Here is a 72089-nt window from a genome sequence, read left to right as displayed (position 1 = left end):
CATGGGTCCTGGGACACGTGGGTATCGCGGGTAACGAGACCTCTGACTCCTCAGCTAAGATGGGCTCTGAGGCCAACTTCTTTGGCCCAGAGCCCGTTTTGCCACTCCCCTCTGCGGCCATCACTACCACGGTTAGCAAATGGGTAACTACCACCCACAAGCGAGCTTGGCAGGCTGAGAGAGGCTGCAGATTGACAAAACTGATGTTACCTGTCATGTCCGATCGACTGTCGCAAACCCTTCTGTCATTAGGCAGAGGGGAGTGTAGACGGCTGGTTGGACTGATTGAAAGATTTAAAGAAAATTAAAAGGGAATCCAAGTGTAGTACAATGGACTCAATTAATGTCTGAGTGCTGCACTTGCTAGTTGTCCCGACAAAAAAAAACAAAAAGAAGACCCAGCCATAACGCTAACAGCCAATGCATCTTCTTCAGATAAACCTACACCACTGTAAGGAAGCCTGCCTTGCCCTCCTGGATTGTCTGGCAGAAGATCAGCTGGATGTAGTCCTCATCCAGGAACCCTGGGTACGGAATGGCGAAATCTGCGCCTTGAGGACATCAGGTTACAAGGTATATAAAACCAATTGTGAAGGTACTAAAAGAGCATGCAGATTTGCAAAAACATATCTTATTTTATTTATGATTCAAATTTCAATAACGCGGATACTACAACGGTTAGCTGGGAAGTGAGCGGAAGCAACATCTGGCTTACCTCGTTTTATTTTGCCGGAGACGACACAGATCCACTGCCGTCGCCGCTGATAAGAAACCTTGTGGAAGACTGCATAGCACACAACCTCGAACTAGTTTTAGGAGGTGACGCCAATGCGAACCATACCGTACGGGGGAGCTCGGATACATACGAACGTGGTGAGTCTCTCTTCAATTATATTATATGTGGTAAGCATTTAGTGTGTAACAAAGGCACCGACAACAAGGGCAATAGACAAGAAGTTCTTGATATTACGCTAGCATGTCACACCCTCTACGGAAAGATGACGCAGTGGAGGGTTCTGAATGACCACTCTTACTCCGATCATCGCTATATAAAAATAAAATTTGGGGGAAACAGCTCACGGGCCCCGCCTGCCAGCAGAAACTTGAAAAAGACCTCATTCCCGAAATATCACCTTTGAAGATAGAGAATCACTGAACGAACTCGTACAAATCCTAACGGAGGTTTGTAGAACTGCGGTAAATAAAGCCTGTCCTATAATTAAGTACAAGGGAAGGAAAAGTCGCCCTGGTGGTCAGAAGACCTGACAACATTAAGAAATGACAGCAGAAGCTAAGAATTCACAAAAAAGAAGTTAGGAAAGCGAAAAGGTCTGGTTAGAGAACGTTCTGTGGAGAAATCGAAGGAGCCACAGAAGCTTCTTGACTGCGTAAAATCCTTTCAAAAAAAAAAAACAGTATTCCTCCGGATACCTCCAAACACCGGATACGAGTTGGACTATCTCGAGTGACGAATCTCTGAAGTTGCTAGTGGACACATACTTTCCCAGCAACGAATGATCTAACGTATTAATCAACAATAGTACATCAAGAATTCACACTGGTAGCCTTCCTTGATATCGAGGGCGCGTTTAACAACATCCTAGCGGGTACCATAATAGAGGCACTGACGGATTTCGGGATCTCTGGCGGTCTGGTTGAGTTCATCAAAAGCATGCTCTAGAGCAAATTTGTGATCGCAACCCTAGGGACCTCAGAAATCAAGAAAAAAGTTAGCAGAGGAAGACCTCAAGGCGGTGTGCTGTCCCCTCTCATATGGGTGCTGGCATTAAACTCCAAGCTTAAGAGCCTAGAGGAGAGAGAACAACACCTCGTAGCATATGCGGACGATGTTGCAATGGTAGTAAGAGGGAAATTTCCCAATACACTTAGAGAAGTCGTGCAAGATTTATTAAACATGGTTAAGAACTGGTCAAAAGCAAACAGGCCAATCGTCAACCCCAATAAAACTGAACTCATCCTATTTACCAGGAAACAAATATAGCTCCCCCGACTCTAGGTGGAACGGCACTGTAATTTAGTGATGAGGCCCGCTACTTAGATCTAATACCAGACAGAAAACTAAGTTGGAAGGCAAATGTCGAAGATAGAGTAAAAAAGGCGAGAATAGCATTATACTCTTGTAAACAGCTGATAGGACTAAGTTGGGGTCTCTCCCCATCTATCGTATATTGGCTTTACACAGCAATTGTCAGACCAATCCTAACATATGGCATATTAGTATGGTGGCCGGCTTTAGATAAATTATACATTAAAAGAACCATGGTACATGTACAAAGAATGGCCAGTCTTTGCATCTACGGGGCCCTTAGGACCACACCCACAGATGCACTAAATATTATGCTTAACCTTTTACCAATAGAGCCATTCGGTAAGCAAACAGCTGCCAAAGCAGCTCTCAGACTAAGAGAAATCGACCTACTCAGAACGAACCAAAGGGGACACTCCTCAATTTTACAAAAAATTCCCCTGCATTTCTGGCACAACGGATTTCTGTAAGACCAAGGACATCAATTTAAATAAATCGTTTGTCACAGTATTTCCTTCCAAAGAGGAATGGGATAACGGGCTTATTGTTAAGAAAAATGGTTTAAACATCTACACAGATGGCTCAAAACTGGACAACAAAGTAGGTGGAGGGGTTTACTCCGATAAACTCGGAGAATACCAATCATTTCGCCTACCTGACCATTGCAGTGTATTTCAGGCGGAAGTCACTGCCATAAAAGAGGGGCTTACAGATATAAAAACGAGAGTATTATCCACGAATGAAGTCTTCATTTACTCGGACAGTTAAGCGGCAATAAAAGCGCTTGAATCAAAAACGCACTCGTCAAAAACAGTTTTAGAATGTTTTAAACTACTAAATGACGTATCTAAGTGCTGCAAAGTGCACCTTATCTGGTGCCAGGCCACAGGCCAACGCTCCATCTCGAACCGGATAAGGCGCTTACTTATAGACAGGGAAGCCATCGAAAAGGTAAATACAAGCTGGCAAAACCTCACAACATGCGAACTAAGCAGACAGACATGGCCGAACTGGAACAGCGGTCGATCGAAGATCTTGCTAAGATTTAACAGAGAATCTATAAGAAAAATGATAGGGGTATTAACTGATCACTGTTTGATAAGCAGCCACGCTAGAAGGTTAGGACTCCCGTACTTCGATTTCGGTAGAAGAAGAGGAAACAGTCAGACACCTTTCATGTGAGTGTGAAAGCTATGCTAAGCTATGAGAAGGCTGTGCACTCTTGATACAGCATTTTTAACCAATACTAGCGAAAACCCGCCCGTTCCGCTGGTCGTCTTTAAAAAAATCTAGATAAATTAATTAAATTAAGCCGAAAAATACTGTGTGTATTTTATAAAAATTCTCGCGCATGAATAGTAATGAAAGAAGTTTTGAATAGTAGTGGCAATTAAAAAACGTTTGATGTGATTTACTTTATTACTTTTTTTATTGTAATGCTCTTTGGTATACAATATTCTTCGTTTTTCCATGCGTTGTTGAATAAATGAACAATACCGATGGCTTACCAACTCTTGAGCATGAAACATAAAGTTGGCCATGAGAAAAACATGGGTGTTCTAAATCAATACCACAAATTGATAAAGTTTGGCCTTGTGACTTATTAATAGTAATCGCGAATGCAAGGCGAACAGGAAATTCAAGACGTTTGAATTCAAACGTTTGAATTCAAACGGCATATCCGATGGTATCATTGGTATTCGCGGTATTAAAACGTCTTCACCAGAGTATTTTCCATTCAAAATTGTTGCTTCAATGACGTTATTCATCAATCTCATTCATTCTCATCATTACATAGTCGCGGTTGATTAATGTTTCTCAACATAATAATCGGTGCTCCTATTTTCAAGTTTAGCATGTGTGGCGGTAATCCAAGTAAATCAAGGGAATTCAAAAATTCAGTGGGATAATTTACAATATCATCTTGATTTGTAACAGTGTCAATCGATCGATATGTTTGTTCTGGACTTGGTATGTTAGCCAAAATAGCCGCATTCATTTCATTCACATCTTTATTTTTGCCAGCCATGATGGCTCGTTCACTAAGCCAATCACGATTTTTGTAATTTTGAGGCAAATTTGGGAAAATACTTTGAATTAACTGTTCTTTCGTTTGACTTATTTTTTCTAAAGTTTGGTTTTAAAGTTATTAAGCCAGTAAATTATCAACAGGAACTTTGCCATTTCCAATATCCAATAATTGCTTTGAAAATTCAGCAGCTGATGGATCATTTTGCATTAGAACACGTGCATTTGTAGTTAGTTTGAGTGTTTGAACATGTCTCCACAAATCATCATGATTTCAAACATGCTGCCAATTCATCTGCTACAGTTGCCCGAGGAATAACAGGCAGTGTTTGTCTAAAATCACCTGCCAGCAGCACTAAGGCACGACCAAATATTTTATTTTTACTACGTAAATCTCGTAATGTCCTATCAAGCGCTTCCAGTGACTTTTTATATGCCATCGTGCACTCATCCCATACAATTATTTTACACTGTTGTAAAACTTTAGCCATGCCAGAGTTTTTCGATATGTTACAGGTGGGTGTTTCTTCTGTATGCATATTCAACGGCAATTTTAAAGCAGAATGCGCCGTTCGACCGCCATCCAACTAAGTGGCAGCAATTCCGGATGAAGCAAGTGCTAAGGCTATTTTATTTTGCGATCTCAAGGTTGCCAAAATTATTGAAAGCAAAAAAGTACCTCCAGGTGCATCTAAAAAGTACAAACCACCACTTTCGTTGTTATTTTATTATATGCGAATTTCTGTTCATCGTTTAGCTTAGGCGTATGCACTCGGATATATTGACACAGTCCATTGATGTTATATTGCTGCTCACGATTAATATCTTGATTGGAAATATCATACATTGGACGATTAGGAGCAATCATTCCTAACTGTCCTAAGCCTTTGTTCGCAATGGCTACGCACATATCTTCAATCAAAATCAATGTTTCATTTTCGATTTCGGGTGCCATCAGTAAATTTGGATTCGCTGTACGACGTGGCATCCGATGCAGTATGCCCTCTGCCATGTACTCTTTATAACTATGCCAAAGCTCAATTGCCCTTCCTTTTTCTCTTTCTCTCTCTCTTTCTCTTTCTCTTTCCCTTCCTCTTCCTCTTCCTCTTCCTCTTCCTGTAGCTATTCTTTTTCCTCTTCCATCTCCAGCTCCATCGCCTTTCTTTATCCCGGAAACGGGCAGTAAAAATTACTTCACTTAATAGCTTTCATCAACAGCTTCCATCTGATACTCATATTGCACAAATACCTCCAAGGGTACCTTGGTCCACCTTTTCGGCTTTATCTCCAGACCTTGGTCACTCAGAGATCTAAAAAATACTCTGTGTTAAAGCACTCATCAGTAGCTTTGATTTGATACCCACAATGTAAAAACACATCCTAGGGTTACCCGGGTCCTCGTTTTGGCCTTCGGCAGCGCCACCTGGTGGCGAGTGGAATCAATAGGCATATTATACTAACCTTCACCGTGGAAAAATATATATATATACCAAATTTCATAATAATCGGCCCAGACACACACGACCCAAATGTATTCCATTCTAATGAATGATATGTGCTGTACAAAAAATACGTGCGGCAAATAGCAAAAACACACTCACTTAACCGACGCACCGCACACACACGCGTAATCGGATTTCAACCAAACTTCACAGAAACCTTTGCCAAAGCAACATCAACAATGTGTGAAACTTTCATTGTTTTCTTTACACGCGTTGCTGAGATTACCCCGGACAAATGCACACTTTTTTCGGCTTAATTTTTATATATATAGATAACGGACATAGCCCATCTAAAACTAACGAAGCTCTGCTCGTTTATTAAAGCTACCGGATGGTTTGAAAGGGAACACGTAGGGCAAGGATAAGCTCCAGTGGTATCACAATGGACCTGCGAAAGGTCTAAGTGTGTCTTGCGACAACCACCCTACCTACCTACCTACCTACCTTAGGAACTTGTCTGTTGCACCACACAAGTTGGTTGACAAGATTACCTACAACATGAATGCTGCCTTAGCTGAAGCCTGTCCCATAAGAAGACTGAGGGGTAAACCCAAGCCTAAGTGATGGGCGGTTGAACTAAACAGGCTTCAAACAACAAGCGTTTTTAATGAGGCAAAGAAAACACATCTTGCAGAAGATTGGAATGGCTATAAGATGCTATGAGAATCTAGAAGAAAGAAATCAGAAATGCCCAAAGACAATCTTCAAAATCCTTTTGCGTAGAGATCGAGGGGCAACTGAGACTTCCAGATTTCGTAAGATATTAGGGGGAAGTCCTCAAAATTGGGAACTACAGAAAAGTGATGGTAATGATAATGGTAATAATTGTACGGGTTAGGCTAAGGCCTTTATGCACTGCGACCAGATTGTGCGCCCTTAATTACTTAACACGTTGAGTGCCATGGGGGTCACCGGTGACCGGCAGGGTAGCAAGAAACACATAATTTGACTAAAATTAAAAGTTTAAGGTTTTCAATTTTATTTACGTTATTGCAATAGTGTAATTGATATAATGTATTGTAGTAAAGAACATATACAAATATTTTAGTTAAATATGAGAAATTTGTGTATAAATTTCATGGGCAAACCATGTAAAGTCGGCGTGGCATTCAACGTGTTAATTATAATTATTTAGTATACCGAGGAATCGAACCAGCTCCTTAGGAGGCAGCAATTGTAGGTATTCCTCCTCTAGTAGGTACGAGCCCAGGATTCTGTGTTTCCTGTGGCCTAATGCTTCACAGTTGGTGATTAAGTGTTCCATAGACTCCTCTTCATCACAGCAGAATGTGCATGATCTTGTACTCTAGATAACCCTATTGTGTTAAAGTGTTTATTACAGGCTTTTTATGTAGGGTTAGAGCAGATTTTTCTCTGTTGGCATTGATTAGAAAAGGTAATATAGAAAGGGTCTTCATTTACTCCTTTTGCATATTAAATATAAATATATTGTATAAATAAATTTATATTTTTCCAGTTATATAGAAAAGGTCTTCATTTACTCCTTTTGCATATTAAATATATTTTTAAATATCACGGTAATCGTTCATAAGTAGTAAACTCCAGTCGCGAGTCGGAGCTGACACACACACCTCTTATTTTATAAAGCTTCAAGACGAATGCTGAAGCATGATGCAATTGACAGTAGGTGTACCCCAAGGTAGTGTCCTAGGGCCTCTATTTTACCTGATATTTACCGCAGATATACCGATCCCCACAACAAAAAATTAAATGATAGTCACATTCGCGGATGACACGGTTTTAATGGCATCAGATAAAATAGAAAAAAAGCGACTGACATTCTTCAACAATAAATGACGCTGTATCATGGCTCGATAAATGGGGATAGATGTCAACAAAGATAAAGCGGTACAAGTAATATTTATATACAAACAGAAAGCCTAAGAAACACAGGCTAACAAAAAAAAAAAAAAACAATGAAATAAAAATCCTTCCTAGTGCAAAGTACCTTGGCATAACTATAGATGAAAAACTTAATTGGAAACGACATACAGAAAACAAACCAAATGAAATCAAAACCAAGTTCAGACAACTATACTGGCTTTTGGCTAAAAACTGGAAACTAAGCCTTAACAGCAAAGTAGTGATACATAAATCTATAATCTCACCCATTTGGAAATATGACATAGAAATCTGGGGCACAGCAAAAAAACCAATATCAAAATAATTCAAGGGCGCAATCTAAAATACTTCGAACAAAAACAAATCAAGCTGGGATATACCAAACGACGTGATACACAGCGACCTCAATATGGATACAATCGATAACACAATTAGAAAATACAGAATCAAGCATATACAACGACTAACAAATCATCAAAATGAACAAATGCGCAAACTACCACAATCAGAGAAATTGGGAAAACGAAGATTGAAACGATTAACTTCAACAGAACTCACAATGTAACAAAACAAAAAAAGGAAAAACAAAAAATGTTAATAGTTATAACACTTAGAAAATGTTGCATAATCTGAGGCAAAATTGAATGCATTGGTTGTAGAACAAAATATTCCAATACTACTTGAAAAATTAATATTGTTTTAATTTAACAGATTGTAATTAAAAAAGGGAAATAATAAAAAAAAATGTAGATAACGAACCAAATATCAATGAGCCAGAAAGCAACCCAGTAGAAAGAGATCCAGGTAAGCAGCGTGCGCAAAAACCGCCACCAATATATATACAAAATGTAGAAAATGTATTTACCCTAGCAAAGGCTTTAAATTCGTTGGGAAACACTATATTTGAATTACAAGTTCTTGCCGAAACTATTTAAATTAAAATCCAACCAAAAGAAACAATTATACAAAAATAATAGACTTACTAAAACAAAACAAAAACCCAAATTTTATACATTTAGACCAAAAGAGTAACAAGGGTTTAGAGTATTTTTACAGCAGATGCATCACTCGACTCCTATCGACGACATAACAAATTAACTTTTTGAACTAGGTCATGAAACAACAAATATTCACAACATACAAATTAAAAACGCTTTAGGAGTAAAAGATCCTCTGTTATTGTACTATTTTCAATTGATCTAAAATTAAACGCAAATGTAAACGTAAAGACATATACAGTATAACTCAACTACTCCACTGTAAAATTAGTTTTGAGTCACCGCGTCAGAAAAGAACAATTGCTCAAGGTGCAAATTGTCAGAGATACGGACATACAAAAAAATATTGTATGGTCTGAGTAAAATGTGCGGGCAAACACAAGACAAATATGTGTAATATTAAGAAGAAAGCGGAAACAGACGAAATTAAATGTGCTCATTGTGGCAAAAGCCATACAACTAATTATAGAGGCTGCGAAATCCGACGCTACGCAAAAAAGAAATTCACGCTGCGCAAGAACAAGGCAATAATGAACATCACCAGGAAAATCTCGGCACTAATACATATCAAACCTTTATACCAGGCGGTTCTTATGCACAAGCAACATCAACGAACATATTAACAAATGAATTTAACAACCCTAATAGTATCATATCAAGTAACGATGACCTTAAAACTATGATGAAACAATTAATAACACAAATGGCCACCATGATGAACATTGTAACCATACTGGTATCGAAGCGAGATGGACGCTCTAAGTAAAATAAAAATTGAAATTTGGAACGCAAACGGATTTACGCGCCACGAACTAGAGCTCAAGACTTTTATTCCGGATAAAGCAATTGATATTGTATTATGCTATGTACTATCCGAGGCTCATGCAACTCATAAAACTTTTGTAAATATACCCAATTACAACATACATAGTACAAATCACCCAGATAACAAGGCTCAATAATTATCCAAAAATTAATTAAGTACTACGAACATACAAGCAACGACAGTTTAAATAAATAGCTGAAATGGACCAATAACAATATAAACAGTATACTGTACGCCAAATTTCAATAATACAAAATACCAATATCTGGGCTATTTAAAGTCCAAAAAGTCCGAAAGTATTTTAATATTTACTTTCTCGGACCCTCTTTGGGATATAATTTCCATTGTTTCCATTATGGCGAAGAGCTACGCATTTAAAATTGTGGTATCTGTACTTAGTGTTAGGGATTAGTGTGCTTTAGACCCCACTATTCCTGCTCCTACTCCTTGGAGCGTTTTGGAACCATCTGTGTACCATTTTTATGAGTCATCCTTTATCCATGATGGGTTAGTATCTCTTTATAAAATTGGGTACGGGTTCTGTGTGGTCATTCGCCTGGGTTATGCACACTGCATGTTGAAGCCTGTTCAAGACAAATATTGAGGTGTCCAGTAAAATCTTCTAATTAAAGTTTTTCTTTCATATAAAAAGAGAGTGCTTGCACAGTAGCTTCCTCTTGTATTGCAAAATGTAGCGGTGGTAAACTTAAAAGCGCTTCCATGCCAGCAGTTGGGGTAGTTCTCATGGCCCCTGTTATGCTGAGGCACGTCAGCCTTTGTAGTTTCCACAGTTTTGATATAGCAGTTGTTTGATTTGTTTTACATAACACACCATACCAAAGCCCCATATAGTACGATAGGTCTTACCTACTGAGTTGGAGTGAAACTCCCAATTGAGTTTTTAGGGTTGATTGATTATCCCTCTTTTCTACACCTCTTCCAGGTTATATTTAAGGCACCCTGCATTAAGCTCTTAACATGCATAATATCTGTCGTAGCTGCAAGAATGCGGAGAAGTTGGAAACAATTCAATATCTTTTTTGCACATTCCCGGCTCTAACCAAAAGCAGGAACCGATATTTAAGATCCTACTTCTTAATGAATATATATAATCTATACACTTTAGGTATCGAACACCTTATACGCTTTTTTCAAAGCGCAAGATGGTTGAATTTGGAAGGGGAAATGTAGCCCAGCCCCTGCGGCTTACAACGGACACATTTCGTGGTCTAAGCGGCTTCGCTGTATCTATGTGCGATGCGGCTGATAAACCTAACTTAATCTTACCTAAATGAAGCGGGTCGCTGAAAAGAAAACACTTATGCTCATGCAAGTATATTACTGAGACAAACTCAGTTAACCTCGAAGCGGAAATTTGCCACTCTCTTCCTATCTAAGGAGGAATAGAATAATGAATTCTCAGTACGCAACTTCGTTACTACAGTCTCTGCAGATGACAGTAAAATGGATTGTGGGGTTGGACCTGGTATATATTCTTATAGACTTGAAATTGAAAAATCTGTGCGACTCCCTAATACTAGCAGTGTCTTCCAGGAGGAAGTTCTGGCAATTGGGGAAGCTTATAGCTAGTAATGACAGATTTCTCTTTTACGGGCAATATCGCTATTTGTTCGGATAGCCAAGTTGCAATCCATTCACTGGACTAGGCTACAACAACCACTAAACAGGTGCAAAAAAGTAAAAATAGTCTTACCACTTTGAGTGAAAACCATAAATTTACCTTAATCTGGGTCCCGGGACATCGGAACATTGAAGGTAACGAAAAAGCAGATGAACTCCCTCTTGTCAGTTTTGCCATGTATAATGCTCTTGCAGAATCGGTATTCACACCATTAGGTACAGTCGAGCATACAATTTCCCTAAAATACCTCCAAATCGCCGGTTGTAGATGGAGAGAAAAGACGAAATGCAAAATTAGCAGAACGTTATTGCTCACCTACATCCTCAAGCAATCATTGACATTGATAAACATGAAACAACGAGACATAACTGGCTTTTGGTCTGTCGGAGAACAAGCAGCCAAAAAGGGACTCCCTCACAACACATACCGTCATAGTTGTAAGCAACCGGAGAAAAAGGAAATAATCTTCCTTTCTTCAATCTTCAACTGTTTGGCCTGGATCTTAACAATCTAATAAGCTTCTTAAACCGTACAGACTGGATAAAGTCTTGCTGTAAATAATTGTTAAGCAAGTTGGTAACCAACCAAACAAGCCTTACAAGATCTAAAAGGTGCATGATCTCACGCCAAAGCAGCAACAAGTCAGACTTGAGAGAGCGAAGGGGTTGCTTCGCTTGGTCGAAAGTGGTCAGTTTCCGATCATTGTGTTTTCTGACGAAAATTTTTTTCAAATTAAGCAAATCGCAAACTCCTAAAGCGATGAGCATTATTTTACCGACCGTTCATACGCGAATTTGAGTCATCGATTGGCCTCCAGGTGGCAGCACCCAACACAGGTAATGGTTTGGACCGCTGTTACCGTAGATGGGAGGTTTTTGAAGCCGTGGGCAGACAACGATTTCGGTGACAGACCATGGAAGTTTCAACAGGTCTCGGCACCGTCTCACAAAGCTCGAGTGATCCAATAATGGGTAAAAAACAATGGGTTATTCTTTTTGGACCATTTTAAAGAGGAAGGTCCGAACTAAAAGATTCACGGGCTCGAGGCGCTGAAAAAAGCCATTGTATGCGATTGGGCCAAGATACCCACAGGTCACATAGAGGCAGCTTGCGATTCGTTTCTGGACCGTCTCAAGGTCATAGTCAAGGCAATAGGTGGGCGTATCAAGCAGAAGTAAATTGATTCTTGATTTTGTATTATTTTCACACATATAGTATCTTCCTTTGAATTGAACAAAAGTAATTTCTAAACTAAATGTATAGCCTTTTTAATTGGTTACACTTCGAGTGCCGGACCCTGTCGATATTGGTTCAACGAACTTTGCGAACATCTATTTTTGATGAGGAGCGACAAGGACGCCCGGGAGCCGTGGGTACCTAAGAAATCATTCAAAAAGTCCACGACATGATTCTCGCTGATCGACGAACGAAAGTGCGCGAAGTAACAGAAGCCATAGCTGTGTAGACCGGAACGGTTCAACGAATGTTGTGAAAATCTATTTTTGATGAGGAGCGACCAGGGCGCCCGGGGGCCGTGGGTACCTAGGAAATCATTCAAAAATTCCACGACATGATTCTCGCTTATCGACGAACGAAAATGCGCGTGCTAACAGAAGCCATAGGTGTGTGGACCGGAACGGAAGTTAATATTTTACATGATAAGTTGCTGACGAAAAAATTGTCGGCCCGATGGGTGCCGCGATTGCTCACAAGCTACAACAAGCGGATGCGTCTGTTCTCTTCGAAGCAGTGTTAGGAGCGAGATCCGAAGAAACTTTTGCGTCGAGTTGTTACCATTGATGAAACCTGGATTCATATTTATACACCAGAAACTAAGCAACAATAAAAACAATGGATTTTTCTCGGCGAATCTGCTCCAAAGAATGTGAAGACTCATCGGCCGGAAAGGTCATGGCGACGATTTTTTGGGATGCGAACGAAGAGTTTTGTAGAAAAAGAAGAACGATCACTGGACAATACTACAGTGAGTTATTGGACCGCTTCCACCACCGGAATTGCCGCCGCCAAACGGCATGAATCGCGTTATGAATTGCTTCCGCACACCCCGTATTCACCTGATCTGGCTCACAGCAACTTTTTCTTGATGCCTAACAGGAAGAAACGGCTCGCAGCAAAAAAAAAAAAGAGGTGTGTGTGTCAGCTCCGACACGCGACTGGAGTTTACTCCTTAAGAACGATTACAGTGATATTTAAAAATACATTTAATATGCAAAAGGAGTAAATGAAGACCTTTTCTATATTACTGGAAAAATATAAATTTATTTATATATTTAAATTTATTTTTGGAGTTTACTCCTTAAGAAACGATATATAAGGCCCACGGTATGAAAAAAATATGGACAGTAAAATCATGTGAATCACTGGCGTACGCTGACGGAAAATGGTGTCCTCATTTCTAATATGGGTACTTATTATAATTATACAAAAGAGAGGTAACTTTGACAAACCTTCGAGTGAATTTCTGAAATGAAAAAGCTCCTCTTAAAAAATTTATGCCGTTCGGAGTCGGCTTAAAACTGTAGGTCCCTCCATTTGAGGAACAGCATCAAGACGCACGACTCAAATAGGAGGAGGAGCTCGACCAAACACCCAAAAAGGGAGTATGCGCCAATTATCGGTCTTATCGTTCAGTAAATCATCGGGATGCCGTTAAGCACTAGGCTGTACACCACATGCAATCCGGAAAAAGTTGGCATTACTTTAATTTTCCCACAGCTTTGTATACATATGTCACAAGGAAACCACCTTAGTTGAACCTGTGCACCCCCTTCCACCATACTTGTCTAACGTTGATTTCAGAGCCCGTTTCTTTGGCAAGTATCGCCTGTTTACCTCCCGCTGACCTCGCAGACGACTTTATGCTTTAAAGCATATCGCAGATTGCTGACGAAATTTTATCCCACGCATACTTTGAAGTCATGATAATGTCGACTATGTTTTTTGGTATTGTCGGGTCTTCCGATATCGTGACTAAGTCACGACTGCTAGTCGCAAGCAGCGCCATCAGAATTGGGAAGGACCTCTCCGAGCCGTTTGATACCAAAAGAGTTTTAAGACAGGCTGACTCGCTGTGGTATGACTTCTTTAACCTGATGTTGTAGAGGATCGTATTAGCCGCAGAACTTAATCGCTCAAACACAATATTTTATTAGAGCGTACAATTGTGGGCGTATGCCAACACCATCGGCCTTAACGAACCGCGCTTCTCCAAACTGGATAAAGAGGCAAAGCGAATGGGTCTGGTAATGAACGAAAACATAACGAAAAACCTCCTGTCATCAAACAAACAGTCGGCGCACTCGCGTATCGGCACACTCGTCACAGTTGCAAACATGATTACGATGTTTTAAAAGACTTCGTATATTTAGGAACTCTCATTAACACCGATAACAATGTCACCCTGGAAATCCAACGTTGAATCTCTCTTGCCAACAAGTGCTGCTTTGGACTAACTAGTCAAATGAGTAGTTAAGTCCTCTTTCGACGAACAAAACTAACACTCTACAAGGCTCTCATCATGCCCGTGCTAACGTATGGCGCAGAAGTGTGGACGATTATAACATCCGATGATGCGAGGCTTGGAGTGTTTGAGAGAAAGATTCTGCGCAAGATTTTTGCACTTTTGCACGTTTGCAACGGCGAATATCGCAGGCGATGGAACGATGAGCTGTATGAGTTTTACGACGACATAGACATAGCGCAGCGAATAAAGATCCAGCGGCTACGCTAGCTGGGTCAGGTAGTCCGAATGGATACAAAGTATCCTCTGAGAGTGTTCGATGCGGTACCAGCTGGTGGTAATAGAGGAAGAGGAAAATCTCTTTTGCGTTGGAGAGATCAGGTGGAGAAGGAATTGGCGTGTCCAACTGTCGCTGGTTAGCACGAGAAAGAAACGACTAGCGAGCTTTGTTAAGCTCGGCCAAAATCGCTTAAGCGGTTGTCGCGCCAATTAAGAAGAAGAAGAAGTCACAAGTCGTAGGCATAAAATGAGCTCATGCAATATGCTCTTCATGTCAAACTGAACATTAAGGCGACTCACGTACCCTAAAACGATGTAGGTTCCATGATCTGGCAGGAAATGTCTTAGTTGAAAGTTAAGCGCACTATAGTTGCGACTAGGGACATGGCGTATAGGACCACCTTTCTTTTTTTCGAGTTTTCCCAACGCTCCTGCCATTGTAGTAAGGATGCGGCCTTCTCTTTTCCTATAATAGCTGATATGTTAGTGTGACACTGCTCTCTTTGCATGTACACTCTCGTTTTCTCACAAGCACACTTTTATTCTTCCGCCAATATATCGATGGGTGCCGCGCCTGCAATCTCCATCGCACTTTCGTTCGAGTTGGTTTTGTAAGCGCATAGCACCCTTAGTTCGCGAAGTCTGTACAAGGCTGACATATGACATATGACACATGGCATACTGGTGCTGCATACATCAGTGTGGATGTGATGACGCTAGTTATTAGGCTGCGTTTGCTGTTTCTCGGCGCACCCGCGCAATGAATGTGGCTATACTAAGATCAAAGGATGCAAAGGAATGCCGGGCAGGCCTAAATGATATTAGCGTCATATCAAACTAAACTAATAATAAAAAACAACATTATCCAAGAGGCCAATAGGTCATGGATAGATGGCAGGCATTCTTCAAGACTAGGAGCTTTCTTCCATGAATATTGCAGAAGTTGTAGAGATGAGAAGAGGAAGAAATAGTTGAGCACTTTCTTTGCAATTGCCCAGCTCTAGCAAAAATCAGAGCAGGTTGTCTGGGCAAATACTTTTTTAGTTCTCTTACAGAGCTGCCTGTGGTGGGGATGGGACCAATTCTGCGTTTCATAAGAGCCGCAAAATGATGCGATGAAGGAAAATAAATGGCGTTCCCCTGCAGCACAGTGGTATCATAACGGACTGTAAGGTCTAAGTGTGTTGGTCGTACAGACCGACTACCACTATAACCTAACCTAACCTTGGTGCCCCAAGTCTGCCGATTTGAAGGTATTTTTCTCATCACATTTTATCACCCCCTCTCTATCGTTTGCCTGCGATCGCACATATAGCAATTGAGGCTTGCTTTTGTATTGCCCCTGTAGTAGACCCTTTGCTTCTTGAACTAGTTCGAGATCAATCACTGTACGGTTGTATTCTATTGTTGATGAGCCATTCCAAAAGCTTGGTCATCATGTCAAAGAGGCATTGAGGACGGTAGGATCCTAGTACATCTGGTGGCTTTCCTCGCTTCGGGAGCAGCACAAGTCGTTCTCTCTTCCAGAGATTCGGGAACACGCCTTGTTAAAGACACAATTGTATCACTCGGGCAAATATATGTTGGTTTTCCAGTATGATTTTTTTTAATGCTATGTTCGGAGTACCATCGAGGCCAGAAGGTTTGTGATCTCAAATCAGTTTTGCTGCTTGCACAACTTCGTAAGCTGTTATCTCGTCAATGGAACCTATGCCATATTGTCTGTTTTACGGTGAGGAAACCGGGTCTGAACTATATTATTTAACAAGTTAGGGACATTTTTCTCGCATTGCCTTAGTAATTTTCCACTTCCCTATATATTGTAATTCACGGTTTTGTCGGCCTCGTCGCCGGTTTTCCGCTTTTACCTGCTTTCCAATATTCTAAAAATTTGCCAGCTTGATTTCGTGTTCCGCAGTAATCCTTAACCTTTGACAGATCCTTCTTTCTCCGAAGCATTTCGCCGTCAGTTCTTTGCCGGTATCATTACACCAGTATACTTGCTTCCGTAGATAGCTTTTTACTTTCTAAGCCATCGATGCTTAACAGGCTATTACAATATTTTGCACAAGCCTCTGTTGTGGATACCTCTTCTTGCTCGCGCTCTTTGACCTCTTTGAAAACAAAATCAAATAGTAGTTTGTCCAAGGTTGTCGGTCTCCATGTTTGGTGCAAAAATTTACTAGAGAAAGTAGAATTTATATTTCGCTTCTCTACCAGGACGCTTGATAATCGCTGTGGTGTAATTGAATAATCTACATATTGTTGCTTTGGTTTTATAGGTTGGGCACTTGCTTCTACCAGATACGTGCTCGGATGGCTCTTCATTGGCCAGCTGGCATACACCCGCCTGCAACCTTTTTGGCCGAGCTCCTCCTCCAATTTTTGGCGTACGTCTTGATGTTGTTTCACAAAATTTCAACTAAAATAACATTTCATCCTCTTGTGTCTTCCCAATTTTTGTAACCATACCGCTGAGCTGCGTAAGGATTGGCTCAGATTTAATGATACGGAGAATATCTGCATAAGACACCTCGCCTTTGCCAGAAATAATTAAATCATGTGGACTAGCCTTAATTCGCTGCGTTTCACTCTTGTGATGTGCTATAACCTAACCGCTTCTGCTTTCTGCCACTACCGAAGTTTACGTAGGTATTGTGCATCACTCAACGTACTTCTAGCCACCTTTTATTTTCATTGGATATGGAATTGTTTCCTCTTAGTTGTCTGTCATTGGTTCCTTGTTGCATGCGCCTTTCAAATGTGACGCTTGCTCACTAAGGGATAAGTATTATCGTACGCTTTCCTAATGACTGCAGGGAATTTTCAATAGCGGAATTCCCGCTATAAGGAACTCTCAATATCTTCCCATTGACTTAAGCGTGTTCTAGCATCGGTGTTTGAATGGCTTTTTCGACCCCAGATTTGGATTCACTATTCATTGCTAATTTCTCCTTTTCCTCCTTTACTTGTTTGTGCAATGCAGAGATTGATGGGAGAATAAATTTTATTTGTTAATTTACATGTCTCTGCACCGCCATAATTTTTGCTAGCTCCTCTATCTTGAAGCCCGACGTGCTAAAAACTACACAATTAGCAAAAGAAACGAACGCAGGGAGAAAAACCGGCGCACTAAGCATTTCTGTTTGCGGAATTTCTTGTTATCAATTGTTCATTACCTTCAAGATAGTTCAAACATTCGCGAACTCCTATGCTGTCAGTAACAGATTTCACAACACGTGGTGGTGGCGGAAAAAATTAATTGCGATCATAAAACGATTCTCTATCACCTTCATTCAATGGGATTTGTCGAAAAATTAGAAGCCCAGGTGCTCAACGAAAAAAAACGAGGAAATCGCTTTTTAATTGCTTCTAAGCATCTCGCCCGCCATCGAGCAATACGCGGTCATAAACAGCGCTTCCTGTACCGACTTGTCACGGCAGATGACAAATGTTTACTATACATCAATATGAACCAAAGAAAGGAGTGGGTGACTCCAGGAGAAACGCCAAAGCCGAGAGTCAAGCCAGATCTTCATTCGAAGAAGATAATGAAATGTGTTTTGTGAGACTGGGAGGGCATGGTGCACTGGGAAATACTCGAAAAGGATGACATCGTCAACAAGGAACTCTATATTGTCCAGCAACACTACGTGAATGAGGTTATTCGACTGAATAAACTTCATCGACATGGTCAAAACATGTCACGATAACGCCAGGCCCCATGTTGCACAAGTCGTCAAAACCGCACTCCAAGAGCTCAAATTGGAAGTCCGTCAGCATCCGCCGTATTTGTCGATTTCGATATCAAAGAGGTCTTTAAAAACTGACTCAACGACTTCTTTGACACCAGACCAGGCAATTTTTGGCGGAACGGCATCAACAAATTGCTTGAGAGGAGGAGAAGTAAAGGTGTTGCGCTGAGCGGACGTGTTTTAATATGCTAGTGTCGTGCTTTGATTTTTTAGTTCGATATTATTCGTTGGCTTTTTTTTCTCAATGTTAAAAAACTAGCATTACCTGAGACAGTGATTCTTCCGTTACGCAAAATGAATAAAAAAAATAAAAAATTCAAAAATATAATATATTATATTATATTGTATATAATTTAGCTCGGCGTAAATCAATCCGTTCACCCCCTCCTCAAATGAACGCCATATCAACTAACGGAACTAATTCAAATGTTCAATCCTATTCATCGAACTCTTTAAATATAAATTCTATTGGTTCACTTAATCAAAGTGATAGTTACAGTGAAAGCACCAATAAGCAAGAAGTAACATTAGAACCACTATACAGCATATTGGTTTCTCTTCGATCTGAGAATGCTGGAGTGCATAAAGTAATCAGTGATATTCGTGAGGACAATAATAAACTTTTGAATAAAACTGAGAATTTGCTCTCAGATCTTCTTTCTATGCAGCGAAATTTGCTTGCGAAACATAATATGATATCCTTACTCACAACCTACGCTCATACATTACTGTTGCTTTGGAGAAGTTTGGTAGTGATAATGCTAAATTGGAGCTAAGGAAGTAACTGCTGCTATTCGTTCTGATTAGCCTACACATACATACGCTAAGGTTTCGGCACCAGTCGATGCTGTCTCTAACGCTGCTCTTTTGTCAACTTCATGCTCTGTTCTTTCGCCTGCTGCTGCGGTTAATAATGGACAGTGGACGACGGTCAATAATAAACGGAGCAAAAAACATGTAAAAATTTCTGCGCCAGTCGCTGCTGACCCTAACACTTCGCGCTCTGTTCATTCGCCTGCTACTCCGGTTAATAATGCACAGTGGACTACTGTCAATAAGAAACGGAGCAAAAACCAAGTACGAGTAATAGGTACAAATACTTGTAACGATTTGGATGTCGCGGTCAAATACAAATGCTTACACCTGGCTTCTTTCTCTCCCTCCGTATCTGAAGATGCTATTAAAGATTACGTCTCTAAACATACAGGTACAAATTTACTTTCCTGTTTCAAACTGATCAAAAAGGATGTTTCATTAACCAGCATTAAAAGGGTAAACTTTAAGTTGGGAGTTCCGGAGCCCTTGTATGAAAAGTTGCTAAGCTTAGAAATCTGGCCAACAAATGTAACAGTGAAGCAGTTTCGGTTTTTTCAAAAGGATTCGCAGCCGCCGACACCGGCATAACAACATCTTCGAATCTTCGTAGTGGTAGTCTTAAGGTTTATTTTCAGAACTTATCTGGCATACGTACAAAGGCTGATTATGTACATTCCCTTAGTGCGCAATTAAATTACGACATCTTCGTTCTTGTTGAGTCTTGGCTAAATATAAGTTTCTACGACAGTGAATTCTTCGACCCGAACTTATTTAACGGTTTTCGCAAAGACAGGGATGATGCAAAAACAGGGTGCTTGCGCGGGGTGGCGTTCTTATTGCTATCAAATGTCACTTAAACGCATTTTTGTACCACCTCATGAACGGTGACTCTCTGTTGGATCAGATCTGCGTATGCATAAGTTGTCCCAATTCACAAGGCTCTTTAAATCAATATATAGTATATCTGGTCTTAAATAATCTAAGTGACAATTATTTATGTGTATTAGGTGATTTGACCTTAAGTAAGATAAATTGGCGTACTAGTGTCTCTAATTCTATTCTCACACCAAATAATGTTACTGCAAATCATGAATTATATTTTATTGATAACATTCTTAGTCTTTATTTATTTCAAATTAATAATTTTGTTAATTCTCTGAATAGAATCTTGGACCTCATATTTGTAAGTGATAACATAAACTACAATATCAATGAATGTTTGAATCCCATAACTCCTAAAGATAAGCATCCTTTACTCTTAAGATAAGCATCATCTACCCTCGACTTTTACAGTTTTGCTACTATTCCGTCTGATGCCAGGTTATCATTCAATTATTCATTATGCTATTTTGCCAATTTCAATGACTTATTACTGGACATTAATTGGGATAATTTATTTGCTGAACTTGATACATCTAGTAGTTTTTCTGCCTTTACGTCCATCTTGTCTAATCTCTGCTTAGATAACATTCCGCTCAGAAAGAAAAAGCCCTATAAATTGCCCTGGTATTCTCAGTCTTTGAAAAAACTTAAAAATCTTAAAAATATTTGTTCCAAGAAGTTTAAATCTACGAAGAATCATTTGTACTTCGTTAAATAAAAGCAAGCGTTGAAGGATTTCAACGATTTAAATAAATCTCTCTATAACAGCTATATAAGCAATATAGAGTTAAACATTAAAGCAAATCCCAAAATCTTCTGGAAATACAATACATAAAATCTAGAAGGAGTAGTGCCAGTGTTCCCACTGGTATGTTTTTCGATAATAGTCAAGCGTGAAGCCCAAGTGAAACGGCAAACTTGTTTGCTGAATTTTTTAAATCTAATTTTCTTGACGACGAACTTGATCGCCCATCCGACTTTTCTTCTGACTTAGTTTATGCCCTGAATTTTGGAGGTCTTTGCCTCTCTTCTGAGGATATTAATAACGCTTTAATTAAATTGAAATCATCCTCAAACTGATGCTGATGGACTTTCAGCAGTTTTGATAAAAAATTGTTCGGCCTTCGTCTATCCCCTCAAAATTATTTTCAACAAATCTTTATCGTCGGGGTGTTTCATTGACGCATGGAAACTCTCTTTCGTTACGTGGCAATAAAAATGACGTTAGAAATTATAGGCCTATCTCTAAACTGTCAACTATTTCCAAAATTTTTGAGCACGTGGTCTATACAAAGCTGAGTTTTGCCGTTAAATCTTTCATTTGCCCTAATCAGCATGGGTTTATTGCTAACAGATCTACAGTATCTAATCTGGCTGTTTTTAGTGAATACTGCATTGATTCTTTCTCCGCTGGCTTCCAGGTCGACTGTATTTACAGCGACTTTTCGAAAGCCTTCGCTAAAGTTTCTCATAGAATCTTAGTTAAAAAATTAGCTAGTCTTGGCTTTCATTCTACATTTCTACAATGGATAAACTCTTATTTGAGCAATAGACGTTGTGTTGTAACAATTGATGGTATTTCATCTACCCCCTTTCTGCCACCTCTGGTGTTCCGCAAGGAAACATCTTGGGACCGCTTTTATTTGTGTTATTTATTAATGACATCAAAAGTTGTTTCTCATATGCTAAATTTTTGCTTTATGCTGATGACCTTAAGATCTTCTCAGCGATGTAGACCCAATAGGATGCCATTAAACTGCAAGCCGATATGAATAGGCTTTACCTGTGGTGCCAGAATTCACGACTTTCGCTGAACTTATCCAAGTGCTTTCAAATATTTTATTCGAAAACATCTAACGTTTTGTGCACTAAGTACAGTATCTCGACATGTGTCCTGCTGTGTGTTAGCGAGTGTAAGGACGTTGGCGTTATCTTTGACAACGGATTCTCTTTTAATAACCATATAAATTATATTACTTCAAAATCTTTTTCGATGTTGGGCTTCGTCAGACGGAACGCCACTAACTTCTCTGATCCCTACGCTATTAAGTTACTCTATACAACTTTTGTTAGATCTCATTTAGAATATGCTGTGTTTATTTGGAGGCCGTGTAGTCAGGAAGCTATTAATACAATCGAACGTGTGCAAAAAAAATTTCTAAAATATGCCCTTCGGTTTCTGAATTTTATTGATCCCATGCCGTCATATTCTGCTCGTCTCATGCTTTTAAGTTTCAAGTTCTTAGAAATTCGTAGGTCTATACTGTGTCTGTCTTTTACTCATAATATTATTACTGGAGTAACTGATTGTCCCTGATTGCTTTTATTTTGAAGTAGAATCCTTCCGGTTAATGATGGAACACAACTTCATTCATATGGCTGCCTCGGCTAGCCGTGCACCATCCCATACGATCGGTCCAATTTTTCAACACATTTTCGATTGTATGCGGCTGTGAACTGATGTTCCTGGTGATTCACGAACACTCTCGGCCACAGCAGCAATATTTTCGGGCGTACGCACGGTTTTTGGTCGGTCACGAGTTAGTTTTGTCAATAAGCAACCCTGTTTCTCTTACTTTTTTCGCAAAGTAATGCATATACGCTTCATTCGGTGCTTTTTTTCTTCCCATTGCCGTATGCATTCTGCAACATTACCATGATTTTCAAAGTAATGACGCAATATTTCCCAGAGTTCTTTGAGCGCATACCCAACCATTTTCGTTCAGCGGAAGAATACAACTAATTTTCTGTCACATCAGATGACAGCTAAGTGTTACCATTCTTCAAATAATACCTAGTTCAAATCCGTAACGATAGATGGCGGGCCCTATATATACAAGTGCCAAGTGTCACATGCTTAGTTCAGGATCTTTCAAGCTCTTTCTCTCCAGGATCTGAAATCGCCGAGCTCTTTAAGCGATTGGAGATTTATTTCTTGCCAAAACACAATCGATTTTATGACGGACTTGGTTTCCACTATAAGATCCTTTAACTCCCCACGGGTCATGTCTTGCTCGTTGATTTCTTCAATTTTCGACTGACACTTCATACGCTTCTCGCTATGGGAGTTCAACATGTCAACTCGACACTTCACTTGGATCTAACGGCATTGCTTTTCCGAGGAGACCCAACTTTATGCGCACCAAGCTGTTTTTCGCAATAGTTCTCTGGCGATTTAATGATATCAATTCCATCTTGCTCCAGTTGAGTTTATGGCCCTTATTATGAGCAACATTCGATCTTCGACTGTAGTCGAAAGTGCTGATCGAACGAATTTTCATTTGGTATTATGGTGCTCATTCGTTGAAGAATAGGACTATTGTGAATTTCGATCGCTCGACGCATTTACAATAGATCATTTTTTCTCAGCTGATACAGCAAATCAAAATAAAAGAACAACCGATTGTGTTGAAATTCTTTGCTAACAACATTTTTAAAAGTTAAAAAAAGTATTTTTTGTGAAAATGAGTACAGCGGAGTTGTGGTTCGACGATTCATCGGACTATGAAAGATTAGTGGAACTAGCTAGAAGTAGAAAACAGTTGAGGGGCGCATCCAACCCCCTAGAAATGGCTTCCACTGAGTAAGTTTAGAATTTTCAAAATGTGTTGACGTACTTAACATTACAGAAATTTCCTTACAGATTTTTATAGAACTTTAGATTATCTAAAGAGGCGTTTATGAACCTACTGTCCAGTAAAGAAAACCAGTTGCAGCAGTGCACCCGATACAAATCCATTCCAAATATGGTAAAGCTAGCCACAGTTCTGCGATTTTGTGCTCAGGGATCGTACCAATTGAGTATTGGTAATGAAGGTATGCTAGGACTTGCTCAACCCACTGTGTACGAGATGCTGAAGATATTGAAGTGGAGTCAAATAACGGAGAAGCACAAAACATAAGAAATGAAATTTTGAGAACATTATAGAAAAATCTAAAAAGTATTAAATAGAAACCTTTACGCCACAGTTTCTGTTTTATTTTTGTTATAAATTTTTTTTATTCAATTATTCGTCATTCGAAAAAAATATGTATTTCAGTTCCTCTACGTATTTCAGCCCATACCTACCAAGGGAAAACAAAAATGTATTTCTATAAACATCACAAAAAAAAACCATTATTAAGATTAATCCATTTTGCTGCCGTTCTCATTGGTGGTCCCAAGCAATTCAGCTCCGTTGTAAATTCCTCCAATTTTTTTGCTGCTTGAACTTTGGTGCAAATCCCTTTTGCGAATTGTGGATTCGCCTTTCTAATTGTTGTTTGGTACTCACGACTTTCGACCTGCCTAAAATTAACAAAATTAGTATATATTTATTATTTGGTTACTAGAAAACCATAAATAATCGCAAACAACTTACACTTTAACAAGCTTTCCCACAATACGTTGCACAATCGAAAGCAAAATTGCATTCGACTCTAAATTCGGTAAACAACGAAAATTTCGATAGGGTTGCACCGCTCATAATACCAAATCGACATTCGATGTTCGATCTTCGACAACCAGCGAATATCGAAGATCGAATGTAACTCATAATAGGGGCCTATAAGGTAGGCTCGCGAAAGATTTGCTCAATGTCCACAGAAACGAAAAAATATCTATAAGGAGTTTTTAGTCGAAAAAATGAAAACGAAAAAGTGGCTGAATAACCTCCACAAATCTCAATCAGAAAAATTAAAAATAGCTGTTGAACAAGGTTTTTGTCAAGTCACGAAAATACGAGCAAGCACACGAGCACAATGCTACGAAAATTGTTCCACAAATTTGCGAAAAATTATTTTTTATTTAAATCTTTTCCTTGTAAACAATACGTGCTTATAATAAGGTTTATCTTTATTTTTATATGAATTTTAGCTTGACTGTATTAATTGTCGGAAAAATATTATATTATTCATTTATTTTTAAAGTTATTAACGATTTCGCGCTAAATGTAAAGCCATTTATTAGCCAATCCCAACGAGCCCTTGTTTCACTTCCGCGGAGATTTGTTAAGTAAACAAGGCGAATTTTTAAATGTCGCGGGCTACATTATTTATTTTTATGCTAAATAGCTCACTCGTCTCGAAGATATGTTCACGGTTTCAGCAATATATGTAGCATCTTTAGTTTGTTTATAAATAAATAAGACAAGTGTTTTGCGTGTTCGGCGGTGACCACAGCAACAGAAGGGCGACGGCGACAGCAATAAGAGCAGCAGCGATTATAGCAGCAACTGCGACAGCGGATGGCGATGAAGGAGATAAACTGCAAATAAGCAGCGGGGAACTGCACTGTTTTTTTTTTCATTTCTTAAAACAGAACTGCTCTTGTTTTTTTTTGGCTCAAAATCTTCACTTTTGGCGGCAACCAATCCACGGCACTTCGAACGTGTTTTATATATGTATTTACTTATATTTTTTTTTATTATGGCTCACAATGTGTTTTTTTTTGGGTTTTTTGAAAAGATCAACTTGCCTTTAAAATTGAACTTATAATTCGACGAAAACTTGTATGTAGCACTATGGCCGTTGGTATGTACATAGGTATGTACCGCACTGTTTGAACCGCTAGCACTATGCATGTTTTTTGGTTGATTGTTTATTTACTTATTAAGTGCAGTTCGCTTAAGCACAAATTCTATTTCACCGCTACCGTATAATATTATGTATGTTTTTAATTTTCATTATATTCATTTAATTTTATATTATAACTACATATGTAGGTAACCCGGCAAACTTCGTGCTACCTTAGAATCAATACATAAAAAAGCTGAACGATATTTGCAGAATGTTTCAACTTTAGTAAAAAATGTGGTCAAATTTTAACCGGAACAAAAAGAATTCGTAATTAATAAAAAAATGCTTTACACATTAAATTTTCGTGTCACAAAGGTTAGGAGTTTGTAAAATAAAGTTTGTAGTGTACGGTTCTAATTTGAAACTTGCCTATAATGCAAATTAATATAATATTTTTATCTATATTAAATACAATACAGATTAATTATCGTTAATGAAGTTTCATTATTATTACGTATTACACTTGATGTTACTTAAAAATAGTCATGTCATAACGATTAGGTACTTACAAAATAAAGTTTACGATTTCAATTTGACAGACACACACAGTTACAATACATTTAGATTTCTGATAAACTATATTTTTTGTCTTGTTTTGCGGTGCGTAAATAAACAGAGATGACGGTTTGCTGACGCGCATATACATAGTTGTCCATGCGCGAAACAAAGATACTTCAAGTTTATTTCTCAAACCTTCAATGACTGGCCAAATTTATTTATTGTTCGCCGGCTTCTTTTTGCTTTGCACTTTCTGCCATTTTTCTCTATGATCCTTAGGGGGTAAGTTCTGTGGAGATTTCGACCTTCTCCTCTTGGTATCTGGCGATATTTCTGTTCCGTGGACTGCTTTAGGACTAGTTTTAGTTCTATCTCTTTTTGCGGATAGAGTTGCAGTGTTTTCAGCCGCCGTTGTTTTCCCTGTATGCGCTGGTGCAGACCTAGCACCGGTGGTGCGCTCATCGATTTTCAGCTGTATTGCTACCTCTATGTGTGCACGTTTTATAATGCTACACATTTTCCTGATGTACATTTCGATGGGATTCAATGTACTCTAAAAGACCGTCGATATCCTTTCCCATGTGCTCTATCAACTCCGCTAACACCCCTGTTTTGGGCGCGGGGTTACTACTTGTCAGAGTTCGCTGTCCATTGCTCACCTTTGGGGTGAACACTAGCTGCTGCTGGTGGCTTGTCGGAGTACCTGCCGATCCACCGAGGGCAATCGTATGTGCAGCCATTTTGTTTGCCCGTCGTTGGCTGGCCGCAAGGGTTGCTGGACTACTTTCCGATGTTACTGCCACCGGTGTATTACTTGTGGTTGCTGCTTTTTCTGGAGGTGTCCTTATAGGTACCTGTGTTCAGAGCCAGACTTCGATCCGGGACTAATGGGGAGTTATCTCAACCCAACCTACATAGTCAATTAAGATTACGCGCCTTGAGCGCTCTGTAAGACCTGCCAGGTTTTAATACGGCGGAGAAGTAAAGAACCCTTCTGTAAGTCGTTTCAGCAAGATATTTTTTTTGCTTATTTTGGTCCACGAGTGGTATTTTATTTCCCACCTTTCTGCTGAGCATTCCCCAATCTGCCACCTGGAGACGCACCCGATGGGAGACAAGCAACTCCGCACGGGCTTGTTTTGGTCCGCGAGTGGTATTTTATTTCCCACCTACCTTGCATATCTGACGAGCATTCCCCGATCCGCCACCTGGGGACGCGTCCGATGGGAGACAAGCAGCTCCACACGGAGGTATGGTGAGCTTGAAACAGAGCGATTATCAAACCAGAAAAAACTCAAATCAGTAGAAATGATTGAAGATGCTACTAAGAAATTAGAAGGTACTTTAATCAATTGCTTTGAGAAACTGTGCCCACTCAGGCAAAGTAGATAGGTGAAAGCGGTTCCTTGGTGGAACCCCGAAGCTTCGCGTACAGTCCAGACAATTTCTTAATAAGGCCTTAAAGACCCAAACAGAAGAGGACTAGGCTAATCATCGACTTATACAGAGAGAATATAAGAAAAAAGTACAGAAAGCTAATCTTGAATCCTATTGAAATTTCCGCGGTAACGTCGAAGAAATGAGGGAGACAGCGAGACCTTGTAAGGTTCTTCATCTAGACCGCTCAGTAAAGCTGGATTCCATTCGAAAACCTGATGGTTCATACACCATTTCCAAAGCGGAAACGTTTAATGCTCTACTCAAAACCCATTTTCCGGGTAGTAGAAATCTCTCTAAAGAAGAGAGTGGCATGAACAATAACGGTAGCAACGGTGGAACCTCTAGGTATAACTGATATATTGCTAGTCGGATAGTGGCAAAAGAATCGATAAGGTTTCCTTGTCTTCCTTTGAGAACTTTAAGTACCCTGGACCTGACGGAGCAAAGCTTTAAAAAGGAGGAGACAGGCTGAATGAGGCCCTGAAAAGGATCTTCACTGCCTGTCTTACATTTGGTTACATGCGACGCGTAAGAGAAGTATTTATTCCAAAACCAGGAAAAGATGATTATTCCCTAGCAAAACGTTTTAGACCAATCAGTTTGACATCGTTCGTGTTGAGAAGGTTGGAACGAGTGGTGGAGAAACATATTCGAGTAGGGTTATTGCCAAGAAGTCCACTCAGTAGAAATCAACACTCTTACCAGAGTGGAAAATTATGTGAATCAGCCTTACACGATCTTGTTAGCAAGATTGAAGCCGGGCTGGAATCTGACGAATGCACAATGGGCATGTTCGTGGACATTGAGGGGGCTTTTGATAATGCCACTTTCGGTTCGATATGTTCTTCTGCCGAACGACACGGAGTTAATCAAACCATTGTAAAATGGATATATTTCACGCTCTCTTAGAGGCTGTTAACCGCTGGTGGGAGCAGTGACGAACTAGTCACAGTCAGGGCCAAGCAAGGATGTCACCAAGGGGGGTGTTCTTTCTCCGCTGGAGTGGTGCTTCTTCGTAGACTCTCTACTAGCGGAGGTGCAGGAACTCGGTTGTCATGTCCAAGCATATGCGGACGATGTCTGTGCGCTAACATCGGATAAATCCTTAAGGAGGCTTAGCACGAAAGTGCAGAGGATACTTGTCAAAACCTTTGACTGGTACATGAGGCAAAGTCTTTCCGTTAATCCGAACAAAACAACCATAGTCTTGTTTACGAGAAAACGGAAATTGGATGGACTCAGTCTTCCAACACTGAAAGGTGTGACACTTGCTCTTTCATGAAGTTAAATATCTAGGAGTAATCTTGGATAAGAAGCTGACTTGGGAGAAACACGTTTCACTGAAGGTGAATCGTGCATGGAGGATTTTTCAGCAATGCCGGAGACCCTTTGGGGTCTGAAACCTGCTGTGGTCCTATGGTGCTGTGCACTTATCAGACCAATCATCACTTACGCTTCTGTGGTGTGGTGGCGACGGAGCATGGTTAAGTTCACAATCCGGGAACTATACAGACTACAAAGAAGTGAATGTTTATGCATCACGGGTGCCATGAGTAAAACCTCTGGTGATGCCCTAAATGCAATGCTTGATTTGCTCCCCCCGGATCTTAAGATACAACAGGAAGCAATTAAGGCAATGTGTAGACTTCAGGAGTATGGCACGAAGACGGAACTTCGGGACAGAGAGAAATCTTTAAGTTGCTATCTGAGCAGTATCCATTGTTTTTGGCAACTAAAGACGACCTGATACCCACAGTTTTTTGCGAGGAAATTTGATGTCAGATTTCCATTGCGTGAACAATGGAGCAATCCAAAATGCATGCAGGGAGGTTTGACAGTAATAAGTATTACTATGCGGTGGGGGAAATGGCAACTTTTTTCCAAACAGAAGTTTTGGCCATCCTGAAAGTAGCCGAATCAATAATCGAGAGGAGATGGAGCGGGAAACAAATTGGAGTTTGCAGTGACAGTCAAGCTGCACTGAAGGCCCTGGAGAACGCGAAGCAAATCCCAAAAATTTTTCAAGAATCTAAGAATAAGCTGAATTCTGTCGCAAGGCAAAACAGACTTGTACTTATATGGGTTCCGGGACACTCCGGTGTTCAAGGAAACGAAATTGCCGACGAATTGGCCAACCGTGGATCAGCGGTGCCCCCACAGGGGTCAGAGCCAATAATCGGAATCAGTTCCGCAGGAATAATGAATTGGATCAGCGATTATGTAGGCAATCTACATAAAGAACGATGGTCCGGTCTAGAACGCTGCAGAACTGCAAAGTGTTTTGTGAGTGTATTGTCTTTGCAAGAGCACTACGACTTTTGGATTTCAAATTTTTATTGACTACGTCATCCTGGTTTATAATTGCGAAAACGGATTGGAAGGAAAACAACTCTCCCGGAAGAAAATTCTGAATTGTCCCATTGAGATCATTGAAATTTTTTCCTTTTCGTTCACCCAGCCAATTGAATGGTTATTGAACTGTTGCGCCATGCCGGGAAAAACCCGCTGAATAAGCCCCTCTTTTGAGTCTAAGATGCCACAGAAATCTTTGGGTAATGTGATGAATCTGATTGATGTATCCACTGCGACTTTACCATTTCCAATCTCTAACAACTGCTCCGAAAACACAATTGCAATTTGATCTTGTCTTAAAAAAGACTCGCATGTTAACTGTCAGTTGGAGTGTCGCCACAAATTTGATGATTTTAGGCATGCGTTTAGTTCATCAGCAACATTTGATCGCGGAATAACGTTAAAAGTCTGACAACAGAATCATGACCCCACCAAAAGTATTTTGGTTGCCACAAAGGTTTTTCAACGTCCTGGCAGTGCCTTCAGTGACCTCTTATGGGCCATCGTGCATTCGACTTGTAGTATCTTCGCTCTTGCGCTATTATTGGCGATGTTTCAAACTGGTGTTTCGTTGATTCGCATGTTCAATGGTAATTTCAAAGCATAATGTGTATTTTGTCCACCTTCTAACAGAGTCGCAACTATTCCATATGAAGCCAACGCTAGAGCTACGTCATTTTGCGAACTGATCCTCGCCAATAGTAATGAAATTAGGAACGTTTTTCCAGTCCCTTCGGGAGCATCAAGGAAGTAAATTCCATCAGATCCACTGTTCACAGATGCTATCAAAGCGTATTCTTTGATGTTGATTTAATTGTGGAACATTTGTACGGACTGTTCCGGCAAATGCTTCAGTGTCGTACTGTTGTTCTCTTTGCAACTCATGGTTAAATGCATCTCGCGTATGACGATTGGGTGCTGTCATGGCCAAACACAACAATACTTTATTTTCCATCAATAAACACATGTCTTACATCATAATCAATCAATCAGCATTAATTTGATTTCTGAATGACAGGACGAATATCAAATGTATGATAGGTATATAGGAATAGTTTCTAAGGGAAAACAAAGTAGTTGTTTTTACTATATTCCAAGAATTTTTTCCATATTTACTCATTTTTTAAACCTTCCCTGGCAGTTACCAAGAGATAGCTGAACAGTGCGGTCAGGTTAGATCAGTCGCTTGTGCAGTATTTTGTGTCAATCTCAAATAACACTCGAACAAGTGTATTTTTCACGTGCCAAGGTGCCACCACTTATTAATTCAAACTCTATAATACCTTTTAAAAAGTTAATTTGCTTATATTTGACAAACCTAGTGAGTGGGACGTGTATGTTTGTGGTCATTGGATCACTGTTAAGTTATTGGACGAACTAATAAATTTGTATTGTTCATAAAGTTGTAAGCGATTCGGATCTAAGTGTAATTTTGTTGGTGCTAGTGCAGAGTTGGTTGCTATATTAATTGATCTGTGTTTTCTTTGTTATTTGATTCGCAGCTTGCGCTCTGGGAGCGGATTGTAGTTGTTGAGTTGTGTTTTGTATATTTGTTGTTTTCGTTTGTGGTTTCTTAATTCTTTTTTGAATTGCTTCTTTAATGCTCACTTCAGGTAAATTCTTACTGTAGTCTGTGTTGTATTCGTTGACTGACGCAATAACTTCCTTAAAAGAGCATTTATTTAAAATTGTTGACATTGTTTGTTATTTGATCGATGGTTATGTTTGCAGTTTAATCACAACACTTTTCAACAAGGCGTGAAGTAGTGGTTGCTAGATGAGCATACATTGCATTTTGCTTCAGAGGTACAATGCTTAGCTGTTTGACCGATCATGAAGCAGTTTTTACATTACATAGGAGATGGGATATATGGCTCAACATTTATTTTAAGCCATTCTACGTTCACTTCTCTTGGTGGGGTATAGGTGCTGAGGGAAACGATGTGCAGAGGGGTGTTGGTGAGTTTTCCCTCCACGTATTTTTTGATTGTTTTGCATTCTACCTGGCCTTGCTGTTCCAAACCTTCTAGGATTCCATCTTCGCTTATGTCTTTTAATACTCCGGAGTATAGAAGAGAGACAAAGATATTGCAAATATTAGATAATTGTGTTGCTTTAAGGTATTTATTCGCCTCTTGTTGAGTTTTAACTAGAATAAGTAAGCTTTCTTCTTTAGTGTATGATATTTTCTAAAAGTTTTTGTGTTGTTATCTAGTGCTTTGCTGACTGCGAAAATATTGTAGGTTTTAATTGATTTCTCTGTTTTGCTTTTTATTAATAAGAATTTTGGGCATGAGAAGTTTTGTTGGGTACTTGCGGGCTTGATAGTTTTTAGTGCTGGAAAGTCATAGTGGTTGCTTACATTGTAGGCTTTTCGTTTAATTTTTGGTTCTTCGCCTAGGATAGCGAAGTAGTTACTTCTGCTCCTTTTGGGGTCTTCCTCCGTAGACTCCACAAATTCCACAATAGAAGACAGTGAAACAACTTCCTCTCACCTATAGATTTTATCGCTATACGTTAGAAGAGTAAGTCCAATTTAAATTTCAATATTGTACTTAAAGTTCTCCAGTGGAACATTACACACAACAATTATAATGAATTATGCTTACTATTAAAAGAACATAACTATAAAATCGTAGAAATCCAAGTAACCCACATTAAGGAAAGCCTTGCCACAAGATCTATACCCAAAAATTTCTCTATGTATGGAAATAATAATATAACAACTACGCACTCAGTTACTTGCATTAGCAATCAAGATAAAATCCAAAATGAACTTTACTCTGCTAAACATATATTCACCACCAAACGAGCCAATTGCTGAGCATGATTTGCACGAACTCACTTCACAAATAAATGAACATATGCTAATTGTAGGTGATCTAAATGCTTAAAGCCCCTGGTCCACGCATCTCATACTCACACACAACGATATTTCCATGTGCACTTCACCACTAAATATTGCATCCACCTGGAAAGTAAACGAGGAACTGACCATTTTCCTATCAGCACAACACTATTTAACACGACCTCAAGCACGACTTACCACATTCCCGAAAAATTTATATTAAACTAGCTGTACCCAGTGCGCGTTGCTACGAGGTGGAAAGGGGCAAAATTTGCAACTCTGCAGCGCCACCTGGTGGCGATTGGCATCAATGAGCATATTCTACAAATCTTCTCCGTGGAAAAATACATATATATATATATACCAATTTTTATAATAATCTTTCCAGTACTTTTTGAGCTCATCGATTACATACATACAAACATTCATTTCTATATATATATAAGAAAAAATGCAGACTGGGCCCAATACCAAATGCGCTTGACAAATGACCTGGAAAACTTGAGGATCGATACAATGAATCCAAACAAAGCCGCTGCGATCCTTACCAAAAAAATTAAGCAAAGCGCATACAATACAATTCCTACGTCTACCCATAGGAAAAGAAAATATTCAACATATTGAATGATACCTTGCATGATCTTAGCAAAAAGAAGCAAGACCTCTGTAAACTGGTCAAACAACACCCCACCAATGAAAATGTCCTAAATTATAAAAAGGCGAATGCCAAATTTAAACAAGAAACGAGAATTTCTAAACGCGTGGTTTTCACGAATTTCACTAAGAATATAAACTGCAACACTCCAGCAAAAGTCCTGTGGAACAAAGTGAACTTACAATATCGACACCGCGCATCTAACTTAATTCACTCTGTTGAAAAAGATGACAAATTATCTACATCTAACTCCCTCTAAATAGGTGATACGCTAGCAAAAGCATGGTCAAATTACTCAAAAGACACTACCTTCACAGGGCATAAAATTCGACGTAAAAACCTAATAAGCGTAGTCTATCAACTAAGTAAAAAGATGAAAGCTATAGAAGAATCCTTCACTTTGCAAGAACTCGATGGATGCCTAGCCTCACTAAAAGGAAAAACACTTGGCCAAGATAATATCCCCTAAGAGTTTATAAAACAACTTCCTTCAGTTGGCAAGCACAAGCTATGTGAACTCTACAACCTCATTTACAATACACACCACAACAATGGAAAGTTGCCCTTGCTGTACCCATACTGGAACCAAACAAGCCAAAGAACCTGACAGAAAGGTATAGGCCTATTTCTATTTCTATATTGCCTATCAAAAACCATAGAAAAAATGAAATTATGTGGTATCTTCACACAAATAAGTTTCTGTCAAGTAACCAAACCGCCTTTAAGTACGGAACCAACACATTAAATGCATTACTTCGCTTAGATGAATACATAGCCAATAGTATTTCCAGCAGAAACCACACGTCTCTTATATCCATAGATATGTAAAAGGCATTCGATAGAGTTGGTTTACACTCCATAATGGATCAACTTTTAGCTTGGAGGTTAGGCCCAAAAATAATAAACTACATTAAAATGTTATGCTAAATCGAAAATTCCGGCTTAAAGCAAACCAAACTATAACAGATTGTTGTCCTCTGGAAAATGGTATATCTCAAGGTTCCCCCTTATCTGTCACTCTCTTTCTAGTCGCCTTAGACAAGCTCAGTCGAGTAATCAATGATAGCAAATACTTCAATCATGTCTTATATGCAGATGATTTATGTATATTATATATTTACTTTTCGACGAAGTTTGTTTCCCAACACCTCAAAGGCTTCGTTTCCATTTTCATTGGAAATTTGTTTTACGTTACGGGTGACAAATTCAGCGGAAAATGTCTAATCTAATCATTTACATATATGCAACACACATACTTGCAAAAGCTTTGTCGTAAATACAGAAGATACACACATAAAAAATGTTACATCACTTAAAATAACACTAGTTTACACCAAAAATGGTCCTCGACCAAAAGGCGTTTTTTAAACTAATTTGAGGTCGCTGAAACCAAAAATGAGTTTTATTTTTTTTTTTCCTTCTCCTCATACAGCTCATCGTTCCATCGCCTGCTATTCGCCGTTGCCTGGTTCCTAAATAAACGAATTCTTTTACAACCTCGAAATTATAACGGTCAACAGTGACGTGAGTGCCGATACGCGAGGGCGCCGACTGTTTGTTTGAAGACAAGAGGTACTTCGTTTTGCCCTCGTTCCCCACCAGACCCATTCGCTTTGCCTCTTTATTCACTTTGGACAAGGCGGAACTAACAGCGCGGTTGTTCAGACCGATGATGGTTAATGGTTAATGGTAGTAAAGTGTTAAGGTATGGCCCTCTAGCACTGCGACCATATTGATCTATTGTGCACCCTATGCTGTCTATTGACTGTTAAGTATGCTTATGAATTGTACCAGCTCCTTCTGAGGGAGTGATTGGAGGTCTTCATCTGTAAGCGTGAACTTGTTTAAAAACCTTTTCCTTCTATGCGTCAACCCCGGACATTCGATGATGAGATGTTCTATAGACTCCTCATCTTCGCAGCAAAATCTGCAGGTGCTGGTGTTAGTTATACCTAATTTATGTAAGTGTTTGTTGCAGGTGAAGTAACCCGTGAGGGCGCCTGTGAGAGTGCGAATGCTCTTTTTGTTTAACGTGAGGGCCATGTTAGTTCTTTTAGCGTTGAAACTTAGGAACTTCTTGGAGTGTCTAAGATCTTCTACGTTGTTCCAATGCTGATTTAATAGAGTTTTAGCCCAGTATTTTACTTTTTGTTTTAGGCTGTTTTTGTTGAATCCGAACATGGGACTAGGTCCGATGAAGTTTACATCTGCCCCTTTTTTGGCTTGAAAGTCTGCCTTTTCGTTGCCGTCATATCCCTCATGTCCTGGTACCCAAATTAATGAGACATTGTTTTTGGATGGCAGGTTATTGAGTGCCTTGTGGCATTCTAAGAGAGTTTTTGAGTTGTAGGGAAAGCTATCTAAAGCTTTTAGAACTGATTGGCTGTCCGAGAGTATTTTAATCTGTACTCTCTTGTGGTTTCTACGTTGCATGATGTTTGCTGCTTCCATTATTGCGTATAGTTCCGCTTGGAAGATAGTGGTGTCCCTGGTGAGAGTGAATGATTTGTGGATTCTGGGCCTTACTACTCCTGCTCCTACACCATAAGGTGTTTTTGATCCATCAGTGTACCATTTTTGTGAATCATCATTCATCCATTTTGGGTTTGCTTTCCACTCGATCCTCTCAGGAAAGGTAACTGTGTATCCTTTTGTGAAACAGAGGGTTGGGTCAATGTAGTCTGAGACTTGAGCCATGCTTATGGTGTTTTTGATTTTATTTAGGATACTTAGGTGACCGGTGAGGTTGCCTAATTTGAAATTTTCTTTCATGTGTAGCATGAGTGCTTGCGTAGCTGCTTCCTCTTGGATTGCTATATGAAGTGGTGGGAGATTAAGGAGTGCTTCCATGCCAGCTGTTGGGGTAGTTCTCATAGCCCCTGTGATGCATAGGCAAGCAAGCCTTTGTACTTTTCCCAGTTTGGTTATCGCTGTTTGTTGGATAGATTTGCTCCACCATACTAGTGCCCCATACAGTATGATTGGTCTAACCATTTGGGTGTATATCCAGAGGGCCATACTAGGGCTGAGGCCCCAGGATCTCCCTGGTAATTGTTTGGTTGTCCACAAAGATTTCGTGGTTTTTTTGTTATATTATTTATATGTGATAACCAATTGAGTTTTTTATCTAAGGTTAAACCTAGATACTTGCCCTCTTCCTTTAGTTCTATCACATTTTCATTTATTTTCAATGTAGGAAAATCCAACTTTCTTTTTCTTGTGAAGGGGATTATTGTGGTTTTGTTAGAGTTGATCGACAGCCCCTCCTTTTTACACCATTCCCATGTTGCGTTCAAGGCATTTTGCATTAAGTCTGTTACTGTCCTTTCATGGTTGCCTTTTATTATAATAGATATGTCGTCTGCATAACCAATAGTTATAAATCCCTTATTGTTTAGGTGCTGCACCAAGGCATAAACTAGTAGGGACCATAGCAGTGGAGAAAGAACTCCTCCTTGCGGACATCCCTTTACTGTTGTGGCATTAAGTTCAGCTTGGCCTAACGAGGCTTTAATGATCCTCTGATTAAGCATTTGGCTTATCCTATGTGTTAATATTGGGTTTGCACTTCTTTTCTCGAGTGCTGTTTCCATGGATTTGTGGTTTGCGTTGTCAAAGGCTCCCTCTATGTCCATAAGGGAACAGAGGGCTATCTCTTTTTGATTTAGAGCCTTTTCTATATTGACAACGAGTGTGTGCAGCGCTGTGACTGTGGATTTCCCTTTTTGGTAAGCAAATTGCAGCTGATGGAGGGGTTTTTTGAAGATTACTTCTTCTCTTAGATGGTATTCAAGTAGTTTTTCCATTGTCTTTAACATGAACGACGATAGACTGATTGGTCTGTAAGATTTTGGAGAATCAGGGGGTTTGTTACCTCCCTTAGGAATAAATATTACCTTCACTTTCCTCCATATCTTTGGAATGTATTCCAAAATTAGACTAGCTCTAAAGACTTTCACCATTACTCGGATCAGTTCCACAGTGCCTTTGGATAGAAGTGCTGGGAATATTCCATCCGAGCCTGGTGATTTAAAGGGTTTAAAAGAGTTAATTGCCTACTCTACCCTTTCAAAATTTATGATATTATTGACAAATGAGACCGTCGATCTCCGTTGATGGTGAGTTACCATGTCTAAACTATTGTGGATTGATAGGTCATGACTTTTACAATTTGGGGAGTGAGTCTTTAGAAGAAGCTCTAGTGTTTCTAGGAATGTGTTGGTAATAGTTCCGTTTGGACCTTTTGGTGTGCCTATGGGACTTCATTCACCTTTGGAGAGTGATTTTTGGAATCTAGCTGTTGCTGGAGTATCTTTTAGATCCTCGCAGAAGTTTTTCCAAGAGTTTCGTTTGGATTTCCTTAGTTCTTTGTTTTAATTAGTTAGGGATTTCCTATATTCGCCCCATTTATTTGGTTTCTTTGCAGTGTGGAATAGTTTCCTCGTTGCTTTCCGAAGCTTGTCAAGTTCGTTGTTCTACCAGGGAACCCTCTTCGTGGAGGATTTCATTTTTAGTGAGCAACAGTCTTGGTATGAGGCTATAATTGAGTCAGTCATGTCTGTTACTGCCTTTTCTAGCTCTTCTGTTGATGTTATTTTGCTTACGCTGTTATTAAGCTTAGCTGAAATGCATTCATTGTATCTTTTCCAGTTTGCTGTTTTTGGGCTTCTGTAAAATGTGGAAAACTTTACCACCCCATTTAAGTCAAAGAGTATGTGTTTGTGGTCAGACATTGAGTCTTCATCCGAGACTCTCCAGTTACTGATCATATTCAATGATTTCTATCTATGATTATCGCAGCCCTAGGTTTGACAGCGCTTTTGTCATAAATTACCTGTGTGTTTTGGACATTGAGGCCTTGAGGATGGCCTCTGTAGATCCAGGGCTCTTGGATCAGCCCTATGTTGATACCTCCTGCAAGTCTTCTGCTAAGCTCAGTCGTAGCAGCCTTAGCAGGGTGAAGATTTTTTGTTGGTTGGTTTTCGGAGTCGTTGGGAGGACTTTCATCCTCTTCTTGTAATTCCACTGCCTTCATTTGGTCAACTAACTCTTCCGTCGTTATGTTTTCAACTTTCAGCCTGAGGCTCACTTGAATGAAACGGTACTTTACTCTACCATTGTACTTCTTCAGGCTGGTGGCTGATTTTTGATCTACCGCTACGACTAGCGTTACGTTGGAGCCACTGCGATCCGAGAGTGAGGAATTTTGGATTCCTCTGTGGCCCACAGTGTTGCACCCTCCCACGGCGACGCATTTGAAATGGCCGCCTTGACCCATTCTGCCGATGTGCTCTCCTTACAATGCAGGACAAGATATCCTGCGTTGTAAGTAGGGCCCAAGAACGCTGGTTTTGTGGCCATGTCTTTCCCCGCCAGTATTTTGTCTAACAGAGGTTGTTGGATGGAGTCCATTTGTTCGGTCGTCAGTACCGTATTAGGGTAGTCCTTAGCTAGTACTGCCAACCTGACCCCTGTTGTTACATCTTTGTATGTGGCAGTGGGCTGCCACTTTTTGTTTCTTGGAGCTGCGTCTTTCGATGTGGATGGACCATCACCTTTAGGCCGCCTTTTTAACTGTTGCTTCTGGTGGTGTGTCCTCAACCGACCTTAGTCGTTTCGGTCCCGTCGTTGTTCTTCCGGTGTTTTTGGTGGTCATGGGCTCCAGCGCCTTAGCATAGCTTCTTCTCTGATTAGCCCTTTTTTTAGGAAATGTGCCAATCTTTTCCTGCCCGCACCACTGAGATTTTTTGGCTGTTCCGTTGTCGGCCCTTCGCCAGCGGTGTTGTTCGGAGTCGTCTCGGCAGCTCTCACGTCTTTAACTGCGGACCGTTCCTCCTTATTAATTTGAGGCATGGGGGCCTCTTCCTGTTGAGGTGTGATCGCCTCTGTTTTTTTGAGGTTTATTGTTAGGTTGAAGCCTTCTTGGCCGCTTCCGGCATTTTTTGTTCTATTCAGACTGGTATTAATTTTGCTCCCACGAGTAAAGGGGTATATCCGTCACCTACGCCAGTTCCCCGGTAGCGCAGGAAGGCATTTTTGAAATGGGGCCTCGCCAGGGCGCCCCAAGTCCGCATACTAGCGACTAAATCCCCCTCTAGCCAAGCATCCCTCGGCCAAGTATTACTCTTCCCGCCCGACTATATTAGCCAGGACCCCAACAGAGACATGACCGTACTGGGTAATCCTGTTTCTAGAGGCCACCACGGGGAGGAATAGTCGGACTTCCGACAAACTTGCAGTTACGGCCACGAAGGCCTTTGCGTTATTCCCCCTACAAAGACTGCCAGCAATGACCACCTAAGACCGATGATACAATCACATCGGATACTCCAACAATTCTACGCTCTTGTAAAATATGGTGCTTGAGCTTAAGTTCTGCGGCTCGTACGATGCTCTCCAACATTAGGTTAAAGAAGTCACACGACAGCGAGTCACCCTGTCTGAAAACTCGTTCGGTATTAAACGGCTCGGAGAGGTCCTTCCCAATTCTGATGGCGCTGCTGGTGTTGAGCAACGTCATCTTGCATAGCCGTATTAGTTTTGTGGGGATACCAAATTCAGACATCGCGGCATACAAGAAACTCCTTTCCGTACTGCCGAATGCAGCTTTGAAATCGACGTAAAGATGGTGTGTGTCGATTCTCCGTTCATGGATTTTTACCAAGATTTGGCATGCTTTCGTCCGACCGTATTTTGCATAGAAGCTGATGCATGAACCGTACCAGCTCCTCGCCGCCATGTTTGAATAGCTCAGCCGGCAGTCCGTCCTCGCCCGAGGCTTTGTTGTTCTTTAGACGCGTTATCGCTATTCTCCCCTCGTCATGGGCGGGTAGCGGAACGTCAATTCCGTGGTCAACGATTGGGGTATCGGGATCTTCACATTCTCTGTGAAATACGCAGCTATCACTGTTCAACAGTTTCCAAAAGTGTTCCCTCCGTCTGTGTTCTTACAGGACATTCGGGCTCGCCGGAATCCGATTTCTTCTTCGGCGGCGGTACGTAGGGAACGAAAAATGTTGCTCCATTACTCGTGCATGCCGGTTCGTTCGGCAGTGCTCTCTGAGAGCTGGAGTGAGAGTCGAGTGGAGAATCTTCTTGCTTATGTTGTGATTGCAGCGTTACGATGTCGAACATTCTTTGCGTAGAGGTACGTTTTTTGCTGGCAACAAGGCAAAGATCCGAGTCGATGTTGGGTCCTCGGATCGTACATACATCTAATACCATCTATCACAACATGATCGATCTGGTTTCGCGTTTTTCGATCAGGGCACAGCCAGGTGGCTTGATAAATCGTCTAATGCTGGAATCTGGTGCTGCAGACTACCATGTTTCGGGCCCCGGCGAAGTCGACCAGCCTCTGTCCGTTACCGGATGTTTCGTTGTGCAGGCGGAATTTTCCGACTGTGGGACCAAAAATTCCCTCCTTGGCCACCCTGGCGTTGAAGTCGCCAAGCACGATATTTATGTCGTGCCGGGGGCAGTTTTCATAGGAACGTTCCAAGCGCTCATCGAAGGAGTCTGTGGTGGCATCGTCCTTCTCTTCCATCGGGGCGTGGGCGTAAATTAGCGATATGTTAAAAAAACGGGCTTTAATGCGATTGTTGCAAGACGCTCGTCCACCGGAGTGAACGACAGTACTTGGCTATGGTTTTCTTACCTTGCCCCGTCCATCGCATTTCCTGGATGGCAGTGATGTCAGCCTTTACTCTCACGAGGACATCAACTAGCCGGGCAGAGGCACCTTCCCCATTAACGGACCGGACATTCCAGGTGCATGCTCTCAAATCGTATTCCTTATTTCGTTTGAAGGGGTCTTCATCAGTGTTGGAAGTTCTCATCCAGCGCACAACCAGCTATCCTGGAATGCTTCGCCTTCTCACGTTAGCTCACTCCTGAACGGGTGTTGGGAAGCTACCCAGAGGATACGTGTGCTAATCGCGGACGTTGTAGGCTGCTTGAACCATATGCAGAAAAATCGTCCTGGCCGCTCCCAAGTGAATGGCGATTAGTAACTTTCCCCACTTGCGTGGACTTGTACACATGGAACCATCCTCCAAAACAGGCTTAATAGAATAAAATGTTGAAGCAACATCAAACTTGAAAGCAATACAAATGCACTACTTAATATTGTGAAAGCTATCATTCTCTCGAAAATCGATTATGGATTATCTCTATATGGCCACCACCATTCTGCAATTCGCCTGGCGTTAGGCGCTTTTCGCACCACTCCCATCCCCAACATTCTCACCGAAGCGGGATTTCCGCTAGTCAAAGACAGAATCACTTATATATCCGGATGAACGGCAATCAAACTAACACAAAATATTGACACTTAAAATCGATTGCAAAAAACAGGCTGACATGAAAACAAAAATCACGTAAAAAACCAGCAATAGAAAGGCTAATAGAGGTAGCGAAACACCTTGACATGCCGTTGGAAAACCATATCACCACCAACATAAAAAACAAAGTGCGTGTAGCGTAGTACACATAACAGAAGTGAAACTTTCAAGGCAGAAAAAGAAAAAAGGAGGGACCCGAGTGAGAATGAGAGAGAGAGAGAGAGAGAGAATATATATCTAAATCAATTCACATCATTTGCAGAGAATACAAATAGACAAATTCTACAGAAAAATTAAGAGTAAATAGACAAACATATGAAACATATATCTAATATACAGGGTGGGCCATATAGCGTTTGCTTTTTGAACCACCTATTTTTTTGAGAATGGTAACACAAATGACATGTCAATTGCATTCATAATTTACTTAAAGGTTTGACATTTATGAAATGGGACGCTATACGCTTGAACAAAATTGGGAAATATTGAAAACCTATTTGCAAAGTGGTGAGTCTTCTTCTTCTTCTGCAGTTACAGTAAATGGTTACGGGGGTGTAGGGCAGATCGCCTCCGCGTGGTGCACCCTGGGTAGCGCTAAATGATCTGCGGCTTCAACGGCCTCCTGAACGATAACGACCCCCCCTCGCTTTTTCGAATTTGGACAAATTCTTTTCACTACTTTTTCGACTTTTTCTGACCCCTGTGCTGGTAGTCGCGGCATTCTGTCACCTGAGTATGCTGAGGTGAAACTCAGCAGAAATGGCTGATGGGGTAATGACGTGACTGCCCCGTCCCGTTAAAACCCTGGCAGGCCTCGGAGTACGTTCCAAATCCGTAGCCATTGGGTTGGCGGTGTAGGTGCGGTTGAGACGACTCCCGCCTTTGTGTCCGGTCTGTGCGTTCAGAGCCATAAGGACATACGTCAACCCTCGCATGGCCTCCCTGCTATGGCACAGACAACCATGGGACCATTTAAGGACGACTACACACTAGGGGTTTGGATAGCGGCTTCGAGTGGGGACCCAACAACAACAATGAACAATAACAAAAACAGAAACACAACAACAACAAACAATAACAACACAATAACCCTGCAGAAAGCTTCAGGGGGTAGCGGGAGTTCGGAACCGAACCCCAAAACCACCTCTCTCAGGACTGGAGGAGGGAAATCACCTCCCAAGAAACCCACGCCCCGGGGGGTAGTCTCTAGTGGGGGTAAGTCGTCGGAATCGACGAGTAGGGCAGTGACCAAGGGGGACACCGGGGGAAAGTCGGAACCGACTTTCTCCATAAATTCGGGGGTTAAAGGTGGGAACCCACCTTTAATAGGTAGCGGATCACAGACGGAACCGTCTGCGACTCCTGGAGCAGTGGCGCTGGATGGGGTAGCCAGCACCAGCAAAGGACTTTCACCTAGCTTTCCGGGGACTTCGGGGGTATCTCTTCGAGGACCCTCCGTTAAGCCTAAACGGTAGCCTGGACAGAGTAAGCGGTCCTTCTCTGACCTTCGTATGGCTACCAGGATCCTAGAGCGCTACGGTGACCAGAATGACCCTCAGTTATCTGAGAGGCATTCTCAGACGCCCGAGTGGGCCAGGAAGGTGGTCAGAGGAGCAGAGGAGGGCAGCGGAAAGGGAGTGGAAGCGAGCGCTCCACACCCGGGCTCGGGAGTAAAAAGGCAACGCTCCCAGGAGGAGGACGTCTCCCAAGAGAAGAGACCCAAGATTGGTGGTGGCCCACCAAAATCGTTTAGCGAAGTCGCTAAGCAGGCGGGCTCCATCATCCTCGGGGTGATGGACAGCGGTAGAGAAGACGGCGCTATCTCTAGGGAGGAGTGGAAGAGGGTAGCGCCCGCCATCTCTGCCGTATTCATGAAGGTGGTGAGGGAAAACCCTGGACCACCTCCAAGCTGTGAAAGTGCCGGATGGCACTACGGTTCCTACAAGAGAATCGTCTGCGCTGACGAACGGTCAGCCTCGATGTATAGGGCGGCAGTAGCCTTGGTGGGAGAGGTATGGGAGGGAGCCAAGCTGAAGGTAGTGGACAGAAGGGATCTACCTGTGCGTCCGCGAGCACGTGTCTGGCTCCCCTCCGAACCCTCTGCTTCGAAGGAGATGGAGGAAATCCTCCGCTACTGTAACCCCAAACTTCCCACGCACAACTGGAAGGTGGTTAAGGTGGAGAAGACTGAGGGATCCTATCGGCAAGCGCTGATTCTGCTGAATGCAGAGTCTCTCAGTCCTCTTGCTGAAGCAAAGGGGGTCATCAACTATGGCTTCGAGAAGGTAGACCTTAAGGTCTACCAAACCGATGCCAGAGGAGATGCCCCCACACATCCGGAAGTGCTGGGAGAAGCAAGGCCCACAGTAGAGGAAGCTCCTGTGGACATGGAGGTAGATTCCGTCACGTCGGAGGGTGACAATGCTGATGACGTCCGCTCTTTACCGGGGTCCGTCATAAGCATCGGGTCGTTCTTCGACAGGGCGGAGGAGGAGAGGCTTCTGGCCTCGGAGAGCGAGGACGCCGTCCTGGAGGTGATGGAGAGGATCCTGGAGGATGAATATTCTTCAGATAAATCTTCAGCACTCTAAGGCGGCGTCCGCCAACCTACTTATCCACCTTGAGCAAGGTGGAGCTGATATAGTCCTGATTCAGGAGCCGTGGCTGAGCAGCAACGGCATTTCTGGGCTCAGGACGAAAAGCTACAAACTGGTGGCGTATAGCAGGACAGGTAAACCAAGATCCTGTATACTCATCAGGAGGGAACTTAACGCATTTATTTTGCCTAATTTCAGCAATGAAGACATTGTGACGGTGAGTCTGGAGGGCCCGGCTGGAAAGCTATGGCTGATATCCGTATATATGGCACACGATGACGAGGTGGAACCACCTCCGGCGCTGCTAAGGGAAACCCTGGCTGAAGCAAAACGCAGGAAAATCGGCGTTATCATAGGCACTGACGCGAACTCCCATCACACCTGCTGGGGAAGTTCTAACATCAATGCACGAGGTGAGTCACTTTTTGATTATATTTTAAACGAGGACTTGTTTATATGTAACAGGGGTAAGGACCCCACTTTTATTACCGCAGCCAGAGAAGAGGTGCTTGACCTTACTCTGGCTTCTTCCTCACTGATAAACCGAATCTCCGATTGGAGGGTGCTAAACACTCATTCCTTCTCGGACCATAGGTACATTCAGTTCTCTCTCACTCAAACTCGTCCAATAAGATCCCCCTACAGGAACCTGAGGAGGACGGACTGGGATGCATATTATAGAAATTTGCTGAGCTTACTCCCCAAGGCACCGGGAGGAAATTTAGATCTATCGGAAGAAACGATCGACGAACTGGTGGAAACTTTCACCTCAGCTTGCAACACGGCCTTGGAAACTTCTTGTCCAATAACAGTTTTTCCCAGGAAGGAAAAACCGCCCTGGTGGACAACGGAGCTATCTGAGCTTAGGGCCTCATGCAGACGCCTTTTTAACAGGGCTAAAAGAATTAGGTCTTCCTCGGGATGGGAACTGTATAAAGCAGGGCTAGGAATATACAAGTCCGAAATTAGGAAGGCTAAGAAGGACTCCTGGAGAAGCTTCTGCGAAAGCGTGCTGCGAAGCGAAGAGGGCTGCCATGAGTCCTCCAGGTTTAGACGAGTACTCACGAAGAGTTCCGCTCCCTTGGGGTACCTAAGAGACGAATCGGGGCGTTGGGCGATGAGCGGCGAGGAGTCACTGAAGTTACTTCTCGACGCCCATTTTCCGACGAGCCCAGCACCTAGCAGCACCGGCCTGGATAGCATTTCAACTTGCATTCCGGACCGGGGCTGGTTGCTGGATAAGCGTCGCCTGGCTTGAGCCATTGACTCCTTTAGGCCCTTCAAGTCTCCTGGTCCCGACGGCATCATTCCTGCCCAACTACAGAAATCTGTGGAGGTATCATGCCGTTAGTTGAGCCCCATCTATGCGAGCTGCGTAGCCAGGGGCTACATACCAAGATCATGGAGGGCCGTGAGTGTTGTCTTTATACCCAAGGCAGGTAAGAGCTCGCACGTCTCCCCTAAGGACTTCAGACCAATTAGTCTCTCATCCTTCTTACTGAAAACCCTTGAGAGACTGATTGACCTGCACATAAGAAGCGAAATTCCTCGGGGTCGACTGTCGCATACTCAACATGCTTATTGCAAGGGTAGATCGGTGGAATCTGCCCTACATACAATCGTGGAAGAAATCGAAGAGTCTCTTCTTCAAAAGGAGTTTGCGGTAGGCGCCTTCCTCGACATTGAGGGGGCTTTTAACAACGTCCTTCCGGAGGCAATTACCAGGTCTTTAGGTAAACTAGGGGTCGAAACCGACCTTATAAGACTTATCCACAAAATGCTTAGCGACAGAACTGTCACGGCAGAGTGGGGCGGTATCTCCATCCACCGGCAGGTGAGTAGAGGCACTCCGCAAGGTGGGGTTCTCTCACCATTCCTCTGGGTTGTTGTTCTAAATGATCTGTTGGAGGAGCTGGTGAAGGGAGGCTGCAGGGTAATTGCCTACGCGGATGACGTGGCACTAATTGTTAGAGGAAAATTTTTGGATACTCTGTACAACTTGATGCAGGGATATCTGAATGCAGTTGTTAGATGGGCAACGGATTGTGGCCTGTCGGTGAATCCTCTTAAGACGGAGCTCGTCCTATTTACGAGGAAATATAAAATACCCAGAGCTAAACTTCCCTCACTAGGGGGCGCTCCTCTGATGCTTTCTGACAAGGTGAAGTACCTTGGTATTATTCTTGACAGCAAGCTTACATGGAAGCCCAATATTGAGGAAAGGGTGAGGAAGGCAACAATCGCCTTGTATGGGTGCAAGGGCGCAATTGGCAAAAGATGGGGCCTCTCGCCTCGAGTTGTTTTCTGGCTGTATAATACCATTGTAAAGCCTATCTTGTTATATGGAGTCATAGTCTGGTGGAACTCACTAGAGAAGACGACATTGGTGAAGAAGCTGGAAAGAGTTCAGAGGTCGGCACTCATTGGAATCAGTGGGGCGCTTCGAACGACTCCTACTCTGGCGCTCAACGCAATGTTAAATGTGGTACCCGTAGATATCGCAGGCAGAACTGCCGCTACACGTACCGCAATCAGACTGAGGGGCTGGAGCTATAAGCTCAATCTCCCTTATGGGCACTCAAGCATCCTTAGAAACTTTGAGTTCATCCCTCTGTCAACAGACCAGTGTATACCCTCATTTAGTCCAACCGGAACATTCACCACTCACATCCCGTTAAGGGAAGAGTGGACGGGGGGCTACACTTGGGGGCAGGGCCTGGTGAACTTGCTCACGGATGGATCGAAGTTGGAAGGAAAGGTTGGCGGAGGAGTCTTTTGCGAAGGGCTCCCCGTCAGACCAAAATTCAGGTTACCGGACCACTGCAGTGTGTTCCAGGCAGAGGTAGCCGCAATCAAGGAGGCAGCTGATTGGCTGCTCAAATGTGTACTAACAGTCAAGAAGGTAAATATTTACTCCGATAGCCAAGCGGTAATAAGGGCCCTCGGGTCTATGACGGTGCATTCGGAATTGGTCAAGGAATGCTTGATCTAACTTTCGACTGCGTCCGAATTCTTTGACATCAGCCTCATCTGGGTTCCCGGTCACAGCGACATTGCGGGAAACTGTGAGGCGGATGAGCTGGCTAGACAAGGGACATGTGAGGTGATTTCCCCGCGGAGGGAGAAAATTGGAATCCCCCTGACTACCTGCGGTCTGCTCCTGGAAAGATGGGCATCGCGCAAACTCAGCGAGCGCTGGGAAAATGCACAAACGTGCAAAGTCGCGAAATCCTTCTGGCCACGTGTGGACCGAAGGCGATCGGGTGAGCTTCTGAGGCTGACAAAATATCAGCTCTCCAATCTAGTGGGTTCTCTCACAGGACACAATGCGCGAGGAATGCATGCTGTGAGACTTGGAATCATCTCGAGTCCTTTCTGTGCTGGATGTATGGAGGATGAAGTGGAATCATCTCAGCACCTTCTCCTTAGCTGCCCTGCCCTGGCGGGGCTAAGATTCAGGCATCTTGGCTCTTACTTCTTTGCCACGCCTGCTGAGATAGCTGGCGCTGACATTAAAAATCTGAGGAGTTTCATCAGCAGCATTAAGCGGTTGACGCAAACATAGTCATCGTTCATAATCTGCACGCTCCTAACCTTCCCATCACCACCTCTCCCCGCCCTCTCCCTGCACCTCATCGGTCCTTCCCCTCTCCTCACTTCCTTGACAATGGTATCACAAAGGACGAATCTCTCTTCGTCCAAGTGTGCCCACTCCCTGGGCAACCATACTAACCTAACCTAACCTACAGTAAATGGCGAACGTTACCGTGACATGCTCAACGAGTTTTTGTTTCCAAAAATTGAAGAGGATGACATGGACGACATTGATTTCAACAGGACGGTGCAACTTGTCACACTGCCAAAGTTACACTCGAACTTTTGGCTACCGTTTTTGAAAACTTAATAATCAGCCGAAATTCCGATATCAATTGCCCGCATCGGAGTTGTGATTTAAGCCCGTTGGACTATTTTTTGTGGGGAGCCGTTAAGGACAAATGCTATGCGAACCATCCAGAGACGATTGATGCTGTAAAACACGAAATCGAAGTTGCCATTCATGAAATTGGAGCCCAAACAATCGAAAATGTGCTTAAAAATTGGGTTGATCGAATGTCCTGCTGTAAAACCAGTCGTGGCAGTCATTTGAACGATATTATTTTTCATTCATAAATGACAATGTTCGATCTTCAAAATAAAAAAAAAGTTTGAAAAAATATTGATTAGTTTTTTTTTATAGCCTATTCAAAAAATGAGGGTTCTTCATTTTCTTTTTCATGTTTTTATACTATTTCTTATCCTAAACTTAACTAACGACCTTATTAAATAATAAACGTATACATACCGTTTGTTATATTTTTAATATGTAAATTATGCTATTTTTTATGTTTAAATATAGGTAAGGTTATCCTGGTTGGCAATAAGGCACGCATAGGCCTTTTAGTCCCTAGCGATACCAGATGGAGACCGACCTCTATGAATACCGAAAGTAGACATCATGTAGGATGTCAGCGCTTTTGGCGAAACTAAGCAGAGCTGGGAGATGCGCTTTTGAGACGTCTTCCAGACCCTCAAACAATGGGACTCCCAGGAATTTTAAACGCGTTTTTAATAATGCCGGACAAACCCACAGAAGGTGTTTTCTCAACATCCTCTCTGCATTTCCTGCATTTGTCCGTGTTAGCAATCCCTATCTTGTACGCATGTGCAGCCAATAGATTATGACCTGTAAGCATACCTATGATAGTTCTGCAGTCCTTTCGCGAGAGCGTAAGTATGAATTGAGTCAGTTTTTTGTCGTTTTGCTTGACTTTGCTGTTTTGCATGTGGTCAAATTAGTCCCCCTAGCTTCCACTTGGAAAATACTGCAGTGGTCTGGCAGCTTGATAGACGGCCTTATCCCTAGTTTTGAGCAGTAAATACCTGCTCCCACTCCGTCTAAAGTTTTAGAGCCATCTGTATAGATGTGAAAAGTTCTATGGCCAGGCTTCATGCATTTGTGCCATCCCTCCTCTTCAGTTGTTGTACGAAACCTTCTCTCCCAATTAAAGTACGGAATCATATAGTCCGTGCAACCTGAGCTCCACTTTCCTATTGACCTGTGTCCGAAGGTTCTACAGGTGAATACTCCCGCAGCCACTAATCTCCTCGCGGATTTCGCTGCCAGGTTTTCCGCCATAAGATCAATAGGTGACATGATGACATGAGTATCATTTCCCGCGCCGCCGTTGGAACAGTTTTCATCGGTCCTGTTATGCACAGAGCAGCAAGTGTTATGCGCAAGCAGCAAGTTCGAGTGGCATTAAGTATGTCAGTTTTCTTGTCGCAGTCCACCTTACTAGGGCCCCATGCAGCAATATCAGTCTAACCACTGCCGTGTAGCACCAATGCTTCAGATAGGATAATAGACCTCAAGTAACGCCCAGCATTCTTTTACATGCGTACAACGCATTACTGGCCTTTTTCACTCTCTCCGCAACGTTGTGCTTCCACAACAATTTGCTGTCCAGTATTACTCCGAGGTACCTCGCATGATCTTTGAGAAATAGTTGCCTAGCTTCGGGAGGTTCCACGCCGGGACCTTGCACTTCCTGGTAAAAAGTACCATGTCCGTTTTCCCCGAGAGAATGTATCCCTAGCCCTGTGCGAGATGTCTTGGTGTACCGTTTTAAGCGTGTTATTCATCACATTGCTGATGGTGTCCAGGTATTTTCCCGTAACTACTATAGCTATGTCATCTGCATATGCCACTAGTTTTGGTGCCCGTCAAGCTACTTAAGCAGTCCATTTGCTACAAGTAACCATAGTAGCGGCAATAGTACCCCACCTAACGGAGTACCTCTGCATGCATATTTGGTGACGCTCGCATCGTTCCACTCCGCTCTTATCTTTCTGGTAGCTAATAGCTGCCTTATCCATAGATAAACCGCGGGTTGCACATTAAGTGGCTCTATGCTATTTAAAATAGCATCTTTTGTCACGTTGTTAAAGGCCTCTGATATATCTAGAAATACTCCTTCTCAAACGTTTTCAGGAGAAATGAGGTCAGACTAATTGGCCTGTATTCCTTTGAGTATAGAGGGTTGCTTTTTCCCGCTTTTGGAATAAACACAACTGTCGCTTCTCTACACAATACAGGAACGTAGCTGAACCTCAGGCATCCCCTGAATATCGTTCTTAACCATGGTACCACAAGATGGCTTGGCTGGCAAGATTCCATACAGTCCTGGCGATTTATATGGGTCGAAACTTTGTATAGCCCCTTCTAACTTGTTGGTCGTAATTACGTTCGTCGGGATATCGTGCACAATATCTCTTGCAGGTTCGAGATCTGTAGTATCTGCACACCCTGGAAAATGTGTGCTGACTAGGTCTTCTAGAGAGTTCTCACAACTGTCCACTCCCCGTTAATTTTTCGTATTGTTCTTGGCATAGACGAATTCTTAGATAGCAGTTTCCTAAGTCTAGCCATCTCATTAATGTCTTCCATACTGCTACAGAAGTCTTTCCAAGATTCTCACTTGGCTCTACGTATTTCTTTCTTATATATATTACTTTTAGTAGATCCTTATACTCCTTCCAACAGAGCTCATTGTCGGCGACCTTGCCTAACCTATCGAATTCATTTACCCTACGCCTTTGTGTTCCTAATTCCTTGTTCCACCATGGAGGCTTCACCTTGCGTCTATTACGTGTTGTGGGGCAGGATCTTTTGTAGGCTTTACCGAGAGTAGTTGACAGCAATTCAACCTCTTCCTGAAGTGTGACGGGTGACCTGTATTTCCGGGGTATTATTGGTGTTTTTGATAGTATATATATCCCTAGACAAGTCCCAGTTCGTATTCTTAGGATTTCTAAAGGATATAAGTTTTTGAGCGGAATGTAACCTGAAAGCTTATGTATCTGTGATCAGAGAATGAGGGCCTACTCAACACATACCCATTCCTGTACTATAACATGCTTGCTTGTGTAGAGTGTTAGATCAAATATATTCTTCGAGGTTGGTCCAACATATGTTGGTTTTTCACCTCTATTAGCTATTTCGAGGCTACTCTGAAGAATATAGTTAAATAGTGACTCCCCTCGGTCGTTTATATCTGCGCCACCTCAGACTGTGTGATGTGCGTTTGCGTCATTTCCTACCACCAGAGCGTGCCTCTCTCTGTCAGCTGTTTCTACCAGCATCGGAAGTTCTGTCTGTGGTGCTTCTTCACCATGTAACATATAGCAAGACCCAGCGAGTAACGTCTCCTCCTTGTGGCCCTCCAGCGCCACCACTGTCAGATCGTCTGAAGAGAGATTATGATTAATATAAGAACATTTACTTTTTTTAACCATTATAGCTGTTCTGAACTTCTTTTTTGCAATCGGGATGTAAGTGTTGTAGTTATGTGACTTTAGACCAGAGACTATGTTGCCCGATGTTATCCATGGTTCCTGGACTAGATCCACATCGTAGCCGACTCCCTCTATGTTGAGCAGGAGCTCGGCTGAGGCGTTCTTACTTTTGTGGGAGTTTATGTGAAGGACCTTCAGCATTTGGCCTAAGAACCTTCTCGGGGTTGGATTATTCCTCCAGCTCACCCTTCTCCACTTCCTTAATATTGAGGGAGGCTTCCAAGATCTCTTCTATACCGATATCTTTTTCCACCTCCTCCGCAGCGAGCGTGTTGTGGCTGTCGTTTGCCGGGTTGCGCTTTTTGAGGGGAAGTTGCACGCTACCAATTCCCCAATTTTGACGCCGCTAAACCACCCTGCTCTGTCAAATGCTGGCGTGGCAATTTTTTATCTCTTCCCTGGCCCAAGCCTACCGTTCCTACTCTTGCTTCGTCAGGTTGGACTTGCTGCCAAATCGGTCACAAACTTTGACCGCGACCTTGTATCGAGCTTTGGCCTTCAGCTGGAGAACGCAGAAGAGCCTTTTTTCAGCTGTGTTAGTGCTCCCGACGCTTTCTTGGCCCCAGTCTTCGTGGACAACGGGACCTCCGCAATGAAGAGCGCTATGTGTGTGTTCGGCAGTAGCATTACGACCAGTGTAACCTACTCCCGTTACAGTGGAAGTTTTGTCGCTTGAGTTGTTATTGGTGTTCATCTTTCGTACCATCACCTGCTCGACGAGGCGAGCGCAGTGGTCTATTTAAATAAAGGGGAACTCAAACGGTCCACCATGGCAGCGTCCCATGCCGTGGCAAGGCCACAGTTACTTCCTAAGGCTGCCCGGTGTTAGGAAGGCGCCGTTTAAATACAGCCGGTTTGGTAAACCCCTTGGCTGCAAACCAACCAATGGGCACGGTGTCGCATAACACCCTGGTTAGGAGGTGGGCGAGGAGAGGAAATAATAGGATGACGGGGGCTTGGGAATAACAAAGGGATCTTCGTCGGTACGGTAATCTTCTCATGGTGATTGGATGGCCACCAAATACGCCGTAAAGAAGATGGATGACTAGCCAATCTCCATTTGGAGCTTCCCTCTTAGTTCGTGTTGGGTTGGTTCCCATGATATGGGGGTCAGACCACCACTTAAGCCTCATCCCCGCGGCAAGGAGACCAACATGATGAGGTATGTATAAATATATGTATGTATACAATTCCTAACATTACATTAAATTAAATATTTAAAACTATTATTATTATTATTATTACATTATATTAAAGGCAATATTTTAGATTATTAAACCATTATTGAGAAATTATAGATAAAGCGAACGCTACTTGGCGTAACAACTACCTTTGTCCATTGCAGGCGCGGCACCTCTTCGGAACGCTAAATCACTCGGAAGACTTTAATCGCTTTGACCAAATTGTACTTACAACATCCGTGACCACTCGCTCAAATGGTGCACACGCGTTGTATTGTTGTAACCTTGTCCGACTTCTCTCCTTTTTTCCTTTCGCTGCCATGCACTGTGCGGAATTTTGAATCCATTCAGCAATTGACACGCTATCATCAGATTACTGGCATGATTTGCGTCTTCGCTTTCCAATACGTGATGCAGACATATGATACAACCCTGTGTTTTCTGTGTAACAGATCATTATTTTTACGCGTGTAAAAAAACTAAATAAAATGAATGTCAGCAAAGAAAACAGGTTTGTAGACATAATTCTAATAAGATGTGTGTTAGGTATTATTATAGACTATGCATTCATATATCAGAAAAAAGCGCGTGTCCATAAACGTGTGTTCTCGTATTACGTATTATTAAATGTAATATCGAATTTCTAATGTGCATTGCTGCCATAATTTTTTGATACCTGACTAGGTGTCGTTTCACCAAAATAATTTTTATAACGAAAAACCTTTCACAACAGTATTGACAGTCAATTTTGCAGGTAAAAAAAAAAATTAAATAAACTTTTATGGAGACCTAGCACAACTTATGGCTACAGAAAAACTAAACAAAATGGTATAGGAGAAATTTCCAATACACCCCCAAAATCTCATTTTATGGCCATAAAACCGTTTTTCAGTAGGTTGATGTGAAGAATCACTCCTAACTTCGCCAATTTCCATCCGATTTCGAATTTGTTTTTTTAGTTCGAAAGAACAAAAACAAGCCTTTTTGACAGTGTGTTGACAATTTTTCTGAAATGACAACTGCCGAGACTGTAGACGGAAGTATTTGGAATTTTTTTATTTTTTCTCAATTTTTTCAACTTTGACATAATTTTTACGATATTATCCGATATTGAGGATTTTTTTTAGTACACTACTGCACTGTGGGCCAGAAGACCAAAAAATTTGGCCAAAAGTCATTGAAAGATTTTTCAAAATGCATTATAGTATCATCATATAGATAAGTGAAAGTAGTTATTTTGTAAATGTTATAAGTTTTAATGAAATATTTAAGCTTGTATAATAAGTTAATATAAGTGTAAGGCTTAAATGATCACCATATAGCTATTGTTCTAAACTGTCACTGTTTTACTGAAATGTAGTATTTGTCATTAATTATATTGCACTTTCTCATTAGTTGCAATCATGTAGTATGTGAAAATAGTCAATAGCTGAAAAAATAAATCTGATGTTAGAAATATTGAGAATAATTGTGAAAAATTTTGTTTTTTTTTACTACTTGTTAATACGCCGATTGAGCCTTGCGCAAAACTCCAGAAGCTATTAACACTTTCTTTGCATAAACGTCTTCAGTAGTTCATGTGTAACAAGCTAAAGGTGCGGTTTACTGCGGTTTTTCATTTTCTTTTTAAAAAAAATGAAGTTTTACTGATCTATGCGCGAGTTGACTGTATATCAATCATTTGCCAATAGGGTGTAAAAAGTTAACCAAGTATTAAGAGTCACACAATTTTAACTTATTTAATTCATAATAACTTCATTGAAGAAAAAAGAGGTTCTAAAATTGGTATCAATAAATCAGATGTAGGTTGTAAAGGATTGGAACGCTTGAAAAATGCTTTAAATAGTTTAAAGTCAAAAAGAAATGCAAAATATCAGCATTGCAGAAGGAAAATAGCTGTCTTTGAGTCACAAAATTCAGAGTGGTTAGATTCTGAATTTACTATTCCTGACTTAGACCTCACAGCTAAAATAAGTAACACTGAAATACTTAAAAGAGGTCGTCAATCGCTCGATTTTGCAGAAAAATCTACTAGATCGAAAAGACGAGAAGTGTCTAAAATCAGTGAAGAACATGATAATGATCGTCAGAAACTATTAATGGCTACTAGTCATGCGGCACGAGTTTCAGTGGAAGCGGATTTGCGATCGGTACTTAACGAACTTTCAAAAAGCGAGGAACAGGCTAAGAAAATTAGAAAAATAATGACAACACCTTTTCCTACAATAGAAAAGAAAAGCCCAGAAGTGGCTTTAGCATTTCTTTTCGATAATTCTATGTCTAAACAAGTCTATCAGAATATGCGATTAGTGGAGCAAACATTTGGCCTGCGTATAATGCGATTAGAGAAGCCAAAGAAAAGTTAAGACCGTCGAAAGAGTCAATTAAAATTTCTGAAACGTTAGCTGAAGTATCACTTCAAGAACTTTTAAACCACACGGTGAATAGAATAATATAACTACAAAGACAAGTTTTACACTGTCTTATTCAAAAAAATAAAATTACTGAGCTCAAAACTGTTCTGATGTGTTCTTGGGGATTTGGGAGTAGTGGGCATTCGCCTTACAAACAAGGTTATGAGAGTGTCAATGAGAAACATACTCCTACAGATGAAAATCTGTTCGTTACTACACTTATCCCCTTAAGGTTATCAAGTGAAGTGGATGTAATTTTGTGGAATAATGTTACATCTCAATCTCCAAGATTTTGTCGCCCTATTCAAATTCGATACGCAAAGGAATCAACAGAAGTAATTCTTGCCCAAAAGAAGGCCATCGAAGAACAAATTCTGAAATTACAAGCCTTTGAAATTTTGATTGAAGGCTGTCGTCTTAAAGTACAATATACATTATTAATGACTTTAATTGACGGTAAGGTATTAAATACGATCACCAACACGCCATCAATGAAAACTTGTGCTATCTGTCATAGTGTTCCTAAACAATTTAACGATCTATCTAATATAAAGAGTGTGAAATTTATGCCTCATGAGGAGTCACTGTTACATGGAATCAGCCCTTTGCATGCCTGGATAAGAATTTTCGAATTTTGCTTACATGTTTCTTATAAATTGGTTATCAAAAGATGGGATGCCAGAGGCGCTAAGAATAAAGAACAGGTAGCATTAAGAAAACAAGAGGTGCAATCAATTCTGTTGGAAAAAATGGGACTCAGAGTGGATAAACCAAAGCCTGGAGGAAGTGGTACCAGCAATGATGGAAACACAGCTCGCAGGAAAAAGAAGGAGTCTGAAGTCGCACTGTAACCTCCTCGTGGTAGACTCCGGAAACTACAACTTATTATGTAGGCTAACTGCAGGCGTGTCTCTTTATCTGACATATTGGATCCACCATTTTCAATTGTTTAAATCTAATTGCAGATTTGTCAACAGCGATACAAAAAAGCCCGAGTAACAAGTTTCAAATTAATCAGATAAAATTAAAAAAAAAAGGTCCGCATAAGGGATTCGACATTTTTAATTTCTAAAATCTGGCAGCAGATTCGTAATCAGCGCCCCCAAAAACCCCTAAATACTAAGTTTGGTAAAAAATAATTAATTTTAAAAAATTTATGTCCGCCATATTGGATCCGCCATTTTGAATTGTTGAAATCTGACTTCATATTCGTAATCTGAGGCCATCAAAACCCCTAAATACCAAGTTTGGTGAAAAAAATCCAATTTTTTAAATTTCATGTCCGCCATATTGGATCCGCCAATTTGAATTGTTGAAATCTGACTTCATATTCGTAATCAGAGACCATCAAAACCCCTAAATACCAAATTTGGTGAATAAAATCCAATTTTTTAAATTTCATGTCCGCCATATTGGATCCGCCATTTTGAATTGTTGAAATCTAACTTCATATTCGTAATCAGAGACCCCAAAACCTGTACATAGCGGTATTACAAGTTATAAATTGTTGGTGTTTTGGGAATTATGAATTTTGGCCACTTATAAGGGTCTCCTGGCCTACTGTGTACTGTAATAGTAAATTTAATTTTGCGTCGAATGAGCTATATTTGACTGTAATTGAATTAAAATTAATAGAGTTGTGTGAGTTTTAAGATTTTATTTTTTTTTTTACTAATTTGGTATAAATTTACTATTACAGTAGTGTACTAAAAAAAATCCTCAATATCGGATAATATCGTAAAAATTATGTCAAAGTTGAAAAAATTGAGAAAAAATAAAAAAATTCCAAATACTTCCGTCTACAGTCTCGGCAGTTGTCATTTCAGAAAAATTGTCAACACACTGTCAAAAAGGCTTGTTTTTGTTCTTTCGAACTAAAAAAACAAATTCGAAATCGGATGGAAATTGGCGAAGTTAGGAGTGATTCTTCACATCAACCTACTAAAAAACGGTTTTATGGCCATAAAATGAGATTTTGGGGGTGTATTGGAAATTTCTCCTATACCATTTTGTTTAGTTTTTCTGTAGCCATAAGTTGTGCTAGGTCTCCATAAAAGTTTATTAAATTTTTTTTTTTGTCACACAGTGTAATCAATCTGCCTATGTAAACAGGTAGATTAATTTTGAGGATTTATTGGTAATTAATGTATATATATGTGAACGTACTTTAACGGTCATATCGATACTAGAGAAAATTTCGGAACAATTTTTTTTTTGTTCTCTGATAAAACGTAAATAATTAATTAGTATTCCACTTTACGTACATATGTAGTTCTCCAATTGATAAGAAGTGTACAACGACATATGTATCTACATGGTTGCAAAGTTAGAAACTTACTCTGAAACCAGAGTGTGGCTTATTTGGAGGTTACTGTACATATATTTAGCCTTTGGATGAAGCCAAAAGTGCCGAACATTTAATATTGAGGCTTCTGTGAGCTGTGGAGTGCTGTTCATAACAACAGGGATCAAAGCTGCAAATTGTTGTACTTTTCAGTCAATATGTATTTTTATTTGTAAAATTTATTACATACTTTTATACTTCAACATTAAAATTCACATATCGAATAATAATGTATTATTTCATAGTAAGAACTTAAAAAGTTGTTCAAGTAAATTTTGAAGGAATTTTGTTAACGCTTCATAATTTATAATTTTTGGCACAATGCTGTCCGTATGAATATGTGCTGGATTTCTTGAGAAGCTTTTGCGAATCGTAATATTTTTGCTGTGGCAACTGCATGCATCCGTATACATATGTATATAAATTCACATATTTGTATTAGTATATGCCATCTTCCTGTGTGCCTGGTAAGGAAGCGTTTCTCTATAAAGGATTTTGATTTGGGTGAAGGGAATTCAACAAAGTTTAACAGAAGATGTCTTAGACAGACATAATATGTTAGGTATATATTTTTGGATGATTTGCTTTTCAAAGTCACTATTGAACTTAAAATATATATATGTATATATTTTTGGATGAATTGGTTTTCAAAGTCACCATTGAACTTAGCATATTTGTTTTTTACGATGAAGTGCCTGTAGCTAGCCTACAGCGTTAACATGTTTTCTTTTTTCATACGAACGAATTTTACTCAATTGCTGTTTAATTTGACTGCTGAAAAATATGTCCGCGCAAAACGAGCACCCCTCATAAATCCATACGTTCCCATCATTGAGATTTCTCTGTATGTACTTTAACGTTCTCTGGATAATATATGTACCCTATGATCAGAAAGTACCGGGAATGTTTAAATAAAACAAAACAGAGTTAAATTTGAGACGAAGTGAGGCAACACACATGTGCCAACGTTTAATCCAGTCCTTCATGCACCCCTGGTAGGCCGACGAAGGGATGGCCTTCAGCTCCTTCGTCGCAGTCTCTTTGATCTCCTCTATCGACTGAAATCTCCTTCCTCGAAGTGGTAGCTTCAACTTGGGAAACAAAAAGAAGTCGTACAGGTGAATACGGTGCTTACTTGCGATGTATTTACTTGGTGTTTGGTCAAATAATCCAGCACAACTTGGGCTCGGTGCGATGGAGCGTTATCATCATGCAAAATCCAAGAATTGTTTGCCCACATTTTCGGCCGTTTGCGACGTACAGCATCTCTCAAACGCTTCAAAACGGATAAATAATAATCTTTATTGACTGTCTGGCCCGATGGAAGGTACTCATGGTGCACTACGCCTTGGAAATCGAAGAAAACAGTCAATATCACCTTCCAGGTACTTTTTGATCCTAGGGTATATGTTTTTGGATGATTTGCTCCTTGAATTTAGCATACTTGGCTTAGAAAAAAATACATATGTCGTAGCTAGCCTACAACATTCTTTGTTTTTAATCACCAACAAATTCTAATCAACTGCTGCTAAATATACATAATTCAGTCCCTTACTGTTAATTTTTGGTGAAAATTGTGACTCTGGTGATTAGTCTTCGTGGGACGAGTACCGTTCAAAATTCCATACGTTCCTGTCATTGAGACTTCTCTATACATTAACCTGAGAACGTTGATACATAGAGAAGTTTAAGTCCTCACCCGTTCCTTTAGCACACTATAACATTAGGAAATTAATTAATATGGCTGCTGGAGAGAGTGAACGAAAGTGTGAAAAAATGTAGTTTACATTAGCTTACATTGCTTGCGTACATATATGAGAATAGATTTATTCATTTGGTATGTCCATATGATTTGTATGCATGTTTGAATATTAGATTTGTTCTCCTTGGGGCTTATGAAAATTGCACCAAATATTGAAAAAATGTATGATTGCATGTATGCATGTTTATAAGTATAAATCCCGATTATTTAAGATCCTTCAAGCAAATCAAATTCCTTCATTGAGAAATTAGTCATTACCAGGCACACAGGAAGATGGCACACCAAATATATCTATATATATAAAAAGAAGTTACATTTCCTTGGTAATCTTATAAGTCAAGAACGGGCTCACCTATCCAAACCAAATTTTTAGGCTTTGTTTGGACTATTCAGTAGATGGTTTGTGTTTTAAAATTTTAAGAATCAGATACCAGGGTCTCGAGAAATAGGCCAAAACGTGAACCCGGGTAACCCTAGGATGTGTTTGTACAATATGGGTAGCAAATGGAAGCTGTTGATGATTTCTATAGTATAGAGTATTTTTGATGCCGCTCCGTGACTAGGGTCTCGAGATATCGCCCAAAATGTGGACCCGATAACTTAAGGATGTGTTCGTACAATATGGGTAGCAAATGGGAGCTGTTGATGATTTCTATAGTATAGAGTATTTTTCATACCGTTCCGTGACTAAGGTCTCGAGATATAATCAAAAACGTGGACCCGGGTAACCCTAGGATGTGTTTGTACAATATGGGTAGCAAATGGAAGCTGCTGATCATTCTATAGTATAGAGTATTTTTGATGCCGCTCCGTAACTAGGGTCTCGAGATATCGCCCAAAATGTGGACCCCGATAACTTAAGGATGTGTTCGTACAATATGGGTAGCAAATGGAAGCTGTTGATGATTTCTATAGTATAGAGTATTTTTCATACCGTTCCGTGACTAAGGTCTCGAGATATCGCCCAAAATGTGGACCCCGATAACTTAAGGATGTGTTCGTACAATATGGGTAGCAAATGGAAGCCGTTGATGATTTCTATAGTATAGAGTATTTTTCATACCGTTCCGTGACTAGGGTCTCGAGATATAATCCAAAACGTGGACCCGGGTAACCCTAGGATGTGTTTGTACAATATGGGTAGCAAATGGAAGCTGCTGATGATTCTATAGTATAGAGTATTTTTAATGCCCCTCCGTAACTAGGGTCTCGAGATGTCGCCCAAAATGTGGACCCCGATAACTTAAGGATGTGTTCGTACAATATGGGTAGCAAATGGAAGCTGTTGATGATTTCTATAGTATAGAGTATTTTTCATACCGTTCCGTGACTAAGGTCTCGAGATATAATCCAAAACGTGGACCCGGGTAACCCTAGGATGTGTTTGTACAATATGGGTAGCAAATGGAAGCTGCTGATGATTCTATAGTATAGAGTAATTTTAATGCCCCTCCGTAACTAGGGTCTCGAGATATAGACCAAAACGTGGACCTGGATAACCCTAGGATGTGTTTGAACCACATGAGTATCCATTTCGGCAAAAATGTAAAGCACTTATGGATTTAATTGTGAAATTATATGTATTTGGGGAGGTGCGTTGCCATATGTACTCCATCGAATGGCAGAAAAGAGGATTGCCGCACGCACATATACTAATTTGGCTGGTACATAAAATAACTCCGGATCAAATCGATAGCCTTATATCAGCTGAAATTCCTAACCACACTGCTGATCCTGGGTTATTTCAAGTTGTCGTTATATATTACATTTTTAGAGTTCTTTTCTATCTTTGAGGAGGTGGTTTGTGTGAAGTTTGATTGAAATCGGTACAGCCGTTCCTGAGTTATGATATTTTATGTGAGTAATGGTTTCCTCTCATACGAAATGCCTGTATGGGAAAAACAATAACAAATACACAGCCGCGTATGAGCGTTTCTGTTGTACTGTTGTGGTTGTAAGTGTATTTTGTTAATATTAATTTTGGGCGAAAATATAATAAAAACTGGAGCATTCAAGGAACTGGAAAAACATTTTTAACTTTATTTATTTTAGCATAATTTATTTAGCGTAAAAAATTGAAATGGAAATTAAAGAATCAAAGTTTAATTACAAGTTTTTATCGGCTCTTTCACCTTACCTGTATATAGGTGACCACCACAATCAAATTTTAAAAAAGTACAGAAAAGGCTATTGTGACATCTTTAGAAAGTATGTTGAATGAAAAAAATCAACTAATTCAACTGTTTAAACATTTTACGAGTTCTATAAAGAAAACTTAATATGAAAAATTTCTTGCAATATAAAAAAAAACATTTTATGTATGGTGGTGCGAAGCCCACTGGGTGATGCTAGTGAATTTATATATCTACATGTGTATGCAGCGTAAAGAAAATTGCTTTATAATTTACTTGAACAACTTTTTAGGTTTTTACTATGAAATAGGGCATTATTATTCAATATGGTAATATTAATGCTGAAGAGGAAACGTATGTAGTAAATTTTAGAAATAAAAAGTACATATTGGTTCAAATATTTGCTCCTTTGGTCCCTGCTGTTATGAACAGCGCTGCACAACTCACAGAAGCCTCAATATTAAATATGTATGGCACTTTGAGCTTCATCCGAAGGCTTTATGTACAGTAAGTCAGCCGCACTGTGATTTTAGAGTAAGTTTCTAATTTTGCAGCGATATACATACATATGTTTTTGTGCACTTATTATCATATTTTGCGTTTTACTGTACGCTCATGCGGGCACTTGACGAACAAGCAGCTGCGGTTGTCGAGCATTTAGAAAACATATTTACACACATTCATACATATGTACAGCGGCGCGGCCACTCGACTTAACAAAAATTCAAGATTCACCAAATATTGGCAAATATTCCAGTATTGACTATATTGATTTGATATGTTCAATCTTAGATGTAAATTTTTGTCATCATTGAGAAAAATTGGAATATGGGCGGTTCGTTTTACGAATGAAAATACTTTGCTCATACAAATATGAGATCGAACTTATCAGTGAATTTGTCTCTGTTTAGCTTTACAATATCTCAAACTGGTTAGCGCCGCCGCGACTATGTCTACGAGTGTTCAACGGCATGGCAACGAACGGGTGATTTTATACCTATTGTCTTGGTCAGTTGGTTTAAACAGCTGACGCACGTTTCGTGTTTTGTTCCACTGTTAAAAATCTTCAGTTTGCTCTATAATTTAACCATGAATCGTCTTACAAACGAACAACGCTAGCAAATCATTGAATTTTATTAAAGAAATGCGTGTTCTGTTAAGAAAGTTTATCGCGCGCTTCTTCCATTTCATGGTCAGCTTAATCGACCCACTGAAGCGGCTATTTGAGCTATGTGACTATGTGACTATGTGAATAAATTTAGAAACAAATTTACATTATTGGACATCAAACCACCAACACGCTTACGTAGAGTGCGAACAGAAGAAAATATCGCAGATGTATCGGCCAGTGTTAATGATGACCATCAATTATCGATTCGTCGCCGTTCGCAGCAATTGGGCCTCTGTTACTGAACAACGTGGAAAATTTTGCGAAAGGATTTAGGTGTGAAGCCTTTCAAAATACAGATGGTGCAAGAATTGAACAACTTTTTTATCGAAAAATTGTGTTCAGCGACGAAGCTCATTTTTGGATGAATGGGTACGTAAATAAGCAGAATTGTCGATTTTGGAGCGAAGATCAGCCAGAAGAATTGCAAGAGCTACCAATGTATCCAGAAAAGGTCACAGTTTGGTGCGGTTTATGGGCTGGAAGTATCATTGGACCGTATTTCTTCAAAGATGCTACGAATCGTAACGTAACTATGAATGGTGAGCGCTACCATGAAATGATATCCAAATTGTTTGCCCAAAATGCAAGAGCTTGACTAGGATGACTTGAAATTTCAGCAAGACGGTGCCACATGCCACACAGCACGCGTAACAATGGACTTGTTGAGAGGCGAGTTCGGTGAACATTTTATTTCACATTCGGGACCTGTCAATCTGTCAATTGGCCACACAGATCGAGCGATATAACGCCTTTAGAGTATTTTTTGTGGGTCTATGTTAAAGCTCATGTCTATTCAGACAAGCCTGCTTCAATTAACGCATTGGAAGACAACATTAAAGCATTTATATGTGAGATACCGGCCGAAACATTGGAAAGAGTAAGCCAAAATTGGACTAAGCGGATGAACCATTTGAAGCGCAGTCGCGGTCAACAGCGCAGCGCAGTCGCTTCAAACGTTAAATTATATGGACTGTACTATCGATTTAAATAAAAATTCCATGAATTTTTCTGAATTTCACTTGTGTTTTTTTGAAAAACTTTCCTATAGCTCTTAAAAAATCACCCTTTAGAATCATTGGCGCCTCAGCTGCGCCTATTAATTATTCAATTAAACACAAAATAACTGTTGAATCATCAAAATTTATTTTGTCGCCTTCAAAATAGGGTCCATTCGAAGCAATACACATATTCCGACGATTAGTCCAGTCACCAAAGTACCTTTTAAACGCGTTTGAAGAGATACTCTTCACCTCGTGCAGCGAATTCTCCTTAATGGACTCTATCGACTCGAAGCAGTATCCGCGGAGTGACAATTTAAGGTTAGGAAAAAGTCACAGGAGGTTAAATCTGGTGAATATGCTGGTTGTTCGATGATATTTGCCGAGTTTTTGGTCTAAAAAGTATTCACAATATGAGCCTTGTAAGACGGTGCGTTATTATGGTGCAAGATCCATGAGTTTTCTTTCCACAAATTGGGCCAATTCCTACACACAGTCTCTCTAAAACATGGCATAACTTCGAAGTAATATTAATTATTTACCGTAGAACCATTTGGAATGAATTCCGAGTGCATAACAGCATGATCCAGACCAGAATCAAACAAGACGGGTAGCATGACTTTCACTTTTGACCGACTTTGACGTGGTTTTTTGGATTTCAGCTCATGTGGGTAGCGCCATTCAGCCGCCTGTTGACTTGTTTGCATGTCAAGCTCATATACCCACGACTCATTACCTGTTATAATGCGCTGGAAAAACTTTGGGTCCGAATTCACTTGCTCAAGCATGCCTTCATCCCCCTTCTTCCGATGAACTCTTTAAAAGAAATTAAACTCTCTTGGAACGAGTCGGACAGCCAGGCGTCTCATACTTAATTGATGGTGTAAAGTGTTGTGAATTGATTCGTGATACGTGCTAAGGTCACGAGCTACCTCCCTGAAACTTAAATGATGGTTTTCCAGCACCATTTCCAGATCTTGTCGACTTTTTCACCCGTTGAAGACGTTGATGGGCGACCAGATCGGGGAAAATCTTCCACGACTTCTCGGCCATCTGAAAAAGTCTTATACCACTCCTATACCCGTGTTTTTGATAAAGCACACTCGTCATAGGCTATCTGCAACATTTTCAATGATTCGGAACACAAAATCCTGATCATAACACTAAATTTAAGACAAATTCTTTGTTCGATATTTTTATCCATAGCGAAAATCGCAGAGCACACCTGCGGTTGACTGATATAATTAAATGTCAAAAACAAGAGAATTGACTGATCACGCTCGAACTCTGCGGCACTATAGAGCAGTTTTAATGGGAGTTCAGAATATAAATAAGTACGTACATAGGCTTGGGCATCAAGTGTGCATACGCACATACAAATATGTATACGCATATGCAAATGAGAATTTTTGTAGCGTTTGTTAGGCCGGAACTCGATCATTCGGGTAAATACTCCCTAATTATTGCAAGCAAATATGATAAGGCGATGCATCGTGAGGTAGGTCATGGTTGCTTCAGTGCACACATATGTGTGCAACACTATATTTATTAAAGCTACAATTGAACTTAGTTGTCCCATATATGCAAATACGTTTCTTTGAATTTTTCTTTTATATATTTTAAATTTCAAAGTTTTATACTATCTAGAAAATGCATACATATGTATATTATTCCCTGTGATTATATATAAATTGAATAAAGTTTCGTTTGGCCAAGAAACAAATAAATGCACATACAAATGCTTTGCCAAATGCCGTCGGCATTGATGAGCATTGCTAGTTTGATTTCATATATATCAATGTACAGTGTACACCCAAAAATGGTGTTTGGTCAAGCTCCTCCCACTGTTTGTGGCGTGCGTCTTGATGTACATAGTTCGACAAATGAAGGACCTACAGTTTCAAGCCGACTCCGAACGGCAGATATCTCTTATAAGGAGCTTTTTCATGGCAGAAATACACTCGGCAGCGTGCCATTGACTGCCGAGCGGCAAGCGTTATTAAAATTTTCTTCATTGTGATGTTTCACCGAGATTCGAACATTCGTTCTTTCTGAATTCCGAATCGTTGTCACGCACAAGTCCATTTAGCTACGGCAGGCGCCGTACACACAAAAGCCAAAAACGGTGCAGAGCAGATTATACAGAATTCACTGTAATCGGCTCTCTTAAAACTTCCCCATTGTCGAGTTGTGCGACGTGATAAAGTCTTCGCGGCTACAATTCATTTTTGACAATTAACACTATTCTTAGCTCGTGATACTTCTCTATTTCATTAACGTTGTCTAAGTGCCGTGTAGAGGGCACAGAAAATAGAACAATTCGCTTAAAATTCCGACATTAGAAAGACGCCAAGGACTGTTGTTTACTCCGGTGGACAAGCTTCTCGCAGTAGTCCGCATCAAAGCCCGATTCCTAAACATCTTGCTCATTTGCGCCCACTCCCGACGGAAGAGAAGGACGATGCGCACAAAGATTCTTTCTATGGGCTCCTGAAAAGTGCCTTTGAGTGCTGCCCCCGCCACGACATAAAAATCGTGCATAGCGAATTCAACAACAGGGTGGCCAAGGAGGGAATTTTTGGTCCCACCGACGGAAAATTCCGCCTGCACAACGAAACATCCGGAAACAGAGGCTGGTCGACTTCGCCGGGGCCCGAAACATGGTAGTCTGCAGCACCAGATTCCAGCATAAGACGATTCACCAAGCCACCTGGCTGTCTCCTGATCGAAAATCGCGAAACCAAATCGCTAATTTTGTGATAGACGGAAAACACGCTTCTAGTGTTTTAAATGTACGTAGAATCCTAGGACCCAGCATCGACTCGGATCATTACTTCGTTCCATCCAAACAGCGCGCACACCTCTGTGCAGCAAAAAATGAACATCTACCTACCATCAAACCAGCAAGCAGAAGATTCTCCACTCGACTTTGTCAAGTTAGTGGACCGATTAAAATTATATTATAATATTGACAATGAAACATTTTAGTATTTTAATAGTAATATTTTAAATACACAAAGTAATCATATTCGGCCGCCGTAGCCGAATGGGTTGGTGCGTGATTACCATTCAGAATTCACAGAGAGGTCGTTGGTTCGAATCTCGGTGAAAGCAAAATTAATAAAAACATTTTTCTAATAGCGGTCGCCCCTCGGCAGGCAATGGCAAAACTCCGAGTGTATTTCTGCCATGAAAAAAGCTCCTCATAAAAATATCTGCCGTTCGGAGTCGGCTTGAAACTGTAGGTCCCTCCATTTGTGGAACAACATCAAGACGCACACCACAAATAGGAGGAGGAGCTCGGCCAAACACCTAACAGAAGTGTACGCGCCAATTATTTATTTTTATTTTTTAATCATATTGAATTTATCTGTATATTATTCTATTGGATGAGAGCCTGTTACTTTCAACCGCTCAGCTTCGCGTTCAACCACCGACTGTCGTGCCATTGCTTTACAGCTCGGCCTCTCCTGACTTATCGTCACCGGGTGACGATTCGTCATCGCTATCATCTTGTTCTGGACCAAGATCACACTATGGTTTCAATCTATCGCTTGCGAACACACCACAATAACGTCGTTGAGGCTTAGGTACATCGGGAAAGTCTTCGACCAAATATCTGTCGTGTGGCAGCACCTTAGTAATAATGTAAGGTCCCTTGAACAACGGATCAAGTTTATGTGACGTTCCAGTTGTCGTTGGTACATATTCTGTTACCACTAGATCGCCTACTTCATAGTGCCTTGGAGATTGGTGTCGCTTATCATACCGCTCTTTCCATGCTTTCTTTGCTTTCTGCATCGCTTAATGCGCCTCTTGTCGCCGGTACTCTACATCAGTAGGACTGCTGTTCTCATCTTCGATGGCTTGGATCAATCTATTGGTGGATACCTCACGTGGACTAAAGTTGTATACCAACTGATTTGGACTGAACCCGGTGGTTGCGTTGTTTTGCGAATTTATGTTCCACTGCAGAGTAGGTAATGCTATGTCCCACTCGCGGTCATTCATTGTTGTACATTTCAGTGAGGCAAGAACGGTTTTATTGATACGTTCCGCCTGCCCATTTGTCCGTGGAGTTCGAACCGCCACTTTCACCTGCTGAATGCCTTCTTCTGAAATGAAACGTGTAAACTCAGCAGACGTGAAAGCTGTACCTCTGTCTGTTGTCAGTCTTCTTGGCTGCCCATATGTTCGGAAAATGTCTCGGAGTGCGTTGACCACAGGTGTTGTCTTCGTGTTTCGTACGTCTTTGAGGATGCAGTACTTGCTAAATGCACACACAACCACAAGTATATGCATATTTCCCTTTTTGCTTTTGGGGAATGGCCCTAGATGGCCCAAATGCAAAGATCTGAATGGAATCGGCATCACCTCGTCTAATACGTGTAGTTGACCCTCTGGTTTGCCTCCTTTGACTTTGTTAAGGCAACACTCAGGGCAAGCATCGATGTAAGATTTTACATAGCGTCGTAAGCGTGGAAACCAAAAATGTTCTAGAACTCCTTGTATAGTCTTTTCTAGCGCGAAGTGTCCTGCATCGTCATGGTAGGATTTGGTTATGCGTCATCTTACTGCCTTTGGTACCACCAACTGCTTCCGCCCATCTACGTCTCGGTACAATCGCCCTTTTTGTAGCGTGTAGTCTTTATACTCGTCGAGCTTCATCTTATTCTCATCACGTAAGCTGCAGATGATTTCTTTGAGTCGTGCATCTTGCCACTGCATCGAACCCAACCAGTCGTCGCCCTTTTCGAATACCTGCAAGTCAAGATCTGCGACTGTATTAACTTTACCTGGGTGAAGTACTGGTGCTCGACTCATTCCGTCTACATGTGCCATCTTTGTCCCTGCTCGATGATGAGTTGTAAAATCGAACTCCTGCAGCTTCAACCACCATCGGGAGATACGTGGTGGCAATGGTGTTGTAGCCTTCGTTGTTGCAACAGCATTGCAGTCGGTGACAACCTTGAATGCTCGACCCAACAGATAAGTACGAAATCTTTGCAATGCCTCCACGATTGCCAGCACTTCCAATTCATGGCTCGCATATTTTTGTTCGGTTTTGCTGCATTTTCGGCTAAAGTAAAATACTGCTTTTAACCCATCTGGCTCTTCCTGTAACATCACACCAGTCATACCCACTGAGCTTGCATCGGTGTGAACTTCATGATTCTTCCCAGGATCGAACAACGTTAATACTGGCTTTGTGGTTACCATTTCCTTCAATCGCTGAAATGCCCATGCCTGCGGAGTTTCCCATACAAATGTTGCGTTCTTCTTTAACAATGCTGACAGAGGAAGAGCAATCTCACTGTACTTGGGCACAAACTTCCGGAAGAATCCAGTAAGACCCAGGAACTGTCGAACCATTGTCGTTGAGTTAGGTGTTGGAAACTCGGTGATGCATTTCGTTTTCTCTGGTCCTGGTCGTATGCCTTCACTATCAATCGTATGCCCCAAAAAGTTGACGACTTTCGACAAAAATGTACACTTTGATGGTCGGAGTGTTAAATTTGCTTGTTTTATGGCCTCCAGGATCTCTTGAAGTACATCGCATCCTTCCAGCTCCTCTTTTGTAGCGATGATAACCTCGTCTACGTAGTTAATAATCTTGTTTCGGTTTCGAAGTCGTTTAATTATATTGACAATTGTTTCTTGGAATACCATTGGGGCATTCACCAACCCAAATGGCATTACGTTGTGCTCGTACAAAGCTTCATGCGTGAGGAATGCAGTGTACGGTTTCGATTGTTCCTCCAGCGGGATTTGGTAATACCCCGACGTCATGTCCAGCGTTGTAAAGTAACGATTTCCGGCCAAGTGCGACAGTTGTTCCTCGACTATAGGCATTATGTAGTTTTTCTTTATGGTAAACTCGTTGAGTGCGCGGTAGTCGACGCACATTCGATTCTCTCCGTTTGCCTTTTTGACCAATAACACTGATGCCGCATGAGGGGACTCGCTTGGTCGGATAATGTCGTTATCTAGTAATTTCTTTAAAATTTCTGATAATATCGGTCGTTGAGAAAATGGTACCTGATATCGTTTACCAATGATTAGCTTCGTAGTCGTCACTTCAATACTCATCTTAGCGTTGTTACATTTCCCGATTTCACCTATGTCTTCAGCAAAACTTGAACGGAAAGTATCTAAAAGATTCAGTAACTTTTCGCGTCCCTCCTTATTTAAACTGTTGGGTATGTTGAAAGCTTCGCTACTGACTTCGTCTATGTGCAAAACGCCGCTATTAATTACCATACGATACTCGCTGTTCTGCAAAACATCACGACCCAGTAATATGTCCGAGGGTAACATGCAGTCGTTAACAATATATAGCGTAATTGGAACGGGTTTGTCGTCTATCAGAGCATTTACTTTCACCTTACGCGTAACCTGAACTTCTGACCCTCCGAATCCGATGAATCGTTTACTTGCTTCGCAACTTGTCATACCCTCTGCTGCCTTAGCAGTAATCAATGAACTAACACTGCCTGTATCTACAAACGCCTCCAAATTCTTTCCATTCAATACCACTGTTTTTGTTATAGGAGGTGCTTCAACCTTGTCGTTTGGTTCCACAATTTTTACTACAGTGGGCTTATTCGCGCAAAATTTTGCTTCATGTCCCACCTTGGAGCAGATCGTGCACCGCTGCTTGCGTTGTGGTCGTGGACATTTCTTTGCAATGTGCCCGTACTCGTTGCAGTTAAAGCACTTCGGTCCCATTGCCTTGCTGCTACTTTGACCTTCCGTTTTTACCAGTGGATTATTATAAAGTGGAGCTGCCGCTGTAGTTCCAGTAATAGCTGTCAAATTCTTCAGTGCCGTTAGTAGTTCACTACATGTCGAAAAATTCATCGCTGCCAAACTTCTGGTTAGTGCTACGTCCTTGAGACCGCTTATGATGTGTGAGTTGATGGAGTTGTCATCGAGTCTACCTTGCTGACCCATTGTTAGCATCGCGTAAAAGAATTCAACGTAGTCCTCTCCATTTTTACGCTTTCGTTTTATTAGTGCTTTGTGCGTTTCAGCTGCATTGCATTTGACCGGGAAATCCCTTTCAAACGCACTAACGAAATGTTCCCAACTATAAAATACAGCTTGGGAATCCAACCATCGCTTTGCTATACCCTTTAATTTGTGTTGAATTGCTACGAGAACTAAATCCTCACGCCAATTGTATGCACCACGTAACTGTTCGATTCTGATAATGAATTGTTGCGCTGATGTAAGATCTTTTATGGGATCAAAATCAGGCATAATCCCTACCATATCCTGTATTGACATTATCCCATGTATCGTTGAACTTTGCTCATTACTACAATTCAATACTGGTTGCGTTGGTCCTGTGTTTTCATTATTCTGTTGCGTTTGGATGTTGGTATCGATGGTGCGTGTTGAGTTTATTGTGCTAATGGCTAGAGTTAACGTAGACATCGCCTCCTTCAATCCATTGATTTGTGTTTGCAAATCATTTTCGTCTTCCAACTCTGCTGGATCAATTTCGTCGCTGTCCAAAATTTCCTGCAACTTCGCTATCTTGCATGCTTTCGTGCCTATCACCGTTGTGTTGTTGTTTCGTAGGAGCTGGTTCAGCTGGCTGACCCTTAATGTTGATAATTTAATCATTTTATTTATTTGATGCTGTCTCCAAATTTTTTTTCCATCCGCACGCGTTTAGTTGTGAAGTTCAACTGCCGTATTTCTTCTTCGTTGCTTATAAAGTCTTTGCTCTGTCTCGACTTTTCTTTTTCAAAATTGCGCAGCTCTTTACTTTCGTTGCTTCGTTGCTGTTGTCGCTGCTGACTGCTCAGTTCCGCAATGTTGCGCGTTAGCCTTCGTTGCGCGTCTGCCTTCGTTGCGCGTTTGCCTTCGTTGCACGTTTGCCTTCGTTGCGCTTTTGCCTTCGTTGCGCGTTTGCCTTCGTTGCGCGTTGGCCTTTGAAATTTATTTTCCGTTGATGCGCAATATGTGTGTATCTATATCGTCGGAGTACTACGCCGTTTTGCAATTGCGCGTTGGCATTTGAAATTTATTTTCCGTTGATGCGCAATATGTGTGTGTCTATATCGTCGGAGTACTGCGCCGTTTTGCAATTGCGCGTTGGCCTTTGAAATTTATTTTCCGTTGATGCGCAATATGTGTGTATCTATATCGTCGGAGTACTACGCCGTTTTGCAATTGCGCGTTGGCCTTTGAAATTTATTTTCCGTTGATGCGCAATATGTGTGTGTCTATATCGTCGGAGTACTGCGCCGTTTTGCAATTGCGCGTTGGCCTTT

This window comes from Anastrepha ludens, chromosome X (genome assembly GCF_028408465.1).
Source record: "Anastrepha ludens isolate Willacy chromosome X, idAnaLude1.1, whole genome shotgun sequence".
Taxonomy (NCBI): Eukaryota; Metazoa; Arthropoda; class Insecta; order Diptera; family Tephritidae; genus Anastrepha; species Anastrepha ludens.
This window is presented reverse-complemented; position numbering follows the sequence as displayed.